This window comes from Vombatus ursinus, unplaced genomic scaffold (genome assembly GCF_900497805.2).
Source record: "Vombatus ursinus unplaced genomic scaffold, bare-nosed wombat genome assembly UNPS02001419.1, whole genome shotgun sequence".
NCBI lineage: Eukaryota > Metazoa > Chordata > Mammalia > Diprotodontia > Vombatidae > Vombatus > Vombatus ursinus.
Genome location: NW_020941197.1, coordinates 4,265,063 through 4,337,151, shown reverse-complemented (window position 1 = coordinate 4,337,151; position 72,089 = coordinate 4,265,063). Strand labels below are relative to the sequence as shown.

Below are 72,089 nucleotides of genomic sequence, written 5' to 3'. Positions count from 1 at the left end.
TGGTTGCTAAATGAGCTTTGTCGGGTTTGGGGACTTTTGTTTTTATTCAGTCGTGTCTGACCCTTTGTGATGCCATTTGGGGTCTTCAAAGATATTGGAGTGATTTGCCATTTCCAGCTCATCTTACAGATGAGGAAATTGAGGAAAACAGGGTTAAGTGACTTGCCTAGGGTCAGACTGCTAGGAAGTATCTGATGCCAGATTTGAACTTAGGAAGGCTTCCTAACTTCAGGCCTTCCACTCTATCCTCTGTACCACCTAGCTGCCTCAACTAGATGGGGACAATAAACATAAAGTATGGCCTGAGTTGGAGCTACAAGAATTAGAAGGCTGGGGTCCCAGTGGAATTGCTTTGCTCTAGTCTCTTTAAAGGATCTGCAACTTTTCTGTGTTTTTAGTGCTTTATTTGTGAAATGGAGACCACTACCTACTCCAGCTACCTCTACATCTCCCGACTTTTTTTTTTTTTTTTTGAGGAAACTATGTGGGGAAGTCTTGGGTTCTCCAGTTGAATCTCAAGCCATATTTTCTGCAGACTCATTTTCCCTTTCACCACTCTCTTTGTCGTTTTCATTCATTCATCCAGTAAGCATTTATTAAGCACCTATGTGCCAGGCACTGTGTTAAGCACTGGGGATATAAAAAAAGGCACAGTCCCTGTTTATAATCTAATGTTTTGTGAGTCAGTGATGGCTGTAATCCCATCCTCTAGAGTAGTAATAATTTATATTCTCATCTGTTATTGTCTGGCCACACTTTGCTCCTCTTAGCAAGGAGATCAAGGATTTGCTGGCTAAAGCAGATTTGGGACACTTCTGCCCTTCCCGGTGGCAATGAGGTACAGCTGGGCCACACCTTTATAGTATTACAAAGTGTTGTGTAGATGTATGGCATCATTAACCAAAAAACCTTTAGAAGCTAATAATTTCATATAGCTACATAGCATTTTACAGTTGGTTTACAAAGTGATTGTTAGGGTAATTTTCTCATGGAAGTTCTAGCTTCTCTCAGCAGAAGCTGAGGGTCACAACCTGTTGCGTGGCAAAAACAAGGAAGTCTCACAAGACCTCTCCTTTGCTGACACGCAGCTCCCATGGTTAGCTTGGCTCTCCTCTCATTGGGAGAAAAGTCCTACTCATACCCCTGACATGAGGGCTGCAGGTGTCCAGCAGACTTGGTGATTGGCTATCACGTGGAGATCATGCTTTGATCAGGTGTTACTAGGGATATAAAAGAAAGCTACTAGCACGTAATAAACGGAGCTTCTGCCATCTTGCTGTCTCCCGCCTCATCAATGTGCCTCTGGGGTAAGAGTATTGAGCTGGTCTCATGCTCACCACTGCAGCGGCTGTGTCAAGTGATTACATGTCCACTATCTGTTATCTCATCTGATTCTCCTAACTACCCTGTGAGTTATGTAGGACAAAGTGTTATTATTCTTATTTTACAGATACAGAAACCAAATCAGAAAGTTTAAATGACTCACTTCACTCAGCCAGCAAGTGGCTGAGAAAGAGCCAGAGTTGAGAGACTCACTCAAACCCAAATATTTTGACTCCAGTACCAAAGCTTTTTCCCCTACCACCTCTCCCACATTGCGTTTCCAAAACTAGACGCCAGATAAGGAATAGATTTTATTTTTGCCAGAGGTCTCAGCCTTGAAGATGGATGGTGCTATCTTCCCAGTCTTTATCAGTCATTGCCTAGGGCTGAGTAGCCATCCTAGTACACAATTATCGTGTTAAAGGTGATAATTGGTTTTCTGCCTTAGAATTTTTTTCCTATTGTATTCAGAAATACTGTTTTAAAGACTAGTGAATATAGATGAATGTAAGTTGTGATTTAAGGGGAAAACAAAGAAGAACCATCTAGCAATATATCATAATAAGGTGTTTTCCATAATTGCTGGTTCCTGTTATACCAAATGCTGGAGAGTTGTTGGGTCGCCTTAGTTTGTCCCTAGAGTGTACCCCTTCTGGAACTGTGGTTGGGTTATTAATAATAATAGCATTTATGTAGCCCTTTAAGGTTTGGGAAATGCTTTACAAATATCTCATTAGGTCCTCAAAACAGCCCTAGAAGACAAGTGCTCTTATTATCCTCATTTGACAAATGAGGAAAGGAGGCAGAGGTTAAATGACTTGCCCAAAGTCACACAGCTGGTAAAGGTCTGAGGTGGGATGTGAACTCGGGTCTTCCTGACTCCAGGTCTGGCACTCCAGCTACTTCACTGCCTAGCTGCCTCTTAATTCCGTATGCAAGAATGTTGGCTGTCTCTCTTGTATTAAGCAACATATTTACAGATACATATATGCATATATTAAGCTTTATATGCATATATATGTATGTATTAAATTCTTTGTGTGTATGTGTGTATACACACATGCTATTATCTCATTTGATCCTCACTTCAACTCTGGGAGGTAGATGCTGTTACTTTCTCCATTTTACAGATGAGGAAACTGAGGCAGACTGCGATTAAGTGCCTGGCCCAGGGTTCACACAGCTAATAAGTATCTGAGGCCACATATGAACTCAGGTCTTCCTGACTCTAATCCCGGCACTTTTGAGACCAAAGTATTTGTCTGTTCCCCTTTTGGTCTGCAGGGTTAGTACTACCAAGCAAGCAGTACAGCTGAGAAAAGGAGAGGAGGTCAGGTATGAGTGGTGATGTTGGTTTTTTTTTTTGTCTGTTTGTTTGTTTCTTTTGGAGACAATGGGGGTTGTGACTTGCCTGGATTACACTGGTCTAGTAAGTGTCTGAGGCCGGATTTAAACTCAGGTCCTCCGGACTCCAGGCCAATGCTCTATCCACTTTGCCACCCAGCTGCCCCCCCCCAAAAAGCATTTTTTGCTCAAAAAGATGACTGCTTCCACTAGTCTTAGGACCAAAGAGGTAGTGCAGTTATCAATTGAGACTGACCCTTTACATTCTGTAAACAGAGGGCGCTACAGGGTCAGAAGTAAGGTAGGAGTTGGTGAGGCTCCTGTGCTCTTGGAACCCTGTAAGGGACTGTCTGATGTTGGCTACTGCCAAGTGATGATTGTGGCAAGATGGGGTAGGAACTAGGTATTAGGAAGTAACCGGAGCTCATGCTCCCGAGGCAGCGCTGTGCTAGGCGGAGTTGTGGTGAACTGGGATGGGCTGGATATGGAGAAGTCACCCTCCTGAGGCAGTGGGCAGTGCTATGTGAGCTGTTATAAGCTGGGGAAGGAACAGAATACGAGGAAGTAGCAGGAGCACGTGCTCCTGAGGCAGGGGGCTGTGCCACGTGGGAGTGGGACGGCAGAGGACGAGTTCCCTTTGCTTATAACAGCTCACATAGCACTGCCCACTGCCTCAGGAGGGTGACTTCTCCGTATCCAGCCCATCCCAGTTCACCACAACTCCGCCTAGCACAGCCCTGCCTCGGGAGTGTGAGCTCCGGTTACTTCCTAATACCCTGTTCCTACCCCATCTTGCCACAATCTCCACTTGGCAGTAGCCAACATCAGACAGTCCCTCACAGAACCCCAGCTATCTTCTCCTGTTCTGGGTGTATCAGGAGGCTCAGCTGGTGCACTGATCCTTCGGGTTAAGTTAGCTAGGTGCAGAACAGATGGGCAGTGTGTCCAGTCTCAGTGTTTCTTGTATCTGTGAGAGGACTGGTCTGGTGATGTGGAGGCAAAGCACAGCTCCTGTGCTCCAGCAGTACCTTATGATGACTCTGCCTTTCGGCTTACTTAACAGAAGCTGCTGGTTACCTGCTAAACCTTCCTAAAGCCTGGATCCACTTTGTAGCAGTTTCTTTTACTAGAGTTAAATTGTAACACTCCATGGGGCAGCTAGGTGGCGCAGCAGATAGAGCACCGGCCCTGGAGTCAGGAGGACCTGAGTTCAAATGCTGCCTCAGACCAAACACTTGACACTTACTAGCTGTCCTGACCCTGGGAAAGTCACTTAACCCCAAGTGCCTGGAAAAAAAAATGTAACACTCCAGTATAATGCAGCCAGAAAGCAGCCAGTGACAAACACGGAGAGGACCCTCTGTGACATTTAATGTCCTTGGGTCTCAGGTTCATCATCTATAAAGTAAAGGGGACTGGATTAAAGGATTTGTAAGGATCTTGCCTCTACCTCTACTTGAATGACCTTGGGCAAATCAATTCACCTGTGGGCCTCAGTTTCCCCATCTGTAAGTGAGAGGGTTAGACTAGATGACCATCATCATACCTTGATGGTTCAGTTGAGGGAAAGAAGATTAACTTTCTCTGGTGGTATTCATCAAATTGCATGAATGAAAAAGCATTTATTAAGCTGTTACTGTGTACCAGGCATCTTACTGCAATACAAATTAAAAAAGTAAGACAGCCCCTGATCTTAATGAGTTTATATTCCAACAGGTGAAGAGAACCCCTACAGGAGACTGGCAGCCAGGGAGGAGTGTTTTGGTCAGGGAAGTCACCTGGACGGTGATCTGATTGACTTGGCCTTTCCAAGAATGTTGAAAAGGACATTGGGCGGGCGGGCTGGGGGGGGGGGGCAGAAAGAGACCTGGCAGGAAGAGCTACTCCAAAACGGACCTACTCCAAAGGATGGACACAGAGGAGGCACTTAATGATTAACACTGATTTATATATTTGTTTGGTTGAATCTCAGTGACGAATGATAGATCTTGATTGTACCCATTCCACAGTTAGATCATTACCTAATATCATTGCCAAAAAAATTGGAAAAATCACCTCCAGTCGACATGTGCAACAGTCAAACACTGAATTTCAAGAATGTAAAAACCCATTTCAAGAGTTGAATCCACCATGAATAGTGAAAAAGACACAACTGGTCAATCTTTTAACCCAACACAAAACTAGATAAATGAAACCTATGAATATTGTAAGATAAATCTGAGAAAGAATTCACATATATTAAACTGAATCTCAGAATACTGGAGAGCAATTAAAATAGGGAATAACTGAAACTCAATTAGCAATGCCTTATATACTTTTATTCTAATTGTTTCATCTATATTTTATATGAAACAATTAGAATATATTATTTATGTAGAATATTATATGAGAAAATTAGAATGTATTATACACAAACATATGTGTATATATGTATATACATGCATGTTTTATGGTGTATATGTATATACACATACACGTATGTATGGCACAGTGGAATTCCTGCTTCACACTTAATTAGCTACATCACTCGGGGAAAGTCACTTGACTTGCTCTTAGGCTCAGTTTCCTCATCTGTGAAATGGAGACAATAATAGCAGGCGCCTCACAAGGATCATTGTGATTATAAGAAAATATTTGTAAAGGGCTCTATAAATGTTAGATATTATTATCTTGTCTGCTCTTTGTGGGAAAGTATTGTGTCTTACACTTCTTTGTCAGTCCCCACAGTTCAGTAAGAAGAGTTCAAGAAATACTTAATGAATGACTTGGAAAGAAGGGAATCACAGGATCACAAGTTTTAGGACTTTAAAGGAAGGAAATAAACATTTATTACAAATATCAGCTCATTTGATCCTCATGACAAACCTCTGGAAGGTAGGTGCTTTATTATCCCCATTTTACACTTGAAGAAACTGAGGCAGGCAGTGGTTAAGTGACTTAATGCCCAAGGTTAAGTGTCTAAGACTGGACTGGAACTCTTCTTGACTCCAGGCCAGAGGAAGTGGTGGAGAGAGAGAAGAGGACTTCCTCAGATGTGCCACCTAGTTGCCTTAAAGGTTCACCTCATCCAAGACTTCATTCTAGACCCTGCTGGCTAAGATCATTTCACCAACTCTTACCACCATGTTAAGGACCAAGTGAAATAAAACCTCAAATGTCACTAATTTATAACTGGAAGAAACATTAAAAAAAAAATCAGTGTAGGTCCTCTCATTTAAGAGATGAAGGCACTAAAGTCCAAACAGAAGAAGTTATTTGCTCAAGGTCACACCAAGTTAGCAAACATTTATTAAGCACCTATTGCATGCAGAGCACTGAATCTGAAGTACAGCCCAAGTCTTCTGAATCCAAATCCAGTGCTCTTTCCCCAAAAGTCCTCCACAAAGTAATTAGACTGCTTTTCCACAAAAGCTGATATTTTTTGTAAGTACAAGACTCCAACAAAAAACAGAAAAAACATTACTATGCTTCCTACTGGACTACTCGACTCCATAAGTTGAAGCTTCCAATATTATTTCTTGCTTTTCCTACATGCACCAAAGTACACTCAGCTCCTGGAATTTAGATTTCTAGTCATCTCTTTGAAAATTCATGACACATCTTCTTTCCAGCTTTACACTTCAAAAGAAGGAAAATAGCTTTGAGCTAATCCTTATGTTACCACAAAACATATTAAAATATTTGGCAATAAAATTGACAGTTACACAATTATGGTGAAAGATTAAGATAGTCTGCTTCTGACAAGTTATATTAACATAACATATCCTGGAAAACTCATCTTAGCTCCTCAGGAAAAATATGGAGGCAACTAACTAAATGTCACAGTAGAAAGCTATTCAAGGAGAATGGAAGACCTGAGTTCAAACATAGCCTCAGACACTTACGAGTTGTGTGACTCTGGACAAGTTACTTAACTCCTGAAGTTTTCCTCGGTTTCCTCATCTGCAAAGTGGGGATAATAATGGTACCTACCTGGTGGGGTGGTTCAAATATTTGTAAAGCACCTGGACTTTGTTTTTCGTTCTCAAAGAGGATCATGACACCAGGAAGTGACGCCATGACTTGCAAGTGAATGGATTTAAGTGAGAAAGAGTGTGCAAAGTCACCACCAGCCTCACTCTCTCCTCCGAGCCATCCAGGTCTATTAGCAAGATACAGATCACGACAACTGCAGATGGCCTCTCACCTGGACTTAGTAGGTACTTAATAAAGGACAGGAATGGAAATGTGTATTAAAAGGAATTTTTACATATTTTATGACACCGTAATTGTTTTTAATTGCTACACTTGAAAAATACAGAATTAAAAAAACAACAAGGAAATGAGATTATGGATCATAGAGCTGGAAAGGGACCTTAGGGATCATTTAATGATCTCATTTCCCAGATGAGGAAAACAAAGCCTCAGAAATGCCTACTTGTTCCCGAATACAGCCATACAATTTGATTAATGAATATCTCCCTAGGTTGCTTTTCTTCCTGTATTTATGGTAGTGGCAATACAAAAATTCGTAACTACTTATATAATTGGTTTTTATAAAATTATCTTAGGAAAAAATGTCACCCAAAACAGTATGAAATGATTCCCTACCGCTTATCCTCCAAGAATTTGTGTAGCCACTTCAAAGGGTTATTAGGGCCAACATTCTTATCCAAAATTCCGCCTATTTTCAGTTCAATTCTCTTTCTCTGCAGCGGGAGTGTGAAGGTCTGAACAAGTTTCTAGCAACTGCAGTCTGGGGCTGGAAAACTTACGCATAAGAATAACTGGGGCAGGTCTAAACACCTGAATGTTGCCTCATGGCGAATAGCTTCGGTCTCATAAAACCAGATTCTTTTTAAATCAAACAGAAGAACTTTGAAAAGGCATACATGCTGATGAGTAACCGAATCCACAGGACGCCTCCCTTTTACTCAAGTCTAAGCACATTTACTCATATTCGGCTTTCTGCTCTGTAGCTGTCTATTTGTAACAAAACTACGCTTTGCACCCCCAGGGAACTGCGAGCCATTAATCTGTAACAACTTCTGCTTGTAGTGAGTCCTGATTTTCACACATCCAGGAATTTAGAAGTGGAAGACCAAGCAGTCCCACCATTCCAGCACACCATGTTTTTAAATGTGTGTGTGTGTGTGTGGCAATAAGCCCACTTCTGTGACCTAGGTTACATACATTATACCCCTCTCCAAGCTTGCTTTGGGCTCTCTCGGGGAGCAGAGTTGTCTCTGACCAAGGCTTCCAATTGGAGAGGGAGGTTCGCTTTCCTTCTTCCCACTATTGTAGGCAACTCAAACCTTCTTCCCCGCCCCCTCCCCCCCATTCTCTTATAGCTTCCGCCCCTGTTCAGCAGTCCAGTTTAACACTGGGAGGTGCCGACACCTTTTCAATTACTAAGTGCTTATCTGCGTTCTAGGTAAGACACTGCCCACTCTCCACCCACCCCAAACACACACACACACAGTGTTGGCTACACCCTACCCTACCCCAGGATTTTATGACTGCTTTGCGCACACATGTATGCATACAGGTACATACACTGGCCCTTGCTGCTAGGTCTCTGCAACAGGAGGACGTCTGGGCAGCTGCCTCCTCCACCTGCTCAACACTGAGACTAGGAGGCGCGGTGATGAGGGCACAGTTGTCCGTGGCTGGCAAAGAAAGGGGGGGGAAGGGTGAATGGAAAGGTGTTTAAATGCCCAATTCTCGGAGAGAAGTGTAAATCAGGGGTAAATAAGAAATACCCTCAATCCTTCCTCCCCAGGATCCGTCTCTCTGTTCATACGCACGATTTGGTACCAGGCCGAGTAGAAAAAGAAAGGTATCTCAAGTCTCCCCGGTAGATGTTCTAGGCTCTTTCCATCACCCTCCAGCACAGTTCCCCGCAGGACTGAGCATTGACACCCCTTCCCCCTTACACTATATGTGGAGGAGTGAGGGCGGGGGGAGGATGGATTAAGCGTGGCCTTTCTCTCCCGCTATGAGTGTCTATGTGTGTGTGTTGTGTGTGTGTGTGTATGTATGTGTGAGTATGTGTGTGTGCGCGCGCGTGTGCACACTTCTGGGCCCAGGCAGGGAGAACCAAGCACAGATAGAATAGGGAGCCCCCACCCCGCTTCCTTTCCTCTTTCTTCTCTTTAAATCCCTCTTCCAAGAAGCAATGCCTGCGGGCAGCTGCTGGCTGCCCGTCCCCCCGGCCCCTGCTCCAGTTCTGCACGGAGGTGGTCTGGGCCGGTAGGTGGCCAGCGCAGGCAGATGGCCAGCCGCGGGGACCACGACGAGAGAGCGCGAGCGCACACTGGGCACTAACACCTTTCTCCTACAGAGCAAGGAACAAGGACATGCCATAATCTCAGAGGGCGCGCAAAGGAAGGAGAGGAGAGCAGATACTCTCTGGCAATCCCTAGGATTCCACTAGCCCCTGCAGACCACTCTTACACCTCCCTACCCCCGCCCCCACCTCCTGGGGCTGACTGAGAGATCGCGCGCGCGCACACACACACACACACACACACACACACACACACACACACACATCTCTCCTTCCCGCTGTGCCCCACTGCTGGCGGGGCAAAATGTGCGTGGCGAAGGCAGAAGGGAGAGGGCAAATGCCGGGCACGGCCGCCGAAGTCCCAGCAGTGCGTCCTTTACCTGCTGCCCGATGGTGTGACGGAGAGGCCCGCACCCCTCCGGACTCGGCCATCTTCCAGAAAGGATTAGCTGTTCGCAATCACTCCCTTGCACTCGGAGCTGTGGTAGGGGCTTCGCGGTTGCCGCCGTCTTTGCAGCCCGAGCCGTCTCGGCTGCTCCGGCTCCGCTGGGCCCTGCGGGGCCACCGCACAGGCGCATTCACCAGCAACCTCGGCACCTGATCCACATACATACACCACCCAAACACACAAGGCAAACACATCGTAAACACACACCACGGCTGGGGGCGGGGGTGATGGCGGGAAGGTGGCGTGCCCTGGGGAAACAATGCGTAGACTGATGCCATCAGATACATCAGTGACAATGGTGACGGGACAATCTGGGGCGGGTGTGTCTGCCAGCTGTGCGAGAGTGGAGGGTGCATGAATCTGGATAGTGGGCTGTTTGGGCAAGGTGGGATGAAGCGAGCATCCTTTTCAGAGAGCATGGTGTATGGAGAAACAGCATTGCATTTAGAGTCAAAGGACTCAGCTTTGAATCCCAGCTCCGCTACTTCCACCTTGAGTGACACTTTCCTTCTCTGGACCTCTAAGCTGCCAAATGAGTGGGTTGGATTCGATAACTTCTCCCCTCTCCCTCTACACGCCCCCCCTCCCCCCCAATTAAGGTCGTCTCTCTCTGGCTCCTTGAATTAGCCTTGTTGCAAGCGACCCATGTAGTCAGAGAGCTCTGGGCCAGAAGCACCTCCAAAAAGAAGGCGCAACAGCCACTGAGCGTACCAGAGGCTGCGGGGATCCCAGATGCTTCCTAATACCTGCAGAACGCCCGGGGGAGAGGAAAGAAATCCTGCCAAATTTTTCTACTTCTCCCGGGCCACTGGAAAGGGCAGGTGTCTTGTTGAATCTCCCCTGCGGCAAAGTAACAAGGGCTATTGGAATGGGAAGCTGCTGTGAGCTGGTTTACAGGCAGTCACTTAGCAGGGTGAGTGAAAAGAGCATTCAGTTCGGAATCCGTAGAATTCCTGATTTGCTATTTATTTCCTACCTGTGTGACTTTGGTCAAGTCATTTAACTTCTCTGGGCCTCAGTTTCTTCTGGTGTAAAACGAGGCACTTGAACAGTAATCTCTACGGTCTCTTCCCGCTGTAAATCCTATGATTCTAATGAATTTGCTTTTCCCGCTGACATTGGGTTCAAGGCCAGCTCCTTTCCCTCCGGTCTGTTTCCAGTGAAAGCCTGGGGCAGCTCGTATTTATCCTTGGACTGCAAAATTTGACGCCCTTATCCCCACCTCCAGATGTAGAAGGTTAAAAAGGTACATAGAAATCTTTAGGCATCCACCCAGCTGCCACCATCTAGATTCTTTGCCATAAGCTTGGAAACAACATTTTGAGTTCCCAAAATATCTGATGAATGAGTTCCTGGCACACCTAGAAGGGTATGGAGGAGGATGAACTAGGGGTGTGGTGAAAAAAGCCAGAAGGTGGGATTAAGAAAGACACAGATACAGGTACTTTTAAAGTAGGCAGGTTAGGGCAAAAGTCATGAATCTAATCCAGAGGCACTCTACAGCTACCGTAATGCCTATGTTAAAGTTAATAAACAGCCAGTAAGCTATTTTCTAAAAGACACAGTAGCTAATGCCACCTAATAACCTTCCCTAGCCACTGGTCTTGCCTATTCAGTATCTGACACTATAAGAACCCAAAAGCTTTCCTTAAAGGACCCCTAAAATGTATGTACATTGTGATTCAGTCTTTTCTTAAAACAAAGACAAACTCTGAAGTGGAATCAAATATCAAAACTCAAACCATTTAACCAATTAATGAAAGGACACAGGTCTATAAATGCATGCAGTTGTGTGGAAATGACATGAGACTGATTTAGCTTGGTAAATTTGTGAAAAGTGAAAAATACCATTAGTGAAAAGAACATTGAAATCAAAAGAACTGGCTTCTGATCTGACTTTAGGCTTAACCTTTAACCTTAACACTTAACCTTTCTAAGTCTCTCAATTTCTTCACCTCTAAAATAGAGATTTTATTGTGCTCTGGGCCATCTACATACACCTCCATACTGGTTTCCTTTTCCTCATCCCCTCTCAGAGTACTTTACTCCCTTCTCCAGCTATGTACAGTAGCCTAACACCCTGGGACAATTCTACCCTTGTCCCAAACCCCTTGGGATTATCCATAATGACTATCAGAAGTCAACCCTCAATGATTAACATAACCTCCCCCATACTCCTTGTCCTAGTGATCTTCAACCTCTACCTGTCATTGTCCAAAGAGTCCCCCACTGACTACTCCTTTATTGTCAGTCCCCTTCAATACCACCCCTTTCTCCTCAGTTTCCCACTCTAAAGCTACCCACCCCTTCTTCCACTATGCTCCCTGGAATGTCTGCTCCTTAGGTAACAAATTGGTTTTATCTTAAACCTTTTCCCTTACCCTCCTTCCATCTTCTTGCTCTCACTGAGACTGAGTTCCTTCCTGATGACAGAACTTCCCAGGGCACTCTTTCCAGGCCTGGTTGCATTTTTACTCATGCACCCCCAACTCACTGGTTGTAGTTGGGGAGTTGAATTACCCCATATACCCCATTGCCACTTGTAGGTTCTCTCTCTGCCATTATCACTCAGTAACCTCTCTTCCTTTGAGGTTTAATCCATATTTATCACCCAATCAAAATCCTGGTAGCTGTTATCTACTCACCTCTAGGCCACTTCTTCCTTCCTCAATGTACTCAGTGACTGACTCATAGTCTTTCTATTCTCCCCAATTCTTGTCCTCATACTAGAGGACCTCAACATACATATTGATACTACTCCTTTAAACACTCCTAGTTCCTTAGACGCTTTATTCCCCATGACCCTCTCCTCCAGCCTACTTCAGCTACACACAGAAAGGACTTTACTTTCAAATCTTGCCATCCTCCTACAAATGTTTCACTTCCATCTTAACAAACTGAAATTTCTTTATCTGATCATAGTGTCATTCGACTTCTGTTCCTCTAATCCCTAACTCTGTTCTTTGTTCTCACTTCCTCCAGTTACTCAAATATATGGTTTGTTTTTGTTTTTGTTTTTTGCTGTTTTTTTTTTCTTTTTGCCAGGCTATCTATCACCCCAGCACTGGCTACACTGCTTCTTTTCTCATCTTGACCCCTTGATAAACCAGTTGAACTCCATGCTGTCCTCTTCTCTAAACTCTTTCCCCCTTATCCTATAATCAATCTTGTCCTGCTAACCCTCAGTATTTGCCATCTTCCACCTTTGTTCCCACTCATATACTACTGAACAAAGTTGGAGCAAATCATGAAACCTTGCTGACTACTAGTTTATGTAACATAATGTCAACTTGACTCTCTCAACAATAAGATAATCCTTTTAAACCTTCCTAATCAATTCCCTGTCCCACATACCACAGGAAGTTCTCCAAATCTTTTCATCTCTCTTCAAACTTCTTATTATTATTCCCCCTCCTTCAACCTTAATCAGCTGAGAACTTTGCCTTGCTTAGACATATTTCTCTGAAAAAACTTAGAATATTCTCCAAGGAACTCCCTTTTATCCTCTCTTAATCTCACATTGTCCAGATGTCTTCCAACATTATCACCACCTTCATTCCTATCCCAAATGAAGAGGTGGCCCTTATCTTTACCAAGGCAAACCCTTCTATATACACAAATAATTCCTATTCCCCCATCTTGTCTAGCAAATTGTCCCTTTGATTATCCCTCCTTTCTCACTCATCTTTAATATTTCCCAGTCTGCTGGTTGATTCTCTGCTGTCGGTCTGTCCCATGGCCTTTTGTCCCCCATCCTCACAAAAAAGCTAATTTGGTCCATCCATTCATGCTAGCTAGCATCCTTTATCTCTCCTGTCTTTAGTGGCTAAACTTGGGAAGTCAGTGCTTCTACTCCTTTTTTCTCACTCTCCTTAACTCTCTGCAGTCTGGTTTCCAACCTCTTTGAACTAAAACAGCTATCTCCAGAGTTACCAAGGATCTCTTAATTGCCAAATCCAATGGCCTTTCCCCAGTCATCCTTCTTGACCTCTCTGCAGCCTTTGACACTACTTCTTCATCTTGATAGTCTTTTCCCTTGTAGGTTTTCATAACACTACCATCATATTTTACAAGTAGTTGTAGATGATTTTGTGACTACAGCAATTCGAAAATATAGCCTGGTTAAACACATCACTGATAGCAGTTAAATCATCATCATCTGCAAAGCCAGTGAGAATCTCGAATTATAAAGCGCATGACTTCCATTTATCAGAAGAGAATACTAGAGTAAAGGATAAAGCCAAGAGAAGAAACCACCTAGATGTTTCTTATCCATAGTTCTGCAGATAGCATATTTGTAGGTGAAAAGCTACACAAAAAAAATTTCAAAAAGACAGAATAAGTTACAAAATGGCATTCTTTAAATGATGTGATCTGAGACACTCCTTGGAATTATCCAGTGATACCTCACTGTCCCAGTTCTCTTGACCCTCCTTTTCCAGTTGCTTCATTGGCTCTTTCTTCTCCAGCCCCTCATCAAGGGACTTTTATAACATCCTCTCCTTGGCCCATACCTTTCTCAAGCTCTTCTCTCTTCCCCAGTGATCTCATTTATGCCCAGAACTTCAGTCGTCACATCAACGTGGATGGCTACGACCACTAAATCTGTCCCTTTGGATTTAACCTATATCTCAAGTACCTTTTCTTAACCTTTCTATTGGGAGTCTCCACCTGGATATCCAGCAGGCATCTCAAACTCAATTTGTCCAGAGCTGAACTGCTCATTTTCTGATGAGATTTGAATGGCAGAAGTCAATTTAACAGTGGATAGGGTGCCAGACCTGGAATTAGAAAGGCCTGAGTTTACATTCCATTTCAAACATTTACTAACTATATAACTTCTGGACAAATCATTTAACCCCTGTCTGCCTCAGTTTCCACATCTGTGAAACGGGGATAATAATAATAGCACCTATGTCTTGTAAGGACAAAGTGAGATGATATTTTAAAGTGCTTTGCAAACGTTAAGGCAGTCTATGAATATTAGCTATTATTCATTAGAGCACTTTCCTTACAAAATGTTTTCCTCCAAATAAAGAAGTCTAAGTGCTGTTATCTTCATGTTACAAGTTCATTTTAATTTGTCTAAGGTTACATATACAATAATAGAAAATCACAGCGGAGTTACAGAATGTTAGGGCTGGAAGGGGCTGTGGAGATCATGTCTTTTAATTCTCTTTTACAAATAAGGAAATAGGCTTCCATAAATGACTTATAGAACTCAGGGTTATAGATTTATAGAACTCAGGTAGGCATCATTTGGCTAACACTATTGCTCAGTAAAAGCAGCTGTGATACTGGAATCCTCTAACACTATATCAGTATACCTAGTAGCTGTGGTTTAGTGTTAATGTTAAGAACTTTCCACTAAAGAAAATTGCAACCGGCTTGTAAATTTGGAGAGAAATCTTAGAGAAGTCACATAACTACTCATAATAACAATAACAGCTGTAACTCCCCCTAGAGCTGGAAAAATAGGGGTAAGGAAGAAAGAGAAGGAGTTTTTAAAGATGACTCCAAGAATTTGAGGTTGGTACCTGGGAAGATGGTAGCATCATTAACAAGAAGAAAGCATTAGAAGATCATAGTTTTAGAGCTGGAAGGAAACTCAGAGGTCATCCCAGTCCAACTCTCACATTTTACAAGTGAGGAAATTAAGGTCCGAGGGAGTTTAAACAACTTGTCATAGGTAGTACTAGAGTAGCACCACAGATGATCACAGAGGTAGCACCAGAGACAGGGTTTGGATCAAGGTCCTCTGTCTCCAGAGACAATGTGCTAGTCTTCTCCACCATCGCTTTCTCCCTAAAAGTTATTCTGGAAAGCTCAGGCAGAAAATGACGAGTTCATCTCTGGGCAAATTGAGTTTGAGATGCCTGCTGGACATTCAGGTGGAGACTCCCAATATAAAGGTCAAGAGAAGGAACTTGGGAGATAGGTTAAATCCAAAGGGACAGATTTGGTGGTCGTAGCCATCCACGTTGATGTGACGATTGAAGTTCTGGGCATAAATGAGATCACTGGGGAAGAGAGAAGAGCTTGAGAAAGGTATGGGCCAAGGAGAGGATGTTATAAAAACCCCTTGATGAGGGGCTGGAGGAAGCAGAGCCTTTCCAGTCTTGTTGTAATCTGACTGCTCCTCTTAGAACTCTATGAACAAGCTATGATATCCTCCTTGAAGTTCCTTAGTTTAATAAAACACTCCATCTCCAAAGGCATGGCCATTTGCAAATGGCTGTCCTCCATGACTGGGATGCTCTGACCTACCTCACCCTTCACCACTGTCTTTTACTTTCTCTGGCTAACTTTCTCCCAGGCGGTTCAAACATCAACTTTTTCAGGAGGCCTTTGTGGGTCCTATCAGCTGCCAATGATGGCTCCCTTTCATTTTTTTCTGTATATATCATTTATTTATTGTTGTTCAGTCATGTCTAACTTTCCATGACCCATTTTGAGGTTTTTTTTTTGTCGTTTCCTTCTCCAGCTCATTTTACAGACGAGGTAACTGAGGCCAATAGGGTTAAGTGACTTGCCCATGGTCACACTAGCTAGTACATGTCTGAGGCCAGATTTGAACTCGTGAAGATGAGTCTTCCTGCTTCCGAGCCCAGTGCTCTATCCACTGTGCCACCCTATTTCATTTATGTACCTAGTTATATACACATTTTCTCTCTCATAAGAATGTATGCCCCTTGAGGGCAGGGACTTCTTTATTTATTTATTTTTGCCTTTCTCTGTATCCCCAACACTTATCACAATATCTGGCACATAGTAAGTGCTAAATAAATGCTTGTTGACTGACAACTGGCTGCCTAGCTGGTGATAACCCTAAATGGAAGTAGGGAAGTTCAGAAGAGGAATGGGTTTTGGGGAAAATATAGTAAGTTCTGTTTGGGGCATGTTGAAAAGGAAATACCCATTTTTGTGAAAAGGAAATATTCTAAAAATGCAATATTAAAACAAAAAAGCCCACACCAAATGATGCCTAGCCAAGGAAAATAGCATAATATGTGTCTAGGCTGCTGCTTCAATTAGATGTGAATGAACTGGCACTGACAAAACACCAGAGAGCCATATGATTGATAGCCCATTTAAAATGAATTAATGGTTTCAGGCTAGCTTTGTTGAGGCCGCACAGGAAAGCCATCAAGGTAAAGTACAAGAAAACTTGTTTGATAAGCCCAAAACATAAAAGCCAAAGATTGTAGCTTTTGATCAGTTTTGGGACTTATCCAAAGACCTTTCATACACTTATTTGTTGGAAATAATGGTCAAAAACACAACTTTGTTAAGCACAGAAGGGTTTCAGAGGTTGCTGTAAAAATGTGCATTATTATTACTAGTTAAAATTGATATTTTCTAGTTCAAATGTAAATAGTTCAAATTTTAAGGTTTTTTTTTAAGGTTTAGTCTGTATTTTCTTTCATTATTTGTATATGTTACTTAATATTTCCATGATGAGCAATAATAAAGAATATTGTAAAGATGTTTGTTGAATGGACATCATTATAGCTGACATTGCTATAGTGCCTACTATGTGCCTGGCACTGTGCTAAGCCCTTTACAAACATAATCTCATTTAATTCTCTCAACAACTCTATTATTCCCATTTTACAGTTGAGGAAACTGAGGCAGTCAGAGGTTAAGTGAAATGCCCAGGGTCACACTGCTAGTTTTGACCTCAGATCTCCCTGATTGTAGGCATGGCACTCAATCCACTGTGCTACTTAGCTACTGAATTTGTCCTTGACTGTATTTTAGCATTATGGCTACCTTTCCTATTCTTCCTAACTAAGGGTAGTGTGGTGTGGGGAAAAGAGGTGTAAATTTGGAGTCAAAGGACCTGGGTTCTTATCCTAGCTCTTGTACTTAGTAGTGTGAGACCTTGGGCCAATTATTTAACCCCTTTATTTTTTTTTCCCCAGAGTATACCAGCACACCACTGGGTGGACGTAATGATTTACAATGAAACCCACCAAAGGACAAAGTGTTGCTGAGTGTCAGCTCCTAGATACCCTCCTTAATAAGATAGTTAATAACATTATAATCACCTCCTATGTATTATAAGTACCTACTACGTATTCAAGATATTACTGCTGGGCAGCTCGGTGGCACAGTGGATAGAGCCCCAGGCTTGGAGTCAGGAACACTAGTCTTCCTGAGTTCAAATCTATACTCAGACACTTACAAGCGGTGTGACCCTGGGCAAGTCACTTAACCCCGTTTGCCTCAGTTTCCTCACCTGTAAAATGAGAAGGAAATGGTAAACTACTCCAATATCTTTGCCAAGAAAACCCCAAATGGGGTCACAGAGATTCGGACTAAACAACAAAAATAACCTCTCTACCTCAGTTTCTTCATATGTTCAATGGGAATAACAATAGCACCTAACATCCAGAATTGTTGTGAGGATAAAATGAAAGTAATACTTGTAAAGTGCTTTGTACAACTTAAAAATAATATAGAAATACTAGCTATTATTATTATTATTATTACTATTCCTTCTGTTACTACTATTCCTTCCCAAGCAACTAGCATATAATAGACACAAATGTTTCAAATGGATTAATGAACTTTTTTAGCACCTAAGGTTTTCCTCTCACAGTTTTTTTAACTTTTAAGAACATTTTGTGTTTTTTATTTTGTCCATTACATTGTGATTTAGAGTATTTTTTCATATGACTCTTGATAGCTTTGATTTTTTTCTTCTGAAAACTGTTTGTTCATATCTTTTGACCACATTGATTGGAGAATGGCTCTTATTTTTATAAATTTGGCTTGGTTCCTGATGTATTTGAGAAATGAAGTCTTTTTCAGGGAAACTTGATACAAAAATATTCTCTCCCCTCCACCCCCACCCCCATTTTCTCTGTCCTTAAAATTTTGGCTTCATTGGTTTTGATTGTGAAGATCCTTTTAAATTTCATGTAATCAAAGTTATCCATTCTACTTTCTGTGATCCTCTCCATCTCTTGTTTGATCATAAAAGCTTCCCTTATCCATAGATCTGACAGTTAATTTATTCCATGCTTCCCTAATTTGCTTATGATATCACCTTTTATGTCCAAACCATGCATCCATTTTGACTTTATCTTGGTATGTGATGTGAGATGTTGATATGTACTTAGTTTCTGCCAGACTGCTTTCCAGTTTTTCCAGTAATTTTTGTCAAACTATGAGTTCTTGCCCCCAAAGCATGGATCTTTGAGTTTATCAAACACTCTATTACTGTGGTCCGTCTACCTCTATATATTGTGTACCTAATCTGTTCCACTAATCAACTACTCTATTTTTTAGCCAGTGCCAGATTGTTTTTTATAATTATTGCTTTGTAATATGGTCTGAAATCTGGAAGTGCTAGACACTGCCTTCCTTCACACTTTTTTTTTCATTGATCCCCTTGATATTCTTGCTTTTTGTTCTTCCAGATGAATCATTTTTTTTTCTAGTTCTAGAAAACAGTTCTTTGGTAGTTTGATTAGTATGGCACTGAGATAGTAAATTGATTTAGGTACTATTGTCATTTTTATTATATTGGCACAGCCTAACCATGAAGAATTAACATTTCTTCAACTATTTTTATTTGTATTTATTTGTGTAACAGGTGTTTTGTAATTGTGTTCATATAATTCTGGGAATGTCTTTGCAGGTAGACTCCCAGTATCTTATATTGTCTGCTGTTTAAATGGAATTTCTTTTTCTCTCTCTTCCTACTCGATTGTTTTGGTAATATATAGAAATGCTGATAATTTATATGGGTTTATTTTATATCCTGAAACTATGCTAAAATTGTTAGTTGTTTCAATTAGTTTTTAAGTTGGTTCTCTAGGGTTCTCTAAGTATATCATCATTTCAACTGCAAAGAGTAACAGTTTTGTTTCCTGGTTGCCTGTTCTTATTCCTACAATTTATTCTTCTTGTCTTATTGATATAGCTAGCACTTCTAGTACAATATTGAATAATAGTGATGATAATGGACATCTTTGCTTCACCCCCGATAGAGAGATAATGGACTCAAGGTGCAGAAGGAGACATACTTTTTCAGACAGGGCCAATGTAAGAATTTGGTTTTTTTGACTTTGTATTTGGTACAAGGGAAAGAGAGGGAGGCTGGAAAGGGGTTCCCACCAAATAATAAGAGAACAGCAGGAAGGCCTGAATGAATTACAGGGGAGCAGGGCAGCTTGGAAAGTTACGTGATTAATTTTTATATACTTAAAAAGAAAAACAACATCTACATAAGCAAGATTTGCAGTTTCATGTACAATGTTCTCCTTTTGTTTTACAATTTCCGTGGAAATGCTCATTTATTTGTTTTTTAAATTTGGAATTTTAAAAAATAGCTTAAAAGAGAAAAAAAATTAAGGGCAGAGTTACATTCAGTCCTGTTATCCCTTCATGAGGGATAAAGATGTTTCCCTGATGAAATTGTAAAGGCAGTATGTAGTTGGCTGACTGAAAGATTAACCATGTTACTGGTGACCTTTGAAAACTGCTCACCAGCCCTGCAAAGTCAAGACACATTTGAGGCGGGAAATAATTAATGAAACGTGACCCCTGTATTTCTGGCAGAGGGTAGCAGAAAAGAAGGGATTTCTCTCTCCTTCATTTTTTACCACCCTCATGGACCATGTAGTCTTGCGGTGGAGTTACAAGGATCAAACACATACACATATGCATGTGCACATATGTGTATGTGTAATATGTATGTATATACATATATGTATATGTGTATATATAAAGTATGCAATAACAACACTGTAAAGAAAAACAACTTTGAAAGGCCTAAGATTTCTGATCAGTAATGTAATGAGCATCTATGCTTCCTGAGTATTGATGATAAAGCATGCTACCCACAAACTAACAGAGAGATAATGGAGATGTGTGTGTATGTATATCTATCTACACACATATTATACACACACACACACACACACACACACACACACAAAGTGCTTTGCAAATCTTAAATGACTACACAAATGTTAACATTTATTATTATATGTCTAATAGAGGATACCCCATCCAGCAGGAAGCAGCTTCAAGGAGTGTGACCCATGGCAGCAAAGAAGAGAGCTGATATAGATTCAAGGAACAAAATAACCTTAGGAATCAGCTTGAAGAGAGGAGCACTACTGGGAGTCCTCTCAGACATGCTGTGCCCGAAACATGAGGACACCATAAAAAGAAAAAGGACATTGGAGGCCTGAAGTACCAGAGGTATGAGTTGCCTCAGTCACCTTTCCCCAGCATGAGTATCTCCCTATCAGTGTATTTGAAGGTTTTGTCTACTCTTCTCACTGGTGGTATATTTGTGGGCATATGCCCCAGGTTTATGGGAGGGACATATCTTATACCTACTATTCTTACTATGCCTTTGCTTTGAGCTAATTATGGTTACTCACTGACCATAAAAGGGAAGTTCACTAGGATATAGCTTTTGGTGATGGACCCACATGAAACCTTTTGAATCCAGGGTGATGGTGGTAGTAGTAGTAGTATTAGTAGTAGTAGTATTAGTAGTAGTAGTAGTAGTAGTAGTAGTAGTAGTAATAGTGATTAATGGTCACCCTTCTAGGGGATCTATCCTACAACCTTCAAAAGCTAAGGGGGGAAATATAGAGGAGTTGAATACCATTACCTGAGTTCAACACTTCTCTTCAAAACCTAAAGATTTTGGCTAGTTGGCTTATTCAAGTATAATGCTAAAGTAGCTTCAGCTTTGTGTTCATCAATATCTGAAAAAAAAATACAAAATGAGAATACCAATGCATTTAATCAAAGATAAATCAGATGTACCACCTTACAGATATTAGAATGGCAAAAATAAGAATATAAAGGCTAAATAGACTACTCTAAAATTGATTGTATCACTGAATAAAAGTGAAGTGTGCAGAATCAGAACAGCAAAATTATAGCAATGATCAACTGTGATGATCAAGACAATGACCCAAGACAATACCAAAGGGCTCATGATGAAAAATATCTACCTCCAGAGAGAGAACTGATAAACTCTGACTGCAAATTGAAGCATACTTTTTTCCACTTTATTTTTCTTGTTTTTTTGTTTTATTTTTTGCAACGTGGCTAATATGGAAATGTTTGCATTATTTCACATGTATAATTGATATATTGCTTGCCTTCTCAATGGGTAGGGAAATGATGGGAGAATTTGGAACTGAAAATTAAAAAAAATTAATGTTAAAAATAAAGAAGAAAAAAGAGCAAAATAAATAAAATTAATATATCTTTTGGCCAAATTGGGGTCCTGGCAGATCCTCAAGTGGACTGAACTGTTCACGGTGGCTAGCATGAAAGAGCCTTGAGGGATTGTTGGACAAGAGCTTCATCTATATGGGATCCTTGAATGTGGCCATGGGTCTGGATAAGTGGTCTAGAGCCTGGAGGAAAAATGGCTGAATGGTGATAGGTTCTCCCCCTCAGGGTTAACACCAATGGAAGAATTTTGCTAATGCCTGCCATGTGGGGCATGTCAGCATCCATCAGATATCATATACTCTGTGCTCTCTCCTAAACAACCAGGTTGAAGCTATCGAGGATGGCAAATGTTGGAAAATGGATACATCAACACTGGGTACATCAATAATAGGGGTCATATTTTGTGCTAGGTGAGGGACCATATGATCTAAGGGTGAGGCAGCTACTTCTGCCCTTTATGCCAGAATGCCTAGCTAAGCTACCTGGACCTCAACCTGTTCCCAAATTGCACCTAGATTTCTTACCCCATTCAGGGTAGAAGGTCTATTCATGCTAACAAACTGCTTCATCTTTGTTCATCTGACTGCCAAAGTTGCTGTCCTTGTCCCTCCTCCCAGAAGTTTCATCCATGACTAATCAATGTCAACATAGGAAGATAGAGGGCTCTCTTGTCCAGTGGTTTCTTGGATCTAGTCTCTAAGACAGCTTACCCGATGATGATAGACTGGAGTTTTTTGTTTGTTTTTAATAGGCAGCTAGGTGGTATAGTGAATAGAGCACTGTGCCTGGAGTCAGAAAGACCTGCATTCAAATCCAGCTTCACACACTTACTAGCTATGTGACCCTGGGCAAGTGACTTATCCTTTGTTTGCCTCATCTGTAGTTCATCTGTAAAATGGGGCTAATAATAGCACCTACCTCCCAGGGTTGTTGTGAGGATTAAATTAGATAAGTCATCCTTTGACATTTTCCAGCTTTACATTTGAGGTTCTAGCCATCCATAATTACATGGGAATTTTTGGAGATTTACTCTGTATGGTGGAAAATTGCAGATAAAATGTGTATGGAAAGAAAAAAAAGAATTTAATAAATCATAAATGCATAAATGCTATGTATTATTTTATCTTTTACTGCCTTAAGTATAGATGCATAAATTTATTAAAAACAGTTAAATTTTGTTAAAACTTTCAGTGCGTTAAAGAGCTGTGGGCTATGCATTCTCTTTGGGAATGCCTCTTCTTTGTCTCTCTATCATTCAGACACAATTAGATGATTTTCTCCTATAGTGATTGTTGTATCTTGCTTTTTTTCACAGAAGGAAATCCGTGAAGCAGTTGCTGCAGCTACATCTGTGGCTATGAAGAACTCTACATAATGTGTGAGATACTAATCTCTCTCATGTAGAAACTACAACATTTTATGGGTTCAATGCACTGCTTTATTTGTATTAGCTCAGTAATGGCATATCAGAGTCAAAGGGTATGGAAATTTTAGTCATTTTATTTGCATAATTCCAAATTGCTTTCCAAAATGGTTGTACCAATTCACAGCTTCACCAACAAGGTACCAATGTACCTATCATCCCTTCCAACATTGACTTTTGCCAGCTTTTGTCATCTTTGCAGGGTGGCAGGGGAGGGGCAGGCAAAACCTCAGAGTTGTTTTGGTGTGCATTTCTCTTATTATTAATGATGTGGCGCATTCTTTCATGTGGTTATGAATACTCTGTAATTCTTTTGAGAACTGTTGTTTATATCCTTTGACCACTTATCTATCACGGAATAGCTATTGGTGTTATATCTGTTAACTATTCTGATTAATTTTTAATCCTTTATTCAATGACTCTTTACCGAATGTAATTTTTACTACATTTTGTTCAATAAAGGATGTTTAATACTTCTGCTTTCCTGCATTTTTGGTGAGGTTTTTATGCCCTAGTATGTGGTCAGTCTTTGTAAAGGTGCCTTGCCCAGGTGATAAGTATGTAAAATCCTTTTTGGCCCCATTCAATTAGTGCCAGAGATCTCTCATATTTAATTTTTCTAAAAGTTCTATCAAATGCTGAGTGAAGTGAGCAGAACTAGGAGAATTTTGTACACAGTAACAGCCATGTTGTTCTATAACTAATATTGATAAACTTAACCCTTCTCAGCCATACAAGGATCTTAGACCTCTTTTGGAGAGACCTCGTGATGGAAAATGCTATCCACAAAGAAGAAAGAGCTATGGAGTTTGAATGTAGATTGAAGCATACTATTTGCTATTTTTTTTCCTTCTGTTGTGTTTTGTTTTCTCTTTCTGGTGGTTCCTCCTATTGGTTCTAATTCTTACTTACAACACCACTAATGTGAAAATATGTTTAATAGGAATGTTTTTGTGTAGCCTATATCAGATTGCATGCCGTCTTGGGGAGGGAGGTGGGGAAGGAGGGAGAGAAAAATTTAAAACTTAAAAGCTTATGGAAGTAATTGTTGATAATTCAAAATAAATTAATTTAAAAAAAGTTTTATCAAAGTCTTTAACTTCCTTTTTTGTTGATTTTTTGGTAGATTTGTCTAAATACGAAAGGGGTACATTGAGGTCCTCTAATATACATTTACTCTCTATTGCTTTTTGCAGTTTGGTTAATTTTTAAGTGTGTAGATGCTATGCTGTTTGGTGCATATGTATTAAATATTGATATTGATTTATTATATGTGGTGCTTTTAAGTATAATGTAAGTTTCCTGCTTATCTTATGTCTTTAATTACATAGCCTTGCCTGAAACCATACTTTCTTTCTCTGCTTTTTTGATTTTTTCTGAAGCATAAGATTTTGTTTCGTCTCCTCAATTTAAATCTATATAAATAATTATTTCAATTATGCTTCTTATAAATAACATATTTTTGGCTGCTGCTTTCTAATAGTAATAATATATTTAATAATAAATTTATTAATAATTATTAATAATAATAAATTTCTAATAATAGCATTCTGCTATCTTCTGTTTTATCCCATTCATCATTTCTTGCATTTCTTCCTGTTTCTCTCCACTCGCCTCTTTTCAAAGGTAGTCAAATAGGAGTTTATCAAGGACTGATGACTTGTAAATGAACTGGTTCATTTCCACTCCATTGCCTCTCTTTTCTTCTCCTTGCCTCCCCTAACCACAGATTTTTACTTTTTCTTTCCCTTTAATCTCCCCACGCCCTACTTCCCAGGCCACTGGAATTTGTTTTATGACTGTTCCCTTAACCTATTTGGTCTTCCCTCTTAAACCCCTTTCTCTCCCTATTTTCTTGAGTTTAATAGGTAGGATTTAATGTATTTCGACACCATGCTGTTTGTGTGTGTGGTTTCAGGCTTCCTTTGTCCAGTTAAAAGTAAAGTTCATAGGATTCTTGTTTGCACAATCCCTTCCTCCATGTTTGAATACATTCCATCTTCTGTGCCTCTGTTTTGAGTTTTCTTTCCTTCCTCCTCTTTTCCTCAATATAGCTCTCTACCCAAGACCATCAAAACAGAACAAAAGCACTTCCAGGCTTTCTGTCTTATTTAACTTTCTTTCTAGTGCACTTCCCAGTTTACTCTCCAGTTCTCTCCACTTTTCCACAAGCTACATTGCCCCTGTGATCCTACTCATCTCTTTCCCCTGCCTTTTCACCTACCCTTTTATGTTTTGTTTTCCTTCACTACAATGTTAGCTCCTCAGGGTTAAGGACTATTTTGTTTTCTTGTTTTTGTATCTCCAGTGCTTAGCACATTGCTTGGCACTTAGTGCTAAATAATCTCAATCTCTCTCTCTCTCTACCTCAAAGATACTACATTTCACAGAATACATTTTGTTTATCAACCTAAAAGAATGTAAACAATCCACTGTTATGTTTGTTGTTGTTCAGTCATGCTCAACTCTCTGTGACCCCATGGACCACAGCATGCTAGTACTGTCCATGAGGTTTTCTTGGCAAAGATACTGGAGTGCTTTGCCATTTCCTTCTCCAGTGGATTAAGGGAAATAAAGGTTAAGTGACTTGCCTGGGGTCACACACCTAGTAAGTGTCTGAGGCTGGATTTGAATTCAGGTCTTCCTGACTTCAGGCTCTATCCATTGAGCCAACTAGCTGCTTGTCACAGAGTCCTTTTCAATTGAACATATGTGTGTATGCCTTCCTATGATTCTCTTGCTCTGTTTTCATTTCAAAAGGTTTACTCATTTCTAGCCTTTTTATCAGGAATGCTTGGTAATCCTCTATTTTTATGGACTTTGATTTATATGTCATTTATCCTTTATTGTCTTTATCTTTTGCCTTTTGAAATATTATGATCCAAGCTCTCCTCACTTTAAAAGTGGTAGTTGCTAAGTTTTGTGTGATGCTAACTGGGGCTCCTTGATACTTGAACTCTTTCTTTTTGGCTGCTTACAGTTTATTGTGATTTTTTTGGACCTGGAAATTGAATATTGGCTATGACTAGAAGTTTTTATTTGGGGTTTCTTTCAGGAAGTGACCAGTGGATTCTATTTTCACTCTGCTTTCTGATTATAAGATAGCTAGGAAGTTTTCTTTATGATTTTATGAAATAAGGCATCTGAGTTTCATTTTTGATCATGTTTTTCAGGTAATCTGATGATTCTTAAGATTATCTCATCTTGACCTGTTTGCCACATCAGTTGTTTCTTATTTAATATTCCTTACTCTCCCTCCCCGCCCCCCCCCCAGTCTTTTGATTTTAATACTTTTGTTTGACCTATTCTAATTTTCTGAGAGTTCAGTCTTGGGCAAAGTTTATCACTATGTGTTCAAAGGTGTGACTTTTCCTTCCCATTCATTCCTTTTTAGATATTCTATTTCTATCTTGTTTTATTTCTTCCAAGTACTCTTGTAGTCCTTGTGGATAGGACATTTTTTTTTCTCTGAGGCTCTACTTTAGTTTGTGGAGTTACTCTCTTCTTTGGTGTTTACCTCTTGGAGGGTTTCTCAGTACAAATTATTTCTTCATTGTTTGACATTTTCTTCTGTTTACACATATCTTTAGCCTCAGTTTCTTGGTTGGAAGCTTGTATTTGGGACAGACCCTACACCTGTGCCCCTGGATGGTGAGGGCAGTTTGGTCCTGGGTATGGTAGTTAAGATTAAGCCTCACCTTCTGCAGGAATTGTCTAACCCTACTCCCTGTTGTGATTCAGGCTCAGGCTATCTCAGCTCTGCTCTGGACCTGTATCCTGTTGCCTTTAGTACTTTCTGTGCTGGACACTGCTTGGGGCATGTCTCTTGCCAGGGGTCTGGGGCTGCCCTGCAAGACATGCCTATCTCCTGCTGGGACTCCAGGGATATACTGCACTGGGCACTGCTTCAGGCCTGGCTTCTGTTGTAGCCAGGATTTAGTTGCCCTTCTTTGGATGCTGGTTAGGCCTGTCTCCTTCCAGGCCTCTGGAGCTGCCTGGCTGCTATTCCAGGCCTGTCTCTTATTGTGGGACTGCTTTGTACAGTACTTTCCATCTACCCCCACATCTCCAAATAGGGTTTCTGCAGGATTCTGGCAGTCTTTTTGTGCAGTTGTATAGGAAAGAGGTAATCATATATTCTCTTTGATCATTGTTCCTTCTGATACACTTTCAGAGCTTTATTGGAATGCCCACTGTCTTTGTGCTGTATCCTTGAGGATCCTTTCTACACTATGGCTAAATAAAATTTTTTGTTGTTGTTAATGGTCGATTGGACGAGTCTCATATTTTATTCCAGTATCAGACCTAAACTCCATCTAAGTCATGTCCAGCTCACTACAGACACCCAACATTGATAATCAGGGGTATTATATAGAAGCTCTTGTTTTAAGGGTCCATTCCAGTTTTTAACAATGTTAGCTGCCTGTGGCTGGTATGAAGAATTAAAAGTCCCACAAATATGGCGGTGGGGAGCCCAACTTTATTCTTCCTTTGCAGTAAAATGGGTTCTGTGCAGGGAGCCCCTTCAGAAATAAGGCTATGTTCTAAAATAGCTCTGATAATGGCTGTGTAGTCATGTAATGCCACGTCTTGAGTAAGTTTAAACTGCATGCAGTAAGGGCAAACTTCTTGCTGAGAAGGGAGAAGAGGGTCAATTTAATCTATCTGCCGATTGGAGGAGGGTCAAGAACAATGTAAGATCTTGTCATACTGATCTTTTCAAAGGTGGATGGATTCATTGATACAAAGAGAAAGAACAGAAGTAGCTAATTTATTATTATGGAGACCATATGCCCAGTGCCACAAAGCACCCTGGTTATCATGTCCAGACTGATGGATCAAGTACCTAAACTCAATTTTTGCAAAGGCATAAACTTCCTTATTTAGCTCAGTGAATGGCATCTGCTGGGCACTATCATATCCCACAAAAAGGAGAGAGACAAAATTCCTCCACTGGTCCTGACACCAAAATACAAAACCTTTGATCGTCCAGTTATGTTTTCTCCAAGTCCTAGACAACTATGACTACTGCCTAGGAATCAGTATATATGAAGACCAAGCTTTTCTAAAATTGTTTAGCCAAGAAATGAAGCAAAATTTTTGCTGTACTTTAAATTTCCCTGTCAAGTTTCTTCAAACATCTGTCAGGCTAATCCTATAGGTCAATGAGGGCCCTCTTTTATCTCATTGAAAGGTCTCCTGATATTTGACTAGAAGGGGTGACAGCCAGAGGATACCATGTCTGGTCCCCCAATCACCTGAGACTCCCTTTCATACATATAGCTCCTAACTCTATTTCAACCAAATCATTACAATCCAGTTTTAAAGATCAATAACCAACTGTTCTGGACCAGGCCTACGTCAGGCCAGTCTAGAAATTTAGTTTACTAGAATACAATGAAAAAAACCTTTGTGGATGGTAAAATTCAACAAAATAAGTATTTACTTACAATAAAAGGCTGATTTCCTAGAAACACAGGAAGTGGAATTCTACCAGACCTCAACTACCAAACACCAACTGTTCCTCACACAGCTTGAATGCCTTCTTGGTTTAAAAAACCAACCCAAGCAAAGTAGTGAAATACAAATTGAAGAAATGCTTGGATGAAAGCCTAACTAAATGTATAGAGTGAATTCAATTAAAACAACTACCAAAGCTCTTGCTTTCTAATTTATCCTAAGGAATTTTTTTTTCCTAATTTCCATTCAAACTTAAATTATAAGCCAGGGTTTATTCAGTGTCTATACTTGATATGGCTATTAGCATGTACACATCAATGTGCTAATCAAAAGGGCACTCATTCTTTAGCAGCTTAAGATTAAACACCTCAACATGTCATTGTTCAATAAGTATTTAAATTAGCTTTGAAGTCACTTACTTTCATGGAGGAAATGTGTACCAAAACAGAATGGTACTGTTTTTATTCTTTATGCAAAGTCTTGGGACCTCAAAACTTGAGTGAGTCAGGGTAAGAAAAGGTGGAATAGGTGTTGATTTCTTTTTTTAGGACTTAATGGCACAGCTAATTTAAAATGGTATATAAATTACCTCATGGCCAACATAAATGAGATTAGCCATGGCATAGAGTCCAGTTGCTGAGGTTAACACATTTTTTGAGATGGGGAAAAAATGATTTCACCCTCATTTGCATATCTTATTGGCTTCTATTTTTACACAGCTGACATCTATTTAACCAACTTTGGCACCTAGCAAAAACAAAACAAATTTCAAACCCTAACAGACATCTCTGGCTTTCCCTTTTTAAACTATTACTATTCAGTTTAACATTCACAAATTCACACTTAATAAAAGGTAATAATAAACTAAGCTGGACAAGAGGTATGGTGAAATGGACTGAGAATGGGCCTTGTAAATTAGACAAATTCCAAGAATCAAGTGCAGGTCTGACACATGCTGGCTCTGGCTGGGTTAGATTTCCACTTCTCAGTCACTTGGGCAATTCTCTATGAATTTCAAAGCAGCAGCAAATTTGCAAAAGTATTAAGATCCCTAAACTGAGATAAAAAAAAATTAACATTTGTTTGTCCACTCCAACTGACAGCATATTTAGAAAACTCATTTTAGTAACATAATTTACGTGCAGACTGTAGGGACTTTTGGAGGTCAGAAATAGAACAAAATTCCACAACTACTGAACAGTGTATTTATTATTCGCTTTCTGAAAGGAAACAAAGACTATTCTGCTAGGCTGGAGTGTTAATAAAAATTCATAAAGTAGCATTCAACAATGCAATTTAATTCAATCAACCTTTATTAAGCAGCTACTATGTGCCACAGGCACTGTGCAAGGCACTGGGGATACATCGATGAAAAATGACAGTTCTGCTGTCAAGGAGCTTACAATCTTAATAGATCCAGAATCTGAATTTGGTATTTTGGGAAAAAATGTAGATAGAACCTAGCCTACTCCAAATCCTTCAGGTAATTCTATATGTACTAGCTTCTCTGCTAGTTGCTGACTAAATTAGGGATAAGTCAAAGTCCAGAACGAATTGTTATATTTCCTCTATTCAAACTTACATGTCTATATGTGTATATATGAATTGAGCAAATCCTAATTTCTTGCAGCTCTCATGAGATTCTATTCTACATTAGTTATTAGGGTATGCAATCATTTTTTCAACTAGATTTAAGCTCCATGCTTTTGTTTACACCCCAGCACCTAGTAACCCTATCTTATAGTTAGGTGTTGAATGTTTGCTGAATTTTAATTTATAACTTTTCCCCACTGTATGCTAACTACATACAACATTCAAATGCACACTGAACTACAAATAAAGACTACTATATGAACTCGGTAACAGGTATAATGAATAAAGAGGTGGTCTAAATCAGGAAGACCTGCGTTCAAGTCATGCCTCAAATAGATTTCGGCTGTATGACCATGTACTGTCACCTTATCTCTTATTAATTGCCTCGAGGCAATTCTTTGTATATCATATTGTAGGTGCTGATCAGCTTGCAAGAATTTGTTGTCCAGTTCTCTACACCAAGGAAACTCAAGTCTGGACCAAAAAAAAAAAAAAAAATCACCAAGTTGCCCAAAAGCTCACATATTAATAGATTATTAGCTTCCCTTAATAGCATAAGATACTTATTCTGATGGTACTGAAGAAAAATCTTCTAAAAAATACTTCATTATTTGAATAAAACTTATTTACCTTGAGCACGATACCTGGCACAGAGTAGGTGGTTTAATACATCTGCTCAACTAGTAGTCAGGAGAAATTAGCTCTACTCCTGATTCTGTCTCCATCTAGTCCTTAAAGTAACCTTGGGCCTTGGTTTCCTCATTTGTAAATAGGGGAAAATAAGTTTATATGATCTCTAAGGTCCTTTCATATACTATCATTCAACAAAATCAGTATTCATTCTCTTGCTCTTCCAGCCCCCCAAATACCTTCAGTGCTTAATGCTTTATTTACTTTAAAAACCAATGTCCACAAGGGTTATTACATGCTTAGTATACAATATTAGCAAATTAGATTGTGTCAAAGGGTTAAAAACTATAAATAAGATATAGTTTTTTGAGGCCCAAGTTAAAATGCTTATACAGTTATATTGGCATGTTAGCTGGGATTTACAGTTGCCTGTTTTCTTTTTTTTTAATCTTTAGAACACCAGGAAAAAATAGATTCCGTTAAGTTCCAGAAATGGACAGCAACAATATCTTATTTATATCAATTCATATCCAATTCTTGGCTCAATTCATCAACAGTGCCTATATACTTTATACTACTGTATTATTAATATGACTGTATTAAATCCATGAAGATGCAAAGATAGAAAAGAGAAAGTCTTGCCCTCAAGAAATTAATTGGGAGTAAGGGGGCATAATGAATTTCAACATAATTGGCTTTCTTTGTAGCTTTTGCACTTCATTTTATGCATTTAAAATATTCTTCTGAGAAAGGGTCCATAACATGAAAATGGCTTAGAAACCTCTGCTTTAGATATTTCCCTCCTCATTCATTTAAATTATTTTTCAGAATTGCTGGTGGGTTTAGTGTTTAAGCATGAGTACTACCACCTTAAATTCATCTCTCAAAACACTAGCATGTTTTTGTATAAGTGAAGCATGGATCATTTATCTCTAGACCTTTGCCAAATTTAACATTAGAAGGCTGTGCAGCTTGTAGGCTAGGCATGAATTAAAAAATGTTTATTCCATCAGAAAAAGATCTTAGGACACTTTGGGAGATGCTTTAACTGAAGAGACTAGGTAACAATTAGGAAATTCTAGTCCAGTGCATATACTTCTAACTTTAAGAGGCTGATAATGGAAATCATCTAAATCAAGGAATCAATTTAGGTCCAATCAAAAGACGTTTTTCTTAAAACATATAAAGCTTTATTTCATTTAAAGTTTTAAAAATTGAGTTTATTGTAATCAATAGGTCAGATTAGAAACTAGTTAAATTTATACACAGTATGAGCTAGTTTCTTTGTCTTTCAGCCAACATTAAGCTTTTTAATCTTGGAAGTGGGCACAAAAATGGAAGCATTCTGGTCCTCAGGGTGCTAACACTCCATGAAGGTGATTAAGACATTATACAAGTAGCTATAGTACAAAACAATTCAATCCAAACAAGTTTGGCGTCTAGAAGGCAAAATGCTGAGATATAGAGATGGGGTGGAGTGGAGGTTAAGAGGAAACATTTTTATCCTCAGGGAGCTTAAAAATCAAATAAACAGGATACATGTATACTATGAGATAGTATGTGACGAAGTGAAATATGAGTTCCAGACAAACCGCTCCAAGAAAATTTGAGGAAGATAACTCTCAGCTGGAAATGAGGAGGGGTTGAGAGGGAATTGAGCCTAAACTTAAGTTTTCAACAGAGAGATTTCTACACAGAGGAATGACCTAGCAATTGGGTGAGTGGGTGACCTGCATGCATGTGTAAATAAATATGCACATCCTGAATATCTGGGTAGAACATAATGTGTAACAAAATGGTATGAGGGCCAGAAAGTTAAGAATCCAATTGTTGAAGGCCTTAAATACCCAGATAAAGAGTTTGTCCTTTACCTTATAGGTAACAGTCACTGAGTTTTTTGAATTATGACTGGTCAGGAATATTGGTGGGGGGGGGGAATAGTAGGCAGATGTATGGATTAGGGAGAAAGGGGGTCAGTAGTAGGTTGTTAAAATTTTACTGATATGAGGTAACAAGGCCTTTCATTAGCATGGCAAGTTTGAGGAGGGTATGAATGTCAGAATTTATTAAGCGCCTACTATGTGCCAGGTTCTGTGCTAAGTGCTTTACAGTCATCTCACTTGATCCTCACAACAACCCTTGGTGGTAGGTGCTATTTTATGATCCCCATTTCACAGTTGAGGAAACTGTGGCAGACAGCAGTTAGTGATTTGCCTAGGGTAACATGGATTAGTGTCTGAGGCCAAATTTGAACTCAGGTCTTCCTGACTCCACCTGATTTTCACCTCAATCAATAAATGGTCAAAAGATATGAACAGGCAGTTTTGAAAAAAAAAACCAAAACAAAACAGAAACTAAGAACATAACAAAACAAAAAAAAATCCCAAGTTATCAATAACCACATGAAAAATACTCTAAATCTCTAATAGAGAAATGAAAATTAAACAGCTCAGAGGCACCACCACATACTCATTAAGTTGATAAAATTGACAAAAAAAAAAGAAAATGACAAAAGTTGGAGGGGCTGTGGGAAAATAAGTACATTAATGCATTGCTGGTAGAACCATGAACTGGTCCAGCCATTCTGGAAGGCATTCTGGAAGTAGGTCCCAAAACCTATTAAACTGTGCATACCCTTTGATCCAATGATATTATTCCTAATTTCTATACCCCAAAGGGATATTAAAAAAAAAAAAGGAAAGGATCCACATATACAAAAATATAACCATTCTTTTCATGGTGACAAAGAATTGGAAACTGAGGGGGCGTCCATCAATTGGGGAATGGCTCAACAAGTACTATATATAAACGTGACAGGAAGGGAAGATAATAAGCATTTATATAGTGACTACCACATGCTAGGACTGTGCTAAATGCTTTTCACAATTATCTTATTTGATCGTCACAACAACCCCGGAGGTAGGTGCTATTTATCCCCATTTTACAGTTGAGAAAACTGACTGCAAAGGTCAAGTGACTTGGTCAGGATCACACAGCTAGTAAGATTTAAACTCAGGTCTTCTTGATTCCAGGCCCAGCACTCTATCCACTGAGTCACCAGTTGCCTCTGTGACAGAGTACTATTTTATTCTAAGAAATGATGAAGGGGATGGTTTCAAAGAAACCTGGGAAAACTCATATGAACTGAAGCAAAGTAAACAACCAGACACCAACTTTGAAAACACTGAGGAACTCTGAACAAGGCAATGACCAACCACAATACCAAAGGATTCATGATGAAACATGCTACCCACCTTCAGATAGAGGTGATGGACTCAAGAGTGCAGACTGAGGTGTATGCATGCACACATATATGTATTTTTACATGGGAAATGTTTTGCTTGACTATACACATGTGTAATATTGTTTTTCTTGCTTTCTCAATAAGGGGAGGGGGTGGTTGTGAGGGAAGGAATCTGGAGATGAAAACTGCATCAAAAAAACAAACAAAAACCTTGGTGTCAGTAGAGGACAACAAAGGTTATGGAAGACATAGTTAAGCGTTGAACATTGTAAAAACAGGTCAAGAACAGAGTGGTTGTTAGATTTAACAATGCAGTCATGTGATAGGGACAAAAACTAGGCTCCGGGGGATTAAAGATGAATGGCATGTGAAAATAAATATATGGAATACAGACTTTTAGCTTCACAGATACAGGATGATAGCTTGAAGGTATGGCAAGGTCAAAGGCTCTTCCACTTTTTTCTCTTAAAGGATAGGGGAGCCTTGACTGTGTTTGTAGGCATAGAGGAAAGTGTTAGTAAAGAGGGAGAGGTTGAAGACAAGTGGCAGTGTTTGAAGATAGACAGGAACAACTGATTCAATTTCCTCTAAGAGCCAGAAGGAAATGGGCTACATGGAGTGGTGAGTCTTGGTATATAAAGCTACATTTTCTAAGAATACAGAGAGAAGGATGAGTGATGAGTTTTTAAGTGAATGGTTAAGTGAATGGGAGAGATGGGAGAGCTCAGGCCTAAAAGTCTCAGTCACTGAAGCATTTTTAAAAATGCACAGAACACAAAGTTCAGAAGGAAATACAGACAAGCACAACAGGTTTGAAATTGACATACTGAATTAATATATACTTTAAAATATTTAATAGCTACAGCTTTACATATAATTTTTAAAGTTCTACTTGGTATGGGCAAATGTTCATTTTCGACAGTGTCAAGTTCAGAATAAAGAACCATTAAAAAAAACTAATAATGATCTCAATCTTCACAGTAAAGCAAGTCAAGATCATCTAGTGAGAAAAGGAAATAGAGGTAGTTACGGGAGTCAATCATAGAATAAAAGAAAAGATCTCTAAGCAATGGTGAAGGATCAACTGAACTTATACATAATGAAGAGAAAAAGGAAAACCAAAGACCTTTTATATGTCGAGAGGAGAGTTGAGGGAAGGCTTAATGGACCCATATGACCTTGGGCAAGTCACAAACTCCCTGAGCTTCAGTTCCCTAACTATAAAATGAAAGGGGAAGGGGTCTACTAAATGACTTCTACAAGTCCCTTCCAATTCTAAAATTGTATGAGGTAGTACATGAATTGGATCTTGGTTGAGTTAAATGCCATTAAAAACTTTCTATGTTCACACTTGACAAGTAATAATTAAAACAGCATGTTTAAAATAAACAAGTTAGATGACATAAGGGCAGCTCAGTGTGAAGTGCTTTGAATTGATTAGGAATTAGGAGACTCAATCTCTAACCTGTGTAACTCTGATTTTTCAATTACAAACTAGAAGCTGAACTAAATAATTTCTTCTGTGTTAATTTCTGACTTACTCTTGATATTCCACTTATTTCTTCAAGTAACTAAATTGAGTAAGATAAAATAGAGCTTGAGTACTTTAAGGTAATCTGTCAATTCAAAATTTAAAGTACTTCAAGTATAAATTAAATATTAACTTACCTTTACTAAATAGCTTAAAGATAAAACACTATTTTTAGCATAACTAAAATTTCTTTCAATCTCTACGGCAATCACATAAGTATAAAACTTTAATCTTCAATACAGTTTGCTCAATAATTAATATTGAAGGTTATAAACTACTATATGAATTTGATGGCTTCCCTTGTAATTAATATACCATAGTACTAATCAGGATGGCTCTCTTTAAAGCCTACATGATAAAACAACCCCTCTGAGTAGTTCATTTCACACAAAAGACAACCTTAAGTATTTCATTTTTCAAAATTAATTAGATGCTATTTAAAACTTCTCTACTATATGAAAAAAAAGAACTAATTAACTGCACATCATTTGTCTACTTTTAAAAAAATCTAGGTGTTTTATTCAAAGCTTGGAATTACCACTCTAATAGGGGTTGCTGTAAATCAGCACCTCCAGCTTATATTTATTGATGTTACTCAACATCATATAATGTAATATTTTTGTGCAATACAGTGATATTAAGTTAAACTACCAATCACAAATAATTATTTTAAAAGCAAGTATATTTATAGCCACAATGCCACAGATCTGGTGGTAGGTGAACCAAAGGCAATTCATTACTAAAGTACAAGTATTTCTAAACATGCAGTGTTTACAGGTTCCATAAATGAGTTGATCTCTTCAGAAAGTGTCAGTAAAATTTCATAGCATTTAACAGTCAAAGAATTAAATGTTGGCACAGTCTTTACATGTTAATTTTTCCAATTTGGCCATCCAGTCATTTTAGTGATATAGTGTATCTACACTCTTAACGGGAGGTGAGGGAGAAAGATCAATAGTGCAAAAAAAGTGCACTTAAAGATGCACTCCAACAAAAAAGCATTATCAATAACAGAGACAATTTTGACCATTTCTCAAATTCATCAGCACCACACATACTGCCAAAAATATTCTTAGATTTTAAAATTTTCTCTGTGCATACCATAATATCTATGTTGCAGGAATCAAAGAATGCAAGTGAATTCTTCTGAACACTCCCATTTCTTATAAAAAAGTTAATCAGAAAAAAACCCTTTATGAAAATCCCACAACCAATCCAAACAGTTTTCTAACATGAGTTGCTTATCAACCAAACCTTAAACCCAATCACTTCAATCCTAGATCAAAGAGATTCAGCCCTAGAACCAGGATATCTTACAGTGTACCAACAGCATTGTTACACATGGGTTAAGTAGCCACAGGAAAATTCATAAGTCAGAGTCTCATTAAAAGTCCATTAATCTTTTGTAGAATCTGTGCCTTCCTTATAGGAACTGGCAGAAAAATGCACTAATAAATGTGTGAAATGCAAAATGCAGAGAATTTTAAAATACCTGATGAAATTCATAGGCATTATGTCATTCACATAAAGGTGCTTTCTGGAAGTTCTAAGGTAAACAATGATTAAATTTGAACGCTAATGAACAAATCTGATATTTATACTTCCCTATCAAGAGGATATATCTGTCTATGTCTATGTAGATAGATATAATTTCAGCAAGGCATTAATGTTACACCTGACAGCAACTTATTTCGTGATTTAGATAAAATTCTCCATAGCAGTCTGTCTATCGTGGGAGAGTCCTATCACACAAGTTAAATGATCACCACAAAAAGAGCCTTTAGCACCATTTCCTACAAGAATTAGTAAGCAAACCAAAAATCCCTTCCCCATATGTCCAACCAATTACCCGTCTCAGGTTCACTCATCTATTAACTAGTGATACTTAGGTATATGCAATTAAAGGAAAAACTGAGTTGTGTCTATGCTCTAATCTCCTTTGCTTGATATAGAATAAAGAAAACTAGGTTTTACTGTTATACCTCTTTACCTCATAGATTTCTTATTACCAAGATATGATGTTTAACAAAGGAAATAAAAGTAAAGTTGTTGTGGAGTATTTAGGCTTGTTTAAAAAAAAAAAAGGATAAAGTTTTCCCTCCATTTCACTGTTACTTCTCCTCATTTATAATATCACAGAGGACCAAAATAGATGTAAGTTTCTCAAACAACACATTTGATTTTCTTCCTTAGAATTGCATAGGATAAGAATGTGGCTTATTGTATCCTTATATAGTCCAGCCCTTAACATGACTTCATGATTATTAGTTGAGAGGCAGCATGGTGTGGAAAGAACACTGGACATGGAGTAAAGAGACCTAAGTTCAAATCCTGACTCTAGCACTTAACTAGCTTTATGACCTTGGCAAAATCGAAAACTCTGAGTCTTATTTCCTTATCTACAAAGTGTGGATAATAGCTGCACTACCTAAACCTCACAGAATTGTAGTGAGGAAAGCACTTTGTAAACCTTAAAGTACTATATAAATATGACATCATCAACAATGATTTAAAAAAAAAGCATGTAGGGGAAATAAAGATCTATAAATTTTGAGCTTAGAGGCAGAGTGGTATACTATATAGAGTGCCAATCTTGACATTAGGAAGACTTGGGTTCAAACTCTGCCTCTAACATAGGTCAAATCATTTAACTTCTCAGTGTCCCAGACAACTCTCCAAGACTGTAAACTGTGTAACATCTGCCTATTTGCAATGGGAGAGGAAGTTTCATACACCAATTGAATCATAGGTGCAGACCAAAAAATAAAAATAAAATAAATTCCAGTAAGGTACAAAAATACGTATGCATAACAAAAAACACCCTAAAACACAAAGTAAGGCTAAAATATGTTAATCTCCACATAATGATTTAGTCTTTTATTAGACTTCTTAGGGGTGGCTCTTCCATTCAGAAACTGGAGACTGTCTTTCAATTGTTTTCTCCACCCCTTCAGGTTAATTTTGGACAAAAACTTAATTTTTAGAAGTTGACATCAAATTTTCATTTATACATCGTAATCTAAGTGTTACATAAACTATCCAAAATTTTATCTTGCAAGGTACATGACTTTTGAAGGTTAAGATAAAATGACATTTAAAACATAACCCTTTTGAACTGTAAAAATATTCTACATGTTTACCTTCAAAAGATAATTAATCATTTATTTTTTTGTTTGGGAAACTTTCTTGGCATGTTTAATTAAAAAAAAATCTGCAACTAATGTATGACTGTATCTGGGTAATTAGGTGCCACCCAGTGTTCATTTCTGCAACTACTAATCTTACAAATTCAAAACAGTTTTAACCACTGGCATTTCTGAAATGCTTGTTTTAGATTTAACTTCTTTATGGTGGCAACAGATGAGATTACTGAGAGATGTGTGTAATATCAAAATCAGTATAAAAATAGCCATAAGCTATTAAAACATGAAAAACAGACCCATGCATTATGACTTTAAATGCAGATTTCTGCCTCCCTTAAATTTTATCAAAAACTCAAGTGAGGTTATAGGCAACTGGAACATACAGAAAGACTCTGTACAGTGAAAAGACACAAATTCAAACTAGGGATTTAATTATAATCCATGATAATCATAGGGCAAACAATTTATTCAAAACATCAATTTACTGGAAGTGAGGTGGTCAAAATAGGAAAGGCATTAAAATGCATTTAAAAAAAAAAATCCGACCAAATAGATGTTACGTTTCTTTACCCAAACATTGAAGATCTAATTCACCAAAGAGACAAAATGGGCTTAACATTTCACTTAAGGTAATTCAGCATTATCAATTTTTAAAGAAATATAAATATTTTAAAACAAACATTGAAAATAAATCAGTCTGGTTTAACAAGCTGCACTCATGCTAATGAAGTTTCATTCTTCTTAACAGGATGGGACTTCGCCAAAAATCCAAATGAAAATATCAAAGTAGAACAATCCTCAGAAAAATCGGAATGTAAATGCTGAGTTCAATTTAGATCTGTAAATAAAAAGAGAATCAAAACAATAGGATTCCATTTTTAACAAAACCATGGTTATTATCTTATCTTCTAACAAAATATATTATTTGATGGTTAACAACCCACACTAATATTTATTTACACAACTAATTTTGTTGGAATGTAAAAGCATGTCTAACAAATACTTCCCTAAGTCCCTCATGTTTTAAAAGTAAACATTTCACTATAATATCTATGTAAAGATATTAGACCCAGACTTGAATATTTATTTACACAGTGTTTGAAATTGTTAATCAAATTTGGCATCTGCTATCTACAAAATTATATGATGGCAGAGAGAACTGGAATTATATAAACTTTTATCATTTGTTAGGATGTTTCTCTCAACTCTAGAATTCTCCCTCTCAGACCCAATTCTGAGGCCAATCAGCAACAAAGATGAGGTACAGACCTGCCAAACTTTGATTACAGACTTTAGAAGGCATGCAACAATTCAGATGACAAGAATTTCCATTTTTTATGTACCTCTATTGTTTTATAGCTACGCCTCTCCCTGCTAAATAATAAGTTTTATCTTTTATCATGCCCCAGGACCTGTCCTGCTACACACCTGGGATATTTAATAAAGCATTTATTGAATGAACTTACAAGATTATGAGGGTGTTAAAGGAAAGGGGGCAATGCATTTTCTCCAACACTCAAAATCCTTAATCATTTCTTCATCACTGTTTTTTCCCCCCTTACTATCTACCAGTAGGTAGTTTCTAGAACTGATGAAGTAAAATCTTTAAGTACCCTTGACCTATTTTGCAGACTTAGCTATTTAGGACTAAACTTAATAAATGTATGGTGACTAGTAGACATGAGAAGTCTTATTTATTAAAGGTTCTTTTCTAAGGGGCCAGACTTTGGTTAGAAAAGGGACTTGAGAAACAAGGTGTGGGTGTTGACGTCAAGGCAAAAAGGTACAGTTTCCTTTATTCCATCTACCAGTTGCAATAGAGCTGCTTCTGGCCAAAGAAGGGGTGAAAAACCTTCAGACTAAAGAGAAGTCCTTGGCTCTGTGTGGTTCCTTTCTCTATACTTTGTATCAGCAAAGTCATTCACTCTCAGTCATTACTATTTTAACAATTCACAAATGTTGGACCTGTTTCCTCTCTATGTGCACCTCAAATCCAATATAACCCAAATCATGCTTTCATCTTAACCCTGCAAATCAGTCCCTTCTCCTAATGCTCTTGTCTTGTTAAATGGCATTATAATTGTTCCAGGCTCAATTTGGGAATCATCTGTAACTCAATTTCCCTAAATAAAACTAATTACCAAGTCTTTTCCATTTTCTCTCTATATAATGTCTCTAATACCAATCTAGCTAAACTGAAAAAAACTCATCACTAGCTTAATGGCAGGGTACTTTTCAGCCACAGCCACTCTCAAGAGATCCCCTACTAAAATGTCTGCATGTTTGTGATCTATGATGGTATACGGGGAACCCTCACTGATGAACTCACAGATTACTCAGGTACTGAACATTTCCTGAAACCATATTTTCCTGTCCATTTCATTTGCTACTACCCTAATCCAGGCCAGGACTACTCCAATAGCTTACTATCTGGGCTTCTTGCCCATTAGCCTTTCTCAATTCACCCTAAAATTAATGCCACATTTAATTTTCCTAATAAACTGATCTGTACGCCACTTCCTGATCAACACCCTTTGATGACTTCCTGCTGTTCACAGTTAAAAGTCAAGCCTGACCTAAATGGCCACATGTGGCTTTGAGGTTGCAGGTTCCCCACCCCTGGACTATGACAATCAATCCTCTACTTAACCTGTCAAAACTGTCTGCTATTTATTATTCTCCAACACCAATCTTCCAACCTAGTCAAATCAGTCTTCCCCACTCAAACAAAACAAACACAGCAAGGTTATTCTTGCTTTCATATTTTGGCTCATGCTTGGAGTAAAAATATACTTTGTCCGTGTGTGGCAGTTGCTTCCCTAATTCTTTTTCAATCCAAAATTCTACTACTCCTTCAAGGTCAAGTTAACTACATCCTCCATAAAAGCTTTTCCCCAACACTCCAACCCTCTAGTTCACACAGTAAGCAAACACTTATCAGTTCCTCCCAAACACACAAAAAAGGAGGCCTTTTTAATGTCACCAAATTTACCTTTTTTGGGGGGGAGGGATAGGGGATGGACACCTAAATCTTATTAAAAAAATCTTAAGACTTCATTCAAACACAGCAACAGGAGAAAGGTAAAGAAGTATTTTTTTTCTCAGAAATTATGGCATTGGAATGAGAAAAACCATTCTCCTATACATCACAAACTACCAATCTATTAGTTTTGCAAATACAGTGTACATTTTTTAAACTTAAAAAGAAGACTTATTTGGTTTAGTAATTGTGGTAACATTCCTCCCTTTTAACAAGTTTTGTGTTCACTTTCATATATGAGATGACAAGGGAGAAGCCTGTTCAAAATAAAATCAACTAGCTATTAGCATCAAATATTAGCATGTTCTATGAAATAGAATATACAAACACATAATAGAATATTAGTGCTACATTTATGTGAAATATATTAATATTAAAATTATCTGGTAAATATATATTCAATATGTTTATGATTAAAAGGAAGTTCTCTGTTGAGATCACATTATACTTTACATAGATAGGAACTAATAAAAATTTAGTTAACTAGCTTTTTATACACTTTTATCTTGGATGAATATACTGATTGTATTAACAGATTATTACAAAAGACTTGTTAAAAAAGGAGTATAATGCAATAGTAAGAATAAGGGATTAGGAAACAAGGACTGTGGATTTGTCACTTACTAGGCATATAACCTTAGACAATCTAACTTCTCTGAGCTCCAGTTTCCTTATCTGGAAATGGCAATGACGATCTCTGACTGTCTCTTTCATGGTTCTTGTGAAAGTCAAAACAAACTAAAGGATTAGAGCATGGAATTGTTACTAAATTGTCCTGCACTTGATTTGTCAAAAAGAAAACTGACCTTTCCAAGGTTAAATGTTTGACAGACTTAAACAACAACAATCCACTGAAATTGTCCTTGAGTAAGTTGATGTTTGAATTCCTCTGCCAGTATTTTAAAGTAATATTATAGCTCTACTACTGTAAATCTTGGTACATATTTAGATGAAATGATATTAAGATCAAGAGTTTCTTTTTAGAGATCATTTGAACACATACATCATCAATGTCTTCATCATCATCCCCGATATCATCAAACTGGATTTCATCATCATCTCCAGGACCAAATGTGTCTGTTTCATTGATTTTGGCTACATAAAACAAACAAATACACATTACATATTATTAAAAATGAATTCTCATCAAAAGCAACATCTCTTATAAACCATTTAATAGAATAAATATCTAGTACAAGACAAATAATTCCAATTCAATCAAAACACAAACATCTCTAACCAGCTATATTTAACACTTCCATACAACAATAGCCATTCCCTTTGAAGTTTATGGCAATGGCATCCACATGTAATATAGCATTACAAGGAACATCAATTTTTCTTAGTTTGAAAAAAAAATTTGTATTAAAAAAACTAAAACAAAAATCCTACTGGATTTCACTATATTAGGATAACTCAAGGTCTAAAAACAGTAATTATCTTGCTTAGCTTAGATATGTACTAATTCTTTCTAGAAGAGAATTTGTTTAAATGTGTTACTCTGTCATTTCCCCAAATTAGTTACTTTTGGCAACACTGTCCTGAAGGCCAGAGATATCACATGGGAAGAGAAGTTCCACAAATAATTATTTCAAGTAGTATTCTAGGAATCATTACTTGTTTTGCAATACCTGTCAGTATGCAAAGTAAAGAGTTAAATTCCACAGGTAATTATAAATATGTAAAAGTGACAATTCTTTTGATTTATTTTTGACCTAAATGATAGCAAAAACAAGTAGCCAGAGGAAAGATTTATAGATATAATTTTCTTACCATGCTCTGGAAGTTCCCCATATGCCTTTAAACTTCTTGCTTCATCTGCATTGTATTTTAGTATAACATCGGCTTTGTTATCCTTTAAAATATACACAAAACACACTCAAAACTGGCTAAACCAAAATATCACTAATAGTTTTATAAATGGGTAACCCTGAAAGCATAAGACTAATGGTAAATTAATTTCCTTCATTCTGAAATGCCATTGTTCCCCTTTTAAAGCTTCCATCTTACCCCTTTCCCCCCTTTTTGGCCTCTTTCTACATATTTCTAAATGTGTTTATCAAGCAGCAGGAAGGTGTCTAATGTACACAGCTGAAAAATATTAGCACCCTAAAGAACAATCTTGATTCTAGGCCACACAAAAAATATTTCCTGCCTCTTAATAGAGAGGTAAGGGATTACGGCTACAGAATGTTCCACAGATAGTGACAAGTGAAATGGACTATACTGGAAATGACAGGTGCTTTTTTTTTTGTGTGTGAAGCAATTGGGGTTAAGTGACTTGCCCAGGGTCACACAGCTATCAAATGTCAAGGGAGGCCAGATTTGAACTCAGGTCCTTCTGACATGTACTTAAAAAAAAAAAGCTATCAAAAGAACTTGAAAAATACCAACTACATTAAAATGCGTTCAGAGTCTTTGTCAATAAAATATAATTGTGCATTAGATGTCTTGAAGTTATTGAGGATAGGAGTTTTTTGGTCTATCATTCCCGATTCCAATTCCTAGTGTCTTCCCATGTATTTAACTGTATTTATTTTCTTTATATGTATATTGCACAAATTTGTATATGCACTTATTTCCTTGTAAGAAGCTTACTGAGAATAGAGATTGTTTCATTCTTTGTATTTGAATCCTCAGGACTTAGCTGAATGAAACAGGAGGTACTTTAAATGCTTGTTGATAAATATACTACTACTTTCTAAAGAAAATTTTATTTTCACTTGAAAAAATAAAACTAGACCAATGAATAAATTTTTTACATTACTGTAGCCAACTATCTGTTTATAGAAAGCAACTAACCTACAGACTGATCAAAAGCAATGAAGTAAGTTCCATAAAGGTAGATAAAAAGGATGAAGATCCTTGAGACTGGAAAGAGAAAGGCTGAAGGGCAATATGACAAAATCATACCACAACAGCCATGTTCATGGCTAAGATGAACCTGTGTTTATTCATGCTGTTCTGAGACGTTGTAAGAGTGAATTAGAGGAGTTTTATGATAAGGAAATAAAAGCACTGCTTCAGAGTGTAGTCAACACACAAAGAAAAATGTATCACAAGGTCACTGTCAGAGAGAATTCAGGGCTTTCTAGAACACTCATCCGATCCTTGCTAACAAGGATGTTAGCAAACAAATGAAACAACAGTAAATATTCACCTGGTAGTCTCGGAGACCAACCAATATGATGTCCGATGTATTTATCCAAACCTATAAAAGGTAAAGAAAGAGTTTATTGTATTCATAAACTCTAAATTCAAGACAATTAAAGGACCAAAACCAAGTTTACACATGGAATGTTCCACTAAATCAAAAGTTGACACAGTTAAATACAAAGCTCTGAAAATAAACACATAAAAAAACCAAAGACATTATCTACTCAACCCAAATTTTCTTACTGTCCTGATAGAGATATAGGCTGGAGTAAAGCTACTACAACTTCTTAAGATAAAGATAATCAACTGTGCAAAGTACTTAAATACATGTGACGAAAACTAGAGAAATTTTTTTTTAAGGCAATTGCGGTTAAGTGACTTGCCCAGGGTCACACAGCTAGTAAGTGTCAATTGTTTGGTCTGAGGCTGGATTTGAAGTCAGGTCCTCCTGACTTCAGGGCCAGTGCTCTATCCACTGCACCACCTTGCTGTCCAAAAACTGGAGAAATTGATAAAAATTTTAAAATGATCATCACCTTTGTTTTTAAGGGTGACATACTGCTATTATATTGAGCTATGGCAAACTATAAGGTAATACTGCATTCCTCCTCCAATAGTGTAAAAACTGTGTTGTTTCCTAAAGCAAGAAAACTGGGATGAAGACTTCAGAATAAGGGAAAATATTCTTTGTACTCCTAAGCACAGACTATTTCCATGCATAGTAGAAATCTATCGTTTCTATGTAAGGAAAGGAGAAAAAAAAGTCAGAAATAAAAAACAAAGACTTTCTTCTGATACTGTATCTAATATTTACTGTACATCAAAGGTACTCAATTTTTTTGAAGCCATCATAGACAGGAAAGACACTAGAAAAGGCAAAGTCACTAGTTATCATTATTTAACAGAAGAGTTTTGAGAATAAAGGAACTTTGTAAATGAAGAAAACCAATGTTTGGTTAATATATTTTCCAGTAATATGAAAAAATCCAGTTACTTAAAAAAAGTGTTACAAAATTTTAAAATTTGTTTAAAAAAATAGTTCTAATGTGAATCTCAGCTAACATTGTCTTCTTTTCTGAGTTTCCATACTGACAAGTCTACTACCAACACTTGGTGGCAGCATACTCTAGTTTTACACTGAGTTCTTTTGAATGCTGTACTTCTTGATTTTAAACATACGAAATTATTACACACTATATATTCCTGTGTGTGTGTGTGTGTGTGTATACACATACACAACTTTGATTGTAGAGAATGATAGATGTGGGAGGGAAAATAGGGGGAAAAGGATGAGAACGGCAAAACTTCTACCTTAGAAACTGGTCTGCTTAGAATTTTAGAAATGCCCCCTTATACAGTATGATAATTCTATTTATGTACCTACCTATAAGTTAGTTGGGGGAAGTCTTTACTCAGAATTATAAAAAGAACTATAATTTAGAAAAAAGTAACAGATCCACAGTGCTTTTACATTTTCTGCAACACACAAACAACTTGTGTATTATGTTTTAAACATTTAAGGATTCCACAGAATTCATAGTAATGTTTGTAGAGTCATAACCTGCAACTAGATAAGACTTTAAGAGGTCACATCTCATTCACTCCTCATTTTACAAATGACTCCCAGACAGCACAATGATTTTCACAAGGTACCAGAGATGGTAAATTGGGAGAACTGAAAGTTTAATGTAGGTCCCTACTCCAAATCCAAAGCTTTTTTACAACTTGGCTGCCTCAAAGTTATCAGCTTTTTATCTTCTAAACACCCATAAGATATTTGTATGAATATTCAAATATCTAATATCCAACAAGAATTTTTAAAAAGCTGATTATTCCTACATTGATACCTTGGCCTGACATTTGCTTACTTGTTTACTGATACTCAGGGATAGAAAACATTAAAATTGTGCTTTCTGAGTTCAAGCAAAGTGGTTCATAATACTTGTATTCTTGTGTTCTCAAGACCACTTAAATAAAAACCCATTAAAATTGACTGTTTTATTTTTAAAAATATCAACATGTGAACCATGATGATTGCTAAATCTTATCCTAGTGCAGAGGGTTTTTTAACCTGGGGTCTGTGAATTTGATAACTGTATTTAAATATAGTTGGCTTCTTTTGTAAGACCTACAGATTTTATAACATTGAGAAAGGTTCTTCACCAGGCTGTTTGACCAAGTGACTTGCTAAAGATCATACTGGTCCAACTATTCTAGGCAATATGAATGGGCAACACTGTGCATGCCCTTTGACTGAGAAATACCACTACTAGGTCTGTATCCCAAAAAGATCTACGAAAAAGGAAAATAACCTATACGTACAAATATTTACTTACAGCAGCTCTTTTTCTGAAGGCAAAGAACTGAAAATTGAGGGGGATGCCTATCAATTGGGCAGTAGCTGAAAAAATTTGTTGCACATGATTGTGATGGAATATTATTGTGCTATAAGAAATAACTGGGGGGGGGAATTCAGAAAAAACTGAAAGACTTAAACAAATTGATGTGAATAGAACTAGGAGAACACTGCACATAGTAACAGCAATACTGTAATGATGATCAACTATGAAAGACTCAGCTGCTCTCATCAATACAAATGATCCACAACAATTCCAAAGGATCCATGATGTAAAATGTTCTCCATCTCCAGAGAGAGTGAACTGATGAACCCTCAACACAGATTGAAGCACATTTTTTCCTTATTTTTCTTACCTTACCCCCCACAATGTGGCTAATGTGGAAATGTTTCGCACGATTTCACACAAATGGCTATATTTCTTGCCTTCTCAATGGAGGGAGGGAGAGAATTTATTTGTAATGGAAAATAAAATTTAAAAAAAAAGGGGGGGGAGAAGATCATAGTGATAGTAAGTGGCCAGGATTTGAACTTAGGTTCTCTAATTCTCAATCCAGTTCTTATTCCACTCTACCATGCTTCAGGGTCTTAAGGAAATCTGGAAACTTTCAGCAATGAACATCCCTACAAGATCGCCAATGCAGAACTACTTTTCCCTGCAGGTAAATCTATAATTAGTTATATTATAAAACAAATACCCAGTGCATTCCTTTCCCCACATATACCTTTTTTCTTAATTTCCCTCTGATGTGACATAACCTCTTCACACCATCAAAACACATAGCTTCTAATCGTCCATTTCCCAACATTTTGATCACCTGGGCATATTCTGAAAACAAAAGTGGAAGAGAAAAAAACCATACCTTAAAAGAAAGCTCTCCAAAGATCTCTTACTAAAAGTACATTCCTGTTGCTAAGGTTTACCCTAAAAAGATTTCTGCTGCTGAATGCTAATATATTCCCACAATGCGGAAGATACTACTTGAATAGCAAGGAAGTACATTTGCTATTTTTCCCCCCAATTTATTTTTAGTTTTCAACATTCATTTCCACAAGATTCTGTGCTCCCAACTGTTCCCCCACCCCATGATGGCCTGTATTCTGATTTCCCCTTCACCCAATCTGTTCTCCCTTCTATTATCCCCCACTTCTCTTATCCCCTTTCCCTTCTGCTTTCCTGCAGGGTAAGATAGTCTATACCCCTTTGCCTAGGGTATCTTATTTCTCAGTTGCATGCAGAAACAATTTCTACCATTCGTTTCTAAAACTTTGAGTTCCAAATTCTCTCCCCTCCTCCCTCCCCACTCACCCTCATTGAGAAGGCAAGCAATTCGACATACGCTATACTTGGGCAGAAGGAAGTACATTTATAACATTTTACCCAGGACTTTAAAACTGCTACAAAGAATTAATCTGTTGGATCAAAGCTTCAATGCATACTACAATTTTCTCTCTCTCTCTTTCCAGATTTCCCTGTCTCACCTAGGCTGGAAGTACAGGAGCTACTCACAGGCCTGAGCCCACTACTGATCTATATCACTACATGGCTATAAGGCTATGTGACCTGCTGTTTCCAACCTGGGCTGGCTTGCCTGCTAAACAACCTGGTGGCTTGCCATACTGATGATGGGTTTAGTATGCATATTCAATTGACTCATGCCACTGTAGCTCATTTCTCTTGAGCTCCAGATATCTGCCAGCTTCAGCCTCTCTGCACAAAGATAGCCATGTGCCATTATTATTTTTACACATTCACATTATTTTTTAAATAACACAAACATTAAAAGTTTCTGTTTTGAAATTTTATATAAAAATGATATGGTAATTTTAAAATTCTTTTAGTTTATACATTAAATCATGTTCATAGAATAACTGTCTGAATATTTCTACATGTACATGAAAAGTACAAAACTGGGATCTTGTAAAAAATTCTTACAATTCAGGCTTTTCACTTAATAGGGTTTCTTTCCTAATTAGCCCAAATAGTAAGTTTTATGACATTTCATGTCATAACGGAGAATATCAAGTTACTTTTCAAATATATAATAACTATTAGTTCAATTTATTTATGTTGTTTTTCCTTTAATAAACAGTGACCCTTCTAACCACAGGAAACCATGAGAAATCTATGTATGTATGTATGTATGTATGTATGTATGTATGTATGTATGTATGTATGTGTTTATACATACACACATAAATTTTTTTTAAAAAGTGGAGGAAATTTTAGGAATTATGTGGCGTAGAGGTGTCAAAACATGGAGCCTGCAGACACTCAGCCAAAACCAAACTTAAATATAATTGGGAAATATTTAACAATACAACAAAAAATTAAACAAAACAATAAACCAATAAAAATGTTACTTTGTGGTTTTCTAAGTCAAAATGGGGCCCAGGAATCCTTACACATGTTTAGTGGTCCAATTTCTATTTGAGTCTGACACTGCTGATGGAGTCCACACCACTTATCTTAGAAGTGAGGAGAGTGAAACTCAAGGTTAAATGACTTGGCTGCCTAACGTGCCACAGACATACTCACTAATAAATATATTTTCTAATTTAGTAACTCACAATCAAAATTTCATTGAACTCTAACTCCCTGGCTATCTAATAATTCTTAGTTTTTACCGAGCCAGATATTTTAAACTGAAAATGTTTCTGTATTTCCCTACAAATTTCTACTTTTTTATTCTCTACTTTAATTCAGATTTCAGTGATCAACATTATGGCTTTTTGGGGGGTGTCATGACCAACTCGCTAAGGGAAGGGAAGGGAAGAAGTGAAAAATAAAGCCAGAAACAACATAACTGATTATACATGTAACTATCACTGAAAGAAATCATCTGACATTGAGTAATGATTACTATTAGTTAAAATTTTATTCCCTATAAGAAAAATCCAACAGAATTTTAACCATACATTTTCTACCTTCTAAGGCAAGGGAAATTGTAATTTAACAGGTTTCCTCTAACAACCCCTAAACACAGCCTACATGTCAGAATTTGGTAGCACACTTACCCTGTCCATCTTCCTTGAAGACCAATTCTCTTTTTTCAGATTCATTTTCATTCTTTCCTCTGCGCCTATTTTTACCTCCCTTACCTAAGGATTGAAAAGTAAGAAACTATAAAAACTTTTATATAATATAGAAAGCAATCATAGCTAAAACAAGCTTAATAAATTTTAAAACAAAACAAAAATGTTATTTCAGACACATTTTAAATTTTTTCATGTCCTAGAGAGATATGATGCTCCTAGAAACAGGTAATAGGACTTCTGGTTAATATGGAGGGGTAAAAAGTTGTAGAGCAATTCAGTACGCCAATATATACTTCAGTAAAAATGATAGCAAAGGAAGCCCATAGTCTTCAAATTGGGAAGCACAAGGGGAGAAGGAAGTCTGGTGTACTCCAAACTCATACAATCTACGGGGGGCTTAAAACCTGCCTGCCAGTCCTCTAAGTTTATACTTAACACATTAGGGGAGGTAAAAGCAAGTAGTAGGAATCTAGGAAATGAGGTTAAAACCAAAGAGATCTTAAATCTCTCATTCAATAATGCAGGAGGGAGTAAAGCCTGGTCTTGGTATAAAGTCCCAAAACAGGAATTCAGACTGGAGATATGAGTAAAGAGAAGACACTGAGCACTATGAATAAATATTATGGGCTGAGAAATGCCCATGAGAATAATATAGGACAGACTAACCGCAAGCAAATCCTCAGAGAAAAAAGAAAAGACCTGGTCACAAGGACAAGAATACTAGAGGACATGAAGATTAAAAAAAAAATCTTATTACAAGTGAAACAAGAGGGTCTGAAAGAAAGAATTGGAAGGAGAATAACTTAGAACAAAAGGTAAAAAACAAAATAAAACGAAACAAAAAACAACCACAAAACCAATAACCTTCAAATAATGAAGTCCTTGAAAATTAAAAAAGAGCAAAATGATTCCATGAGACATAAAACATTAAAAAAACAAAACAAAAAAAAAAACCTCCAATATCACATTCAAGAAACCATTAAGGAAAACTGTCTAGAACCAGGTGACAAAGTGAAAACAGAAAAGAACTTACAAATCATCTCCTGAAAAGAAATCTATGAAATGAAAACTACTAGGAATGTCAAAGCCAAAATTCCAGAGCTTCTAGGTCCAAGAAAAAAAAAACAAACTGGTGAAAATAGTCAGAAAGAGTTCCAAGTACCAAGAAATTACAGTCAGGGACACACAACACTAAGAAGAAACGATTATAAAGGAAGGAAAATCTTGGAATACAGTATCCTAAGAGGAAAAAGATAAAGGCTTACAAACTTACCATGAAAGACAGAATATAATCCTATAGAAAAAAAAAATGGATCTTGAATGGAATAGATGACTTCTAAGAATCCCTGATGAAAAAAATTAAAGATGATTTCTACTACTACTAGTGGGTGGCATTTATATATAGTGATTGAAGGTCTGCAAAAAGGTTTTTGAATGTTGTCTCATTTCATCTTCACAACAATCTTGTGAAATTGGTGTGTTATTCTCATTTTATAGATGAAGAAACTAAGGCAGATAAAAAGATAAAAGTTAAGTGTCGTGCTCACAATTACACAGCAAGTTAAATGTCTGAATGGATTAACTTGGCTCTCTGGCTCCAGGTCAGACTCTATCCATTGTACTACCTAGCTGCCTCTCTCTGAAATTAAAAGTAAAAGTTAACATATTGAGTTACTGAAAGGACTAAACCAAGATGAATTGCCAATTCTAATAAAAGAAGAGACCAATGTCTCTTCAGAACCGACATGTCTTCAGGGTGGCTTGGGGGTTGTTTTGTGTAATGATAAGATTAAGGAGGAAAGAAAAGGGAGGTGAAAAATAGAGTAATAAGGTGGGTCTTATTTTCAGTACTGAATATATGAGAACATAAAACATATGGAGGAAGAGGTAGGCGGCAAATGCATCTCATGAACCATAAAATATGCACATGAATGCATATGTACACACAAGAGTTTGATGTAACAATACATTAAACCCATCAAGGTAGCAGGTGGGTATAGGGAGAGGGAAAAAGGAGTTCAAAGTCAATGTAAAACAAATTTCAACTTCAAAAGGCAGATACCATAGAAAAGGTGTTTTTAATCTTTCTTTTTTTTAATGTAATGGACCCCTCTGGCAATCTTGGTGAAGCCTACTGACACCTTTTTCAGAAGATTATTTTTTAAATAATTGAAGAAAATACTAAATTTCAGTTAAAGTTGGTGAAAATATGTCTTTTTTTTCCCTATCCAAGTTCATAGTTCTTTGAAGTCTGCCCACATCCCTTGGGGGTCTGTGGACTCCACTCTATAAACCCCTGATATGCTACACTGTAAAAAACGAACAATTTTGATGAAAAGACAAGAACATGATTCACTCAATGTTCAATCATAATTCCAGAGGACAAATGAATGCCACCTACTTCCTGATAGAAAGGTTATGGACTAATATGCAAAACAAGACACTCATTTTTAGATACAGCCAATATGGAAATTTGTTTTGCTTCACTATATTTATTACAAAGATTTTTTTCCTTCCTTTTTTCCAGTTTGGCTGGGGCAGGTGGGAAGGGAATAGTGACCAAGGGAAGGAGAAATATGTGTAGGAGATAAAATAAATGCTTGATAAGTGAAAAAATAAAAATAAAAAAAATCTGACACAAAAAGGGTAAGAACCAGTGATCAGGGGATGGATGCTATTCTGCACCACTCAGATCCACATAATGCTGAAGCTCTGATCTCCTCTACAACGAAACACAGAGAAGAGAACAAGAAAGCCTGCTCATCCTAATTACACACAACATCCTCATTCATCAGTGAACAAGTAGGAGAAGAATGACTCAGGATATCATAATTCCATTTATTGCTATTTAGTGTCAAAACAGTTACTAAGATTCAAACTAGCCTTGTATGTGATTCCAAAATGTTATTTAGCTTTTTCAAGTGAAATCGATACAAGATTTATTGAGATTTGGAGGATTAATAGAATGATAAGAGGAAATTGGGGACAGAAGTACAGGTCAGTATAATGCCAATACAGTATATTGTTACATGAGATAGAAAGAGACTGAAAATATCTCAAAATTAGAATAGTGTAGCAAAAGAATTCTCTCAAGCCTCCATATACTGAACTAAGCATGGATGAGGGAACCACCATTCATTCTTCCAATATTTATTAAGCATCTACTGTGTAAAGCAGAGCACTGCGTTAGTTACTGGGGAAGATACAGAAGGCAGTCTAAGAGAAAGATAATACTGATTCAATCTACAAGCACCTGGAGCTCATAACTTGACAGGTCAGATTTAGTTCTTGAACATCAGCTTCTTTTAGCTACTACTTGCTGGATGCCAATTGTTCCTACCCCCAAATAGCTACTTTAAAACCAGGTTCTTTTATCTTCTATTATCAAGTCTAAGGATTTATTGTAGTAAAACACTTATCTTCAAAAGTGACTAGCTTCGGTACCTATAATCAAAGCATGGCATCTTAAATTAAACTAACAAAGGAGTAACAGTTGATGAATCTCATATGGTTATTTCTTGATGTGCCATAAGATGCATTTTAAAAAAAACAAACAGAACAAAAAAACTTGTAAAATGCATTCAATTACCTTTTTCTAGTACATTTGCTCTGTTCTTTCAAATGTTGAGGCTGCTATGTTATAATGAATGCTAACTTTAAGGTTTATCCATTAAGGAAAATCAGCTCTCCAAAGAACAGGGGAAAAGGTGTTTATAAACTATTTAAACTAAAGATTTAGAACTAAGAAGAAATTTAATCCAATTATCACTTTATGATAAACTAGTATTAGAGCCTTCACTGCTATGTAAGTCACGGCAAAATGGTCTTACAAACATCTTAAAGTCCACCTGTTACCTGCCCTTCATTCTTCAGTCCTAAGCCATCTCCTAATTTCAGAATCAAAACTCAATACAAATCACTAGTGAGTCAGAGCTTCTTTATCAGTAACTTACCCCACACTTCCATCTCAAATACCTCTTTTGCGGGGCTCTATATACATGCCTTCCCCACAGAAGACACCTACACGCGACCTGAGTCTGTTACAAAATATTCAAATGAACTGGGTAAAATTTAGATGATTACAAGTTTTTTTTTGATCATGCTGCCATCTTCCAGGCAGGGCTGCATTTTTCAAAACCATTTCAGAACAATTATGATATACCTGCATAACAAAAGACTGTTATATTTAATTCAATTAGTAGCTAGATGGTGCAATGGACAGAGCACTGGGTCTGGAGTCAGTATGACCCAAATTAAAAAATCCTGCCTCAGACACTAACTGTGTGGCAAATCACTTAGTATCCGTCTCAGTTTTCTCATCTGTAAAATCGAGATGATGATAGCATCAATCTCTTAGGGCTGGTATGAGGATCAAAATAATAATTATTAATAATAACATTAGTAATTATATTAATATTAATAATAATCATTCACAATAGGACAAAACATTAAGAGTTGGCTGCGTGCTTAAGGTACTGTGTTGGGCCTAGGGGAAGACACAAAGTTTAGCTAAGACACAGTATTTGTTATTTTGTAGCCACAGACTAACATAGGGAGACATGACCCAATTAACAATACAAAAAATTAGATGTTAAGTACTAAGTACCAACAAAGTTTTATAAGGTCTGAGAGAGGTAAAGATTCATTTGGACTAGCCCCCCCCCAAAAAAGGATTCATTTGGACTAAAGGAGTAGCAGGGAAGTTTTAATTGTAAGAGCTGGCATTTCATAAAATTATAGAATTTTAAGAGCTGGATTGAAGAGACTGGCTAGACTGCAATAACCCTGAGAAGCAGGCAGTCACCTTCTCCCTGAAGTGATAGGGAACTCATCTCCTGAGACAGCCCATTCCATCTCTAATTCTTTCCAATACACTGAGCCTAAATGTGCTTCTCTTCAACTTCTTCCTATTGGTCCCAGTTCAAAGGATCAAAGGACCATAGCTTTACTAAAGGTGAAGGAAAAGTTAGAGGCCATTTGGTCCAACCCTCTGTTTCTGAAGATGACAGAACACGTACAAAGAAGGTGACTTGCTCTGAGTGACACAGATACTAGGTGTTGGAGATAGAAACTGAGCCCAGGTCTAACGGCCTTTATGTACAACACTCTAGTATGCCATGCTGATTCTCTAGCAAAGCAAAAGACAAAGGAGCCATCGAAAGGTTTCAAATAGATGATAATATGGTCAGATCTAAACACAAGGAAAATTATTCTGCCAGTAGGGCGGACTAGATGAATCCTAGGATCTGACAGATTGAAAAGGGTGAGAGTAAGATAGGAAAATATTTGGTAAAGAGGAATGGTGTACTAAGGTGGTGGCAAGAGGCATGGAGATGAAGTCTTGGATTGAGAAATACTTCAGGTGGCCTGAAGTTTAAACCTGTTTTCTCTTGTCTTATTTTCATCCAGCTGGTGGCACAGTGGATGGAGTGTTGGGCCTGGAATCTGGAAGTTCAAAATCTGGCCTCACTTACTTACTAGTGGTGTGATTCTGGGCAAAGTATCTAACCTCTGTTTGCCTCAGTTTCCTCAACTATAAAATGGAGATGATAATGGTACTTACCTTGCAGGCTTGTTGTGAGGATCAAATGAACTAATATTTGCAAAAAAAAGCACTTAGGAGCACAGTGCCTGGCACAGAGTAGGTTTAGTAATATTTAATAAAACCTTATTTTCTCCTTCCCTCCCAAAATAATATGGTGTAACAGCTGCTCATCGTCACATATATAATGTCTCATCATATAGCTGGGTAGATAGCTAAGATCTATGCCTTTCAAATTTCTTCTAAGTTAAAAAAGTCACTTGTAGATGAGCAACAGTTCTAATAATCTGGGCAAATCAACATCAAACTTTGGGGGAATCTCACTTAATTTTAAACATACTTACTAATCACGTAAAACAAAACACAAGTGGAGAGACTGGGTCTGAGTCCTGGCTTCAATATCATGTAATAGGCAAGTCATTTAGCACCCTAATCTGTAAAACAGGATAACATCTCACTACCTACAGGGTTTCAGTAAGGAAACTAGTTCATACAGAAGTACAGTAGTACTACCCAAACTCAAAAACATCTGCAAGGTGACATACTGACAACTCTTAGTTCCCAGACCTTTAATTTTTAAAAAGTATTTTAAAAAAATTATGAACTTAAATATCAACTAACATGAACATGTCAATATACAAAGAAAAGAGGATTGTAGGGGAAACTTTCTGTTACAAACCATTTTAATTGTACCATTAAACTTAATAAACAGTAATAAAACTGTCTTGCTAGTTAGTGCAATAATATCCTAACAAATTCATATGCTATGATTTGGTTCAGTCATCTTGCAACTCTCACGGGCACCCACTCTCCCTCACTACAATAAAAAGTGCTCCTATAAATATTTTTGTACACAAGTCCTTTTACTCTGTTTTGGACCCCTTTGGAAAATACTTCTAGTAGTCTATAGGTCAAAGGGTATGCACAGTTTAGTGACTTTCTGGACAAAGTTTCCTTGCTATCCAGAACAAATGGATCACTTTACTGTTCTATCAAACAACGGGATTAGTGCAGGGCTGTACAACATGCAGCCTGCCAAAGGATTTCAGGCAGCCCAAGAAAAATGTAGAGGATTAGGGGCAGCGAGGTGGGGCAATGGATAGAGCTCCAGCCTTGGAGTCAGGAGGACCTGAATTCAAATCCGGTCTCAGACACTTGACACTCACTAGCTGTGTGACCCCGAGCAAGTCCCTTATCCCCAATTGCCTCACCAAAAAAAAAAAAAAAAAGCAAAAAGAAGAAAAATGTAAAGGATGTTAAAGAAAGTAAGGATGTGCTTTATTCATGTGCCACTTAACCCGCCTTCCACTAGTCACTATTGTGCCGTCATGTAACTTGGCAGGTGGGCTGCCACTGCTCACTCTCTCCTGTTTGTCACATGACCTAAGGTAACCAACCATTGTCAATCTGTCTCTAGTCTGAGAAGAGTGAGAGTCCTATGTTTTCAGTTGTTACTGGCGTCGAACAGGACAAAGTGAGTGCAGCCACTTGCCAATGCAGCTGACACTAGCTATGTGAATAGTGGCAACAACTCGAGGGCTTCTTCTCCTCCCTCACTGTGTGGCCACCCTCCAAGTAACATGAATGTCTGGTGCTCTCTTCAAGACCAGACACTCAGTTCAGTATTTCTTTGTATGTGAGCAGTTGCTGTGGAGATTTTTTTTTTGGTTCAAACATTAAAATTTTTGGAGTGACTTTGTAAAATGGGTGATAAAAAGAAACAGAAGATTGAATCAGAATATAGAGCATTTAATCCAGAGTAGACAAATAGATACTTGTTTACTTACATGAGAGACAAAATATTGTGCCTTGTTAGCAGAGAAGTAATAGCTATGCCAAAGGAATACAATCTTTGTCACCATTTCGAATCAAAATATCCTGACTTAAGTAAACTGGACACCAATGAAAAACAAATTAAAGTGTCCAAATTGTTGAAAAATCTCAGTGGGGGGCAACAGTTTTTCAAGAAAGTAAACTCAGAAAATGAGGCAGCTACTAAAGTTAGTTTTCAGATTTCTAAAGAAATTGATTTCAAACACGATTCTCAAGTACAATAAGCTGCTGACAACAAGTGTAATATATCCCATTAACTAAATGTAAATAATGAGAAAACCTGAAAAGTGTATTAAAACTTGTACTGCTTAGCAAAGTAAGTTTTTTTACATTAGTGCAATTTCATGATAAATAAAAATCTTAATAAGTATAATTAATTGATAGTCATTGAAATTTCCCTTTTTTAAAATACGATTTATTTGCAAAATAATTTTAATCATTAATCATACCTTTACTTGGAAAGTGAGCTGCTACAAACCTATCTGAGGCCTGAAGATGTTTAGCCTCTTTTAATTTTGGTCCTACCTACTACTAAATTGTGCAGGTCTGGATTAGTCTATCTATCCTCCTACCATCCCTTCCAACAATTCCCTTTTGTGAGATCCTATTCAATTCTGATGGGTGTGAGATTGAACCTCAGAGCTGTTTTAGTTCGAATTTCTTTTAATATTAGTGATCAGAATGTTTTTCATATAGTTGATAGTATGCATCTCTCCTTTGCACAACTTCCTGTTCCTATCCTTTTAATTTATTTGCCTACTGAAGAATGAATTTATTCTTATACATTTGAATCAATGCCCTAATTTATCTTGGCTATCAGACTTTTATTTGAAATTTGTAGCCAAGATCTTCCTCCAGTTAACTGTTTCACTTATAACCCTATCAATTAAGCAGAAACAAGTACCTGCTTTTTCTAGGCTCTATGCTAGGAATTAGGGATACAAAAATAAAAATGAAAGTTTCTCCCCTCAAGCTTAACTTCTATGGAGAGTATTACAAAATATATACAAAGTAAATATTTGGCAATGAGAGAGACAGGAAGAGGCATTAGCTATTACTACCTTGCTGTGGCTTCACAGGACTTTCCCGCTTTAGAAAGGAGTCAGCAATTTCAATGCTCTCTATTCCAGCAACTGACAAATGAAATGGCAGCTCACATTTTTATTTCGGAGCCTAGTATTTTCATCACAATTTAACTACAAACCACAAATGTAAACTCACTTCATTCTCCCAGTCCCTCAGGTGTGCAACCTAGGCTTCATTCTCAACTCCTCACTATCTCCTTTCTCACCCCCCCAATCCAAACTGTTGCCAAAGTCTGTCAATTCCACCTCTGTAAAATCTCTTGTATATATATGCCCTCTCTGCTCTGACACTGCCACCACTCTACTGCAGCCCTCATCACCTCAGGCCTGGATTGCTGCAATAAGCCTCAGGGGTGGGGGGTGTCAGCCAGCCTTCAATCTCCTCTCCATGTCCTCTCTCCTTCCTCTATTCAGCTGCTAATGTGATTTCCTAAAAGAGCTTGGAAGGCCAGATTATGACACTCTTCCCTGCCCTTCCACTTTCCCCTTACTCAATAATAACCTCAATAACTCCCTATTGCCTTCAAGACCAACTACGAACTGCTGTTTGGCATTCAAAGCCCTCCATAATCTAGCCCCCTCCTACTACCTTTCCAGTATTCTTACATTTTACCTCTCAAAACACACTCTGGATCTAATGACACTAGTCTCCTCCATGAATAAGACACTCTCAGCTCCAGGCATTCTCTTTGGCTGTTTCCTATTCCTGGAAGGCTCTCCCTCCTCTGCTCTAACTACTAACCTCCCTAGCTTCCTTTAAGTCCTAACTAAAATCTCATGTTTTACTGGAAGCCTTTTCCAACACCTCTTAATTCCAGTGTCTTCCCTCTGTTAATTATTTTCTATTTAGGGGCAGCTAGGTGGCACAGTGGATGCACCAGCCCTGGAGGCAGTAGGACCAGAGTTCAAATCTAACCTCAGATACATTAAAAAACAAAACAAAACAAAACAAAAAAACTTACTAGCTGTGTGACTGTGGGCAAGTCAACCCAATGGCCTCACCAAAAAAATTATTTTTTCTATAACTGTAGAAGGCTTGCTTTGTACATCTTTATTTGCATGCTGTCTCCCCCATTTGATTTTGTCATTCTGTATTCTTAGCAATTAGCACAGTCTACGGCACATAGTAAGAGCTTAATAAACGTTTACTGATTAATATTTCAAGAACATTCTTGGTTTTATTCTTCGGATAACTTGAAAAACATCACTTGGTATCAACCTCTGAGATTCGGTTTTGAACTCTATTCCCGTCAAGCATTACTAAACATTTTATGTCTACTTTGTGGCCTGGCTACCCTGGCCATGTCCTCTGCAATGTCCTTTGTGTAGCCCCACCGTTCGGGTTTAACTCTATAAGAACTAATGCCTCATGTTGTCTTTTTTCTCTTTTTGTTTCATTGAAAGGGGGAAAAAAAATCACTGTTACCTAAACCATGGCTCTTAGGCTACAAACAAATTTTACACTACTGCCCCAATGTTACCAGACACGCTTTAACCCCTACCATAGTTCCTCCCATGTGAAAAGTTCTTGGGTTTTGTCCTCCTAAACTGAGTCTGAGACAATGGGGAAAGTTAAAGTAAATGATATTCTTGAGCTATCTTACCTATTATGCCTTTGTTTCAATTTCCTCTCTCATTCTTTGCCTCATTTCTTACCTAGCCTAAATAATGGAATGGGTATTGCCTCAGACAAACTGGGTCCTAGGAAAGACCTTAGCTTAAAAAGGCCAAGGTATCCCACTGCACTCTGGGCCACCTCCAGTCATCCTGACCTATGTCTTTCCCCTGGACTCTGATAGCTCCAGAGTAGAGAGTGAGACTGATTGACTTTGCACAGCCCTGCCTCACTTAAATCCACTTCACTTGCAAGTCATGGCATCATGTACTGATGTCATGGTCCTCTCCTAGAAAGAAGGAAAACAACAACAACCACCTTTCAAATTACAAATATTTCTCTCCCACTCTTGTAGTCTTCATCTATTTATTGCCTCCAAAGAATTCCTCCTTTACTAAAGCTGAATCCTTCATCTGTGGTTTTTTTATTCCTTTTTGCCTAATCCTGTGGGACTTGGACCAAAAATTACTTTCATAAATCAATCCCATACTTATTTCCTCTCTAAAATGAGTTGTTTGGTGTCTGTTATACAGAACACCTAGGAACCAATAGTGAAGAAAGACACTGTAAAAGTATAAGGTATATGCATATCCTTTACTTATCTAGTTGAGGAAGATTAAGATAAACAAGAAAAAAAAATAGCCAGAGACAGCAGTAAGTGCTAAATTAATGACTCTTTAGGAATATAAAGGAGAGAGATCACTGAAAACTACACAAAGAAAGTGGTATTTAAGTGGACAGTTGAAATAAAGATTTAGCTAAGGGAAGATGACATTCTAGGTGGCAAGAATGGTTTGAGCAAGGATTGAGGGAGGAAAGTGAGAGAATATCTTATAAGGCTGTAAATATAGACTTGGGGTCCTGTAAGCAAAGGAGAATCACTGAAGGTTTTTAAGGCAGGAAACACTACTGATCAAGGGGATCTTCAGGAAGATTAATCTGGTGGTGCTTAGCCAGATAGATTTTGGGAGTATTTGGCTGGCTCTTTTACTCCTGATTTCAAACATGAACAGTAAGTCTCAATTTAAAACAAAACATAAACTTCATTTATCCTGATTCTCCATTTAGCTGAAAGAGATCTATCTATACCTGTTGCCTCCATTTTATTATCATTTACCACATTTCCTCTTTAAGACCCGTATAATCTAGCTTCTGCCCACTACAACTATTACCTCAAAGGTAGTCAATGATTTCCATTTACACTCCCCTCCCTCCCCCAATTCAGTAGCCTCTTGTTAGTCTTTAATCTCCTTGATTTCATTAAGAGAATAACAATGATGGCTGACAGTTCCCTCCATCTTGAAATGATGCTTACTAATAACTTCTGAGATACAGTACAATCCCAGTTCTTTTTTCTGTGCCCCACTGGCTCTTCTAATCACACTCTCTTAATTGTGGATAATCCTCAAGGTATAACCCTCTACTCACCTCTTGGCCTTTGTAGGTGCCATCCAAACTTCCAGTTTACAGCCCTTCATATTTCCATTTAGGTCCTCCATTACTACCTTGAACTTAATACCTCAACTTTCCTCACAAAACTGGCTTCCCCATTCCCCAATTTCTTCAGTTATAACAATAGTCTGCATTGATCTCCCCCTTCTCTGAACTTTTATTGTATCACACTTGTGTGACTCAGGAGATCTGGCTTTTTGTCCTGGTTCTACCACCTCAAGTATGGCCTTGATCAAGTTGCCTTAAGTTTGGCTAAACTTTCTCTATCTTTAAAATGAGGATGAGTTGATGATCTCTATGGTCTCTTCTATGTCTCTGATTCTACAATGTTTAATAGCAATAAAGACAGTCCTTTCATACAAACTGTCAGAGAAAATAAAAACCATATGCAAATCTCTCCCTCCTGTCCTTCCTCTCCCCCCACAATTCTATAGGCTGTTCATGTCTTTAAACTGCATGTCATAATCTGGGTAACGAGAATTTTATAGTTGAGATCTGTATATAACCATTGAGAGCTTGGCCTCTTTATCTGCTCAGACTGATCCTGAATCTGTAACCTTGCGTGATTCTTTAACTTTAAAGATTTATAGAATTATAGAATGAATTATACAAATTGGATGAATATGAACTACAGAATGAATCTATAACCTTACAGATTTTTTTTTTGGTGAGACAATTGGTATTAAGTGACTTGTCTAGGGTCACACAGCTAGTGTCAAGTGTCTGAGGCCGGATATGAACTCGGGTCTTCCTGACTCCAGGGCTACTTCGCCACCTAGCTGCCCCAACCGTATAGATTTCCTCTAGAAAGCTCTGAATATATATACAAAAATGGGTATCACAAAGTGTAATGGAGAGAGGCATGGTAGGAGTGAACAGGTTACAACACATAACAAACAAGGAAATCTCCAAGAAAAACAAGAGTAAAGAATGTCAACAAGGGAAATATATAATAAAAAAGTTAGGCCAGTCATATGGAAAAAGTGAGGTTGAGAGGTAGATAGCCCAAATGGCTCTATTAGTATCTCTCTTGATGTCAGAGGAAAATGAGAAAAGCATTCAGAGAGGTGGCTGGGGCCCCTGTGGTGAATTTATGGGAGGATAAGGATGAACAAAAAGGGATAGTTGCAATCTACATTATTGGAGGGAATATACTAATAGGTGAGTTATCAATGGGTTGAAAATAAGTGACAATAAAGAGAAGGCAGAGCTGCTCAATATACTTAATTTGTTTATTTTCTTTGCAAAGGAAAATTAACTTTACACTAGAAATGATGGAACAATAAATGATTAACAGGCAATTGATATTGCTCTTGATGAATACTAGTCACCTGGATCATATGTACTACTTCTTTGAACTTGAAAGGACTGTCAGTTGTGATTGCTGATCCACTACTGGTAATATCTGAAAGATCATGGGAAAATGGGAGAGGTACTACTAAATCCGATAAGGGCAAATGGACTAATTTCCAAAAAAAGAAAAGAGAACAGAGTCTGCAAACCACAGGCCTGTGAGATTGACTATGATTTCTAAGAAAAATTCTAGAATGAATTATTACAAAGGTAATTTGGTGAATCAGAAAGGAAACTGATGACTATTACAAAGCACGCTGACCATAACAAAGAGCCAGCACAGCTTCATCAAGAACAGGTCATACCAAAAATAACCTCATCATCACACTATTCCGTTAGAATGATGTAGATATAATTTACCTGGGCTTCATCAAAGTTTCTTATTAAAGCATCTCTTACTATTCTTACTGAGAAAACGGACTTGATGCTAATACAGTCAGCATTGGTGAGAAGGAATTACTCAAAGAGAAGCTATTCATAGTTCAATATTGATATGGCAGAAGTCTCCAGGAGAATACTCCAGGGATCTGTGCTTGGCCCTGTGCTACTTAACATTATCAATAACTTGGATAAAGGCACAGGTGATACGCTAATCACTTGGTAGATTACACCAAAGGAGGAGGGATAGCTAACGCTTTGGATGACAGAGTTAGGATCCAAAATGACCTGTTCAGCCTAGAATATTGAGCTGAATCTAATAAGATGAAATTCAGTAGAAATAAATGTAAAGTCTTGCACTTGGGCACACCCACAAAAAAATCAACTTCACAATAAGATAGGGGAGGCATGGATACACTACCGAAAAATCTAGGTGTGTTAGCAGACTGTAAGCTTAGTGAGTTAGCAATGTAGTAACAGCAGCCAAAATGTTCATTAAATTTTGTGTTACATTAATAGATACATGAGTTTCAGGAACAGGGGAAGTGGCTGTCTTACCATACACTGCCGTCATCATACTTTAGTTCTGATCACTGTGGTTTAAGAAGGGTTTTGATAAGGTGGAGAGTATCCAGGTGAGGGCAACCTGAATAATTAATGAAGGGTCTTGAGTCTATGACATATATAAGTTCATTTAAAGGAACTGTGCATGTTTAACCTGAAAAAGAGCAGACTTGGGGGAAGATGACAGCTTTTTCAAGTATTTGAAAGGCTGTGATTTAGAGGAAAGATCAGAGTTCTCTTGTCTGGACTCAAGAGGGCAGAACTAGGAGCACTGAATGGAAGCTACAAAAAGGGACAATTTAGGCTTGAATTAAAACTGTTCCAAAGTGGAATGGGTTGCTTTAAGATGTACTGGATTCTGCCTCCTTAGACATCTTAGAGTAAGAGGCAGAAAGACCACTATAGTGAGTAATTCTTTTATACACATGTACAATCAATTATTTCATCTCAGCTCTATATTCTTTTTTATTTTTTTTTTGGTGAGGCAGTCGGGGTTAAGTGACTTGCCCAAGGTCACACAGCTAGTGTGTGTCAAGTGTTTGGTCTGAGGCTGGATTTGAACTCAGGTCCTCCTGACTTCAGGGACAGTGCTCTATCCACTGTGCCACCTAGCTGCCCCTCAGTTCTGTATTCTAAATGAAACTTTTATTAATTACCTACTATGTGGAGAATAGTGCATTGGGAAAGATACAAAACTTGGCTAAGACAATGCTCCCACACTCATGGGGCTTAGTCTAGTACAGTGAATGACACAGATAATCATAATGCAATACAATGCCTAAATTCTAAATTATTTGAACCTATTCTAAATTTTGTGTTATTCTTCTAAATTATTGGACCTATTTCCAACTGCCTGCTAGATATCCCTCCGTAATGTCCCATAACCATCTCTAAATCAATACAACCAAAATACAACTCATATTTCCCCAATCCCATTCCTTCTCCACGTCTCCTAGGATTCAGAGTATAATCCTCTACCCAAAAACCAAGTATTCAGCTTTAAAATCCTCAGGGAATTGGTATGGTGTAATGGAAAGAGTACTTGCTCTAAAGGTAGAGGACTTAGGTACAAATCCTGCTTCTCAAGTTATGATCTTGGGAAATCATTACACCTCCTCAGGCCTCAGTTTCCTTATTTGTAAAATGAGAGGGTTGAATTAGATAACTTCTGAAGTCCCTTCCAACCCTAAATCTACAATCCTGAGTCATCTCTGACTTCCTCATCCTCTTATCTAGCCAGTTGCCAGATCTTTTTGATTCTCTCTCCACAACTACTCTTCCACTGGCACCTTTTCTCCTCATGGACATAGCCTCTATCCTAGTTTAGTTCTGTATAACTGCTTACCTAGACTACTGTAATATCTAACTCCAGTCTCTTCTTTAGAAATGTAAACAGACATGACAGCACTAAAGAAAAAAATCTTCAGAGGTTCCTGATTGCCTGAGCACAGCATTTAACTACAGCTGCAATCTGGCCCCCACATACCTTTCCTGCCTTCATCTTTCTATGCCTTCCACATTCCAAACAAGCTATTCTTTATATACAATATTCCATGTCTTTTCATGGGTAGCCTCCATATGTACTCCCTTCTTACCATTCCTAGTTTCCTTCATAGCACAATTCAGGTGCAACATATAAGAAACCTTCCCTTCTCTGTGAACCCCATATCTAATCTGTTGCCAAGTTCTGTTGCACTTATCTTTTTACATCTCTTGTTTATGCTTCTTTCTCTCCAGATGCTGCACTGCCCTGATGTAGGCCCTTGCTATCTCACATGCATTATTGCAACAGCCTGCTATCTCACATGCATTATTGCAACAACCCTGCTGGTTGGTCTATTTGCCGTAAGTCTCTCTTCAGAGAAGTTCATCCTCCATTCAGCTGTCAGTGGTCTTCCTCAAACACAGGTGTGACCACCTCACTCACCTAACTCAACAAACTTCAGGGTCTCCCTATAACCTCCAGGATCAAATATAAAAATCCTCTGTTTGGTGTTAAAAAGGTCATCATAACTTATCCTCTTCAACCATTACCTTTCCAGTAGTCTTACACCTTACTCATCCCTATGTACTCTGTAATCCACTGACATTAGCCTTCTTAATGTTCCTTGAATAAAGCACTCCATCTCCTGACTTGACATTTTCATTGGCTGAACTCGTGCCTGGAATGCTCTCTCCTATACCCACCTCCTAGTTTCCCTGGCTTCCTTCAAGTCCCAGGAAAAATCCCACTTTCTAAGCCTTTCCTGATCCCCACCCTCCTTTACTGCTAGCATCTTCCCTTTAAGATTTTCCTCAGTGTCTCCATTATTTATCTTTCGTTTTATTGTTGTTTGCATGTGGCCTCCCCCATTAGACTGAGAGCTCCCTGAGAGCAGGGGCTGTTTCTTGCCTTTGTATCCCCGGTGCTTAGCAGAGTGACTGGCACAAAGCAGGCACTTAATAAACGTCTGACTGGCTGAAATTTACTTCTCTGTGTTCATGTTTTATCTCTCGTTTCCCTCCACCCTCCACTATAAGCTCCTAGAAAAGCCTTGCACCCATAGCACCTAATAACAGTAAAAGAGGAAAGAAGTTACTAGCAGTAGTTCCCAACCTTTGAATTCAAGGCCCCTTTTTCAAGGTAGAAGACTTTCAAAGCCCTTCATTAATATCGGTTGATTAAGAAAATATATCAATGTGTCAACAGAAAGCTATTCTGAATTCAGTTATTTTAAATTAATTTCTATTTTACCTATCAGGACAGTCTAACAATTTAAAAGTAATGATACACGTCTAGAAAAGATATCTTTATCATACTAAATATTTTGTTCGGGCTAAATAAAGATCAAAATGACAATGCTTATATGCATGTGGATTTTGTACTTCATGCAATAGCAATAGCTGTGTGTGGGAAGGGAGAAGCCTTGATGCACATATTGGGAACAATCAGGTTTAGTGCTTAAGGGAAGATTCCATGGAGCAGGTAGCATCTGAACTGGGCTTTAAGTGATACAAAACAATGTGAAAGAACAGTACGAAGACATGAGGGAAGAAAACAGGATTGTTCAAGAGACAAAAGTTCAGTTTGTCTAGAGCACTGAAGAGATTAGTAGGGAGGGCTGGGCATTTGGGTAATGTAGGTATAGCTAAGATATAGTGGACAGAGTGCTGTCTAGGAAAATTTTTGTTCCAGTCCCACCTGTGACACATGCCAGCTTTGTTGCCTTGAACAAGTTACTTAACATCTCAATGTCCCAGGCAATTCTTCTAAGACTACAAATTGTAAACAGTCATCAATCTGAGTCAGTGGAGGGAGTTTCCTCACCAGCAGGTAGCCATACAGATGAAATTATAAATCTGGTGGGTGGAAGGAAGGAAAGGTGGCACTAAATTATGGAAGATACAGAATGCTAGGCAAATGAGTACGAACTTTGCTTGGTGAATCACTGCAGATTTCTCAGAAGGGAGTAATATAATCTATCTATAAGAATAGAGAGGGGGCATTAGGGTGAAGGGGAGGTGGGAAGATCTAATTTTTATTGTTATTAATAATAACTAGCATTTATATAGCACTTTAAGGTTTGCTAAATGTTATTAAAATATCTCATTTTATACTCACAACAGCTAGGTGCTATTATCAGCCCCATTTTACAGACAAGGAAATTGAGGCACACAGGTTAAATAACTTGCCCTATAACTAGCCTAACAGCTAGTGTCTGTGGCTGACTTTGAACCCAGGTCTTCCATACTGTACGTCTAACATTCTGTTGCCGTTTGAAGGTTATTAGAATAATAACAGATGGATGGTAGAAGTGAAAAGGGGGGGGGGGGGGTAGAACAACCTGAAAGCTATTAGAGAGAAAAATGACAGGGCAAGATATGAGTGAGAAGAGTAAAGGATTGTGCTAAGTTTTCATGGGAGTATGCTTGTGCCACTGACTAATAAAGCGAAGCTAAGGATTTTTAAGGAACAAGAAAACAAACTTAGTTTTGGACAAGTTGAGCTTGCGATGCCACCACAAGACAGTTAAGGTTCGTAGAAACAAATCTGGAAGTCAGCTACGTAAAGACAGTAGTTGAAAGTAAGAGGGAGTAAATGAGATTGCCAAAAGAGATACTGCTGAGAGAAAAGAGGACCATAGATAGAAGTCTTCAGAGTTTATAAAGAAGATACAAGTGGAGACAACAGAGAAGGATATGAGTTAGAGGTTACAGCAGGTACCTGATTGATATTTGAAATCAGATAAGACAAAATCCCTGGAACTCTCTGTACAAGTTCAAGTTGCAAAATAAAGGTTTAATCTAGACTCACTCCCAAGTCTTCAAAGCTAAAAATCATTTAAAAACAGCACTGGGAACTTGGGAACAACGTAGATCTGGAGATAGCAAATGAGGGCAGATGGGCATCACCAAGAGACAAGCAATGAAGTTGGTCAAACAATGGTTTTAAAGTTGCTAAGCAGCTCCTTTCCTCAAATCCTTTCCAAACTAGCTAGTGTAATTGTTAACTCACTGTAACAAATTTTCTACTAATTGACACCATGAATAGGGCAAACCTATTTCTAGAATCAGGAGGCTATGCTGCCACCCTAGAGTGAGGAGGAACAAAGTAGGTTAAGGCAACTGAAGGAAAGCTCCAGATCCCATTTGGTTGGAAAACAATAGGTAGGCCAGGGATTCTTAATTTGGGCTCCATGAACTTGGATGGGAAAAATATTACTTCTTTATTTTTACTAACCTCTAACCAAAATTTATCATTTCCCTCAATTATTTAAGAACATTACTTTGAGGAAGTCCAAAAGCTTCACCAGACTGCTAAAGGAATCCATGGGGGAAAAAAGGTAAAAACTCTTGTTCTAGGCCCATCATCCACAAGAAGTTAATGTGAACAGTTTTCGTTACAAATCTGTAGTTACAATGTAAAAACTAAAACCAAGAGTTTCAGGAAGGAACCAAGAATGGTTTATAAAGTTCATGGACTTGGTTTTCACATGTTCAAAATAGGTATGGTGCCAAGCCTCCAAATTCTTCCCTGACATCAGATTAGCAAGCAACGAACTGGCACAGCTAGGTAAGTTAGTTATCAAGTGAAGTTTCAGTGTCTTATAGTATAATCCATCTCAAAATCTTAAATCCAATGGCAGCTGTAACCAAAAAGGAGAACAGTACATGTGGTGGACAAACAAGGTTGCTGTCTCAGTTCAACTGGGAGGGGTGGACAGTTGACATTAAAGAGACCCTCCACAATTTAAAAAGAGAGCCCAAGGAATTCACCTCATCATTTCCCACCTGCCTGCTCTTCTTGACCTCATAATCTCTAGAAACTCATCATTCTGTAGGATGAAGTCAATGCTGAAATTCACACCTCATCACATCATTTCCCACCAGGCTGAGTTTTTAGTATTGCCTCCTCCATACTCCAGCTTCTGTATGTGTAGTGTTCCCCTACTCAATTTCGAGCTCCTAGAGGGCTGAAACCATCTTAAGCCTTTGTGTCCCTAGTTCTCAGCACAGAGCCTGGCAGATAAGTGCTTAAATGTATATTCACTCTGATTCAATTGACCATATATCTGTTTCCAGAAACCAACTGTATTCTACTGTCTGAGAAAGTTATGACTGTGGTTTCTTAAGGACTATATACAAGGCTCACCTACAACTTCATCTACCTCAGATTCATATTCAACATGGTCAGTATCAACAAAACTATATCCACAAAGCTTTTAGGTTTTCAAATTAATGAAAATTAAAGCATCCTCTCCATATGGGAATCTCTCCTAAAAAACCTAAGTCTTGAAACAATTGTTAAAGGTACCTTGGAAAAAAATAAACCAGTAAATCTCCGAGGAAGAGACCCTAATGAAGAATCCACCTCATCTGGCACATCCTTTGTTACTTTACTACCATCCAACAAATGCACATACACAAAAGAATGACTAGATTAGATGAATGTAATAGTAGTGAGAATGAGAGGCAAGGACCAACTTCAATTAACCAATGGTAACACAGACACACACACACACACACACACACACACACGATGTTCTGGACATTGGATACACTCTAGAGAGGAAAACGTGGAGAAGAATCACAGTAAGAAAAGAAGAATGGAAGTCCACACTGATGAATTAACACATTTTTCAGGTTGTGAGAGCTACAGTCAAATACAACTTTGAATTCAAGTCTGAATTCTCCTGTGAAAGAATGGATACCCACGACTGCTAAGGAGGCAAGACTCAATGAAAAATCAGTGTACTGAAAATTCTTTCATGAATTTTTCCCTCTCAAATGAGATTTCTTCACTATCTCGAACCACTCCTACTGAATCTGAAATCCACTTCCTCTAAAACTGGATGCTGAAAATAATCTTTCCACTTACTGCGTTTTGCATGGTCCTAGCTAAAATCATATCTTCCTCTAGAAGTCTTTCCTGATCTCACTTAATGCTAGTTAATGTCTTTCCTCTATCTCTATCAAAAAAAAAAATTATTTTTGTACGCACATGGTTGTTTGCATGTTGTTTTTCACATTAAACTGTGAGCTCTCGAAAGCAATCTTTGCCTTCCTTTTATTCCCAGGTCCTGGCACTTAGTAGGAGCTTAAAAAATGCTCGGCTGACTGGACATTCCACTTCGGGGCACTGAGAACACGCATTACTAGGGAGCAACTAATAATTACATTTTAAATCACAAGATGCGTCTATAGCATTTGAAGTACTCTACTCATTTGAAGAGAAATGCTTGTATTTCCACCCCCCAAACACACAAATCAACCGTACTGAAAAGTAAAGGGGTGTGGGGAGAGAATAGTCTTTTTTTTTTTTTTTGGTGGTGGTGGTGGTGGTGGTAGTGGTGGGAATCGCAGGTGAGGAAAAAACTGAAACCAGACTGGGTGATCAACGTGAAGCACGTTGAGAAACTCATACAAAACGTTCCTGGAGAGTACAGCATTCTCGACCGGTCGAGGATCTGAATGGTCTTCGAGGGTCACCATTCTAGAAAGCTGGAGAGCGCAAACGCCGACAGCCCTGCGCAGGCTCCGGGCGGGCTCGGTTAGACCCGGGGTCGGGGTCGGGCGACCCTTGCCCTTTTAAAGCCGCTGTGTCCCGGACGGAGTCCCCCCCAGGTTCCTGTCTGCCGGGCACCTCCGTGCGCCTCGTTTTCACCTCCAGGCGGGGAGGCCTGGTGAGACCCCCCCATCTGCTCCCCGTAGGCCCTACCAACATGGCGTCGGCACTCTGCCCGTCCGCGACCGAACTCGGGGGTGGGACCGTAACTTCCTCTCTCCCTCTTCCCGGGACACCCCAGGTCTGCGGCAAGGCCCCGAATTAGGGGCGAGGGAAGGTCTCCGTGGACACGGCGCCCATGAGCGGCCTAGGCCGCGGCCCGGCACGACCAGGCGCAGGGCGGGTCGGCCGCGATCGGGAGGCGTTACCTTTATTCTTGGGCATGGCTGCGGCGGCCTCTGCGGGGTCTCCGTCTCCCTCTCGGGCGGTAGCTCTTCCGAAGGACGCGCGGGCGGGTTCGCCTCTCCGGGCGAGGTGGAAGTCACCCGCTTGGCAGGGGGAGGGGAGAACGAGCACTAGGTCGCGAGCTGGAAGCTCGGGAGAGCCTGGAGCGTGGAGAGGCGAGAAGGCGGGGGACCGGACAGGGGAGATGTCGCGTGTGCAGGAAAGCCCTAACTGCCCAATGTGTGCGTGAGTCTCTCTCGCGCGACCTCTCTCGTCCCACGCTCTGGAACCAGCAAATGGCGTCGCAGTGAGCGTGCGTCGCTTCCCTCCGCCTCCGCCAACAGCTCTCGCTCCCCGCCTCAGGCGCGCAGGCGCGGCCAACGGAAACGGCTCCCTAGAAGCAGGGGGACGAGAATCCTTTGCGTCCGGGCGCATGGAATGTGTCGTGTTCGAGGGGGCAGGGCCAAAGCGGCCCCACTGCTCTTAAAGCGTCTTCCCCAGCCGCTTCCCCCGTTCCGCCCTGCGGTCTTCCAGCGTCTTCTGTCTGCTCCCTGTTATGTCACAGCTGGCCTTTCTGACCGAGGGGTGTGACACTTTGAGTCTTTTAGGTTTATTTAGGAC

General features: G+C 38.4%; 1 protein-coding gene across 1 annotated transcript; it reads right to left on the bottom strand.

Moving 5' to 3' along the window:
- Positions 1-36,147: 36,147 nt before the first annotated feature.
- Positions 36,148-71,815, bottom strand: EIF1AX (eukaryotic translation initiation factor 1A X-linked). Its single transcript, XM_027867541.1, has 7 exons — positions 71,453-71,815; positions 50,197-50,280; positions 47,904-48,007; positions 44,827-44,877; positions 43,440-43,521; positions 42,670-42,761; positions 36,148-39,464 (listed from the first exon to the last, which is right to left on the bottom strand). The coding sequence occupies exons 1-7, from the start codon at positions 71,466-71,468 to the stop codon at positions 39,459-39,461; spliced, it is 435 nt and encodes a 144-aa protein (XP_027723342.1). The 5' UTR covers positions 71,469-71,815; the 3' UTR covers positions 36,148-39,458.
- Positions 71,816-72,089: the final 274 nt, after the last annotated feature.

Bases quoted from the DNA above. Each gene is read 5' to 3' on its own strand.
- EIF1AX (XM_027867541.1), bottom strand. The intron at 44,878-47,903 runs GTATATGTGGGG...TACCTTTTATAG, and splicing joins GAGGGAAATTAAGAAAAAAG to GTTTGGATAAATACATCGGA. The intron at 43,522-44,826 runs GTGAATATTTAC...TATATTTTAAAG, and splicing joins TTGGTCTCCGAGACTACCAG to GATAACAAAGCCGATGTTAT.